Genomic DNA, 72,089 nt, shown 5'->3' with positions numbered 1-72,089 from the left:
CTGTTGGCCTCCGGAGGGAGCTCTCGGGTGGAGGCTGCTCTGTTGGCCTCCAGAGGGAGCTCTCAGGTGGAGGCTGCCCTGTCGGCTTTCGGAGGGAGCTCTAGGGTGGAGGCTGCCCTGTTGGCCACTGAAGTGAGCTCTTGGGTGGAGGCTGCACTGTTGGCCTCCGAAGTGAACTCTTGGGTGGATGCCGCCCTGTTGGCTTCTGAAGTGAACTCTCGGGTGGATGCCGCCCTGTTGGCTTCTGAAGTGAACTCTCGGGTGGATGCCGCCCTGTTGGCTTCTGAAGTGAACTCTCGGGTGGATGCCGCCCTGTTGGCTTCTGAAGTGAACTCTTCAGTGGAGGCTGCCCTGTCGGCTTCCGGAGGGAGCTCTAGGGTGGATGCCACCCTGTTGGTCTCTGAAGTGAACTCTTGGGTGGAGGCTGCCCTGTTGGCCTCTGAAGTGAGCTCTTCGGTGGAGGCTGCCCTGTCGGCTTCCGGAGGGATCTCTTGGGTGGAGGCTGCTCTGTTGGTCTCCAAAGGGAGCTCTCGGGTGGAGGCTGCCCTGTTGGCCGCTGAAGGGAGCTGTCGGGTGGATGCTGCCCTGTTGGCCTCTAAAGGTAGCTCTTGGGTGGAGGCTGCTCTGTTGGCCTCTGAAGTGAGCTCGAGGGTGGATGCTGCCCTGCTGGCCTCTGAAGTGAGCCCTTCAGTGGAGGCTGCCCTGTCGGCTTTTGGAGGGAGATCTAGGGTGGAGGCTGCCCTGTTGGCCTCTGAAGTGAGCTCTTGGGTGGATGCCACCCTGTTGGCCTCTGAAGTGAGCTCGAGGGTGGATGCTGCCCTGCTGGCCTCTGAAGTGATATTGAGGGTAGATGCTGCCCTCTGAAGTTAGCCCTTCAGTGGAGGCTGCCCTGTTGGCCTCTGAAGTGAGCTCTTGGGTGGAGGCTGCCCTGTTGGTCGCTGGAGGGAGCTCTTGGGTGGAGGCTGCTCTGTTGGCCTCCAGAGAGAGCTCTTGGGTGGAGGCTGCTCTGTTGGCCTCCAGAGGGAGCTCTCGGGTGGAGGCTGCCCTGTTGGCCTCCAGAGGGAGCTCTCGGGTGGAGGCTGCCCTGTTGGCCTCCGGAGGGAGCTCTCGGGTGGAGGCTGCCCTGTTGGCCTCCGGAGGGAGCTCTCGGGTGGAGGCTGCCCTGTTGGCCTCCGGAGGGAGCTCTCGGGTGGAGGCTGCCCTGTTGGCCTCCGGAGGGAGCTCTCGGGTGGAGGCTGCCCTGTTGGCCGCTGGAGGGAGCTCTCGGGTGGAGGCTGCCCTGTTGGCCGCTGGAGGGAGCTCTCGGGTGGAGGCTGCCCTGTTGGCCGCTGGAGGGAGCTCTCGGGTGGAGGCTGCTCTGTTGGCCTCCAGAGGGAGCGCTCAGGTGAAGGCTGCCCTGTCGGCTTTCGGAGGGAGCTCTAGGGTGGAGGCTGCCCTGTCGGCCTCTGAAGTGAGCTCTTGGGTGGAGGCTGCCCTGTTGGCCTCTGAAGTGAGCTCTTGGGTGGATGCCGCCCTGTTGGCCTCTGAAGTGAGCTCTTCAGTGGAGGCTGCCCTGTCGGCTTCCGGAGGGAGCTCTAGGGTGGATGCCACCCTGTTGGCCTCTGAAGTGAACTCTTGGGTGGAGGCTGCCCTGTCGGCTTCCGGAGGGAGCTCTCGGGTGGAGGCTGCCCTGTTGGCCGCTGGAGGGAGCTCTCGGGTGGAGGCTGCTCGGTTCGCCTCCAGAGGGAGCTCTCGGGTGGAGGCTGCCCTGTCGGCTTTCGGAGGGAGCTCTAGGGTGGAGGCTGCCCTGTTGGCCTCTGAAGTGAACTCTTGGGTGGAGGCTGCCCTGTCGGCTTCCGGAGGGAGCTCTCGGGTGGAGGCTGCCCTGTTGGCCTCTGAAGTGAACTCTTGGGTGGAGGCTGCCCTGTCGGCTTCCGGAGGGAGCTCTCGGGTGGAGGCTGCCCTGTTGGCCGCTGGAGGGAGCTCTCGGGTGGAGGCTGCTCGGTTCGCCTCCAGAGGGAGCTCTCGGGTGGAGGCTGCCCTGTCGGCTTTCGGAGGGAGCTCTAGGGTGGAGGCTGCCCTGTTGGCCGCTGGAGGGAGCTCTTGGGTGGAGGCTGCTCTGTTGGCCTCCGGAGGGAGCTCTCGGGTGGAGGCTGCCCTGTTGGCCTCCGGAGGGAGCTCTCGGGTGGAGGCTGCCCTGTTGGCCTCCGGAGGGAGCTCTTGGGTGGAGGCTGCCCTGTTGGCCTCTGAAGTGAGCTCTTCGGTGGAGGCTGCCCTGTCGGCTTCCGGAGGGAGCTCTTGGGTGGAGGCTGCTCTGTTGGCCTCCAGAGGGAGCTCTCAGGTGGAGGCTGCTCTGTTGGCCTCCAGAGGGAGCTCTCAGGTGGAGGCTGCCCTGTCGGCTTTCGGAGGGAGCTCTAGGGTGGAGGCTGCCCTGTTGGCCACTGAAGTGAGCTCTTGGGTGGAGGCTGCCCTGTTGGCCTTTGAAGTGAGCTCTTGGGTGGAGGCTGCACTGTTGGCCTCCGAAGTGAACTCTTGGGTGGATGCCGCCCTGTTGGCTTCTGAAGTGAACTCTCGGGTGGATGCCGCCCTGTTGGCTTCTGAAGTGAACTCTCAGGTGGATGCCGCCCTGTTGGCTTCTGAAGTGAACTCTCGGGTGGATGCCGCCCTGTTGGCTTCTGAAGTGAACTCTCGGGTGGATGCCGCCCTGTTGGCTTCTGAAGTGTGCTTGAGAGTGGATGCTGCCCTGTTGGCCTCTGAAGTGATATTGAGGGTGGATGCTGCCCTGCTGGCCTCTGAAGTGAGCTCTTGGGTGGAGGCTGCCCGATCAGCCTCTGGAGGCTCCATGCTGGTTTCAGCCATCCCTCCCCAGCTTTCTTGCTGCATCCATTATTTCCAGCAAAGTTTTCTGTTAGGTTAGCAGATGGCAAGCGGGTGCAGTTGTAGTAAAACAGTTTATTATGGTAAACACAGGCAGACGGATCCAAATCGATAGGCAGGCTCAAAAATGGGAAAAAGGCAGGGGTTGTTGATCAGCAAACAACACAGGGTGGGCCAAATGCAAAATACAGAAACTAGAGAATGAGGCAAATTCAAAAACGAGAGAAATACACAGAAAACAAAGCTTGGTACATGAGAGGCACAAGACACTGAGCATAATACTTTGCAGAGAACAAAAGGAAACATGAGGGCTTAAATACACAGGATCTTGGGTAAACAGGAAACAGATGTGGGTGACTGAGACACATGAGGATGAACAACGATTGATGAGACGAGAGAAGAGACGAGAGACAACCCAAAACAAAATGCACATGGTAATGTAAATAAACAATACATAACCCAAAAGTCCGGCACTATGTGCCACAATGTGTACTGTGAGCACTGGCATGCAGAGCTTAAAAAAAAAAAGTTTGTATAACTAAATTCCTTGGGGAAAAGTATATACAGTATTTGGAAGAGAGCAGACAATGTTAGTCTTCATCCTCCCCAGTTCCTAGCTGTCATGTGCTAAGCGAGAGCTTCCTAGTCACTGGTAATTGGCAAACTGGGAGAAAATGGGGTAAAAAAAAAAAAAATGCTACTGAACAAAAGTTTTGGCACACTGTTCCTGAAATGGTTTTCTTCTTTGTTTTGCTACTATTCATACTCTACAACTATTTACTACTATTCTAGAATAATTATATTGACATGATGAAATGGCATGTTTAGGATTTTTACAAGGAAAATGTTGAACAAAATATGTACATTTCTTAACAGCATTATTGAATTGCATGCACTTGGCATCGTCTCAGTCAGCTTCAGGAAATTACCCAGAAGACAAAACTCTTGGCTGTTGCCTCTTTTTTTTTTTTTTTAAATCAACCATTTTTCCCTTCAAATTGGTAATTTGCCAATTCACACTCACGAGTTAGTTCTCTGCTGACACAACTGCTATCAACTAGGGAAGGCCAACACATGCTTCCTAATGCATCTTTAATTTGGGGAAGGGAAAAAAAAAAAACACACTACTTGTACAGTACTGTGCAAAAAAGTCTTAGTCACATGTAAAGACAAAAAAAAAAAAAAAAAAATAGTAGTCTGAGGTCCAGTGAGTGCAGTTTTATGCGGAAATGATCTGTAGGTTTTACTAAGCATCTTACAGAACCAGCCACAGTTCTTCTGGACACTGTCACACTCGCGTCTTCATTTTGCACCAAAACTTTTGCACCAGTAGCCTTCATTATGTTTTTTTTTTTAATCTGAAAAGTGCTCTCTTATGGAATATGCTGCTCAGATACAAATATTTTTTTCTGTAACATTTAATGTTGTGCTGGAAAATGAACATTTGGAACTCTAAAATGTTTGACTATAATTTAGAAGCCATAAAATAGAAATCATTAAAGTTTGTATGGAAAAAATGGTGTGCCAAGACTTTTGCACAGTACTGTACATGTTTATACATAGGCATTAACCTCGCCATCTACATTTGTCGTGGCAGTGTGTGTGTGCTGTAGGAATAAAATGCATTTGGTTGCGCAGTGAGCATACACTCACCATCCAAATTATTAAGAACACCTGCATACCTGCTCATTTATGCAGTTATCCAAATCAACCAAGCGTCTGGCAGCAGCACAATGCAGTTGCAGGAAGACCTGAAAGCTACAAAAGAAATAGAGACAGATAGAGAAGAATACCACACCCACAGTGAAGTACGGAGGGACGGAGCAACATGATATGGGGCCGTTTCTCTGCAAACAATACTGGGGCGTTAAACGTCATTAAAGCAAACGTGATTGGAGTGAGGTACTGGGATGTATTAAAGGAGGATTTTATCTCATTGGCCACAAATCTGAATCTGGGGAGAAGCTGATTCACTTCAACAACCCCAAACATAAAGCCAAAATAACTCTAGATGGAGATATCTCAAACTTCTAATTGCTGTGCAATTAGCGTTGCAACAAAGCACTCATGTTGGCAAATTGCGGTCTCCAAATACTTTTTTTGTCTATCCATTTCTTTTGTTTATGCTTAAAGCGAGACGGCCTTTCGATTTCATAAAATTGGTGGAATTTAATTCCGTCTGAAACGTGGTCATTGTGACGTACATTTATTTTTATAATATCTCACAAAATATCAGGCCATTCTGTGGCTGGGAAGTTATTTAATTTGAGCGGATTAAAGCAAATGTGCATGAAATCACTCGCTTTGCACAGTCAAGCAGACGGAGGAAGTCCGTGTGCGCATGCGCAGGTTTGCCTTCTTTTGGGTTTTACAGCAGCTGGCATCCACAGTGTTGCATTACTGCCATCTACAGGTTTACCTTTGACCCTGCACTGACAGTTCCATCATTCTGTCGCTAAACGAACCGCTGATCACACCGAGGTGCTCACTGAGCACCCATATTTATTAGTTTGGTCCTGCGTTTCCTTTCCTTCATATATAACATCTTTTCTTCTCGCTTTCTTTCCGTTACTGTAGTCGGTCTTTCACGGTTCATTCGCACACTCACGTCCTCCATTTTTCTCTCCTGTTTCAAATTTGTATCCCACAATGCCTTGCGCGAACAGGGAAAGCCCACCACGTGATGTGATGCATGACGTAGTATCTTGAATTGGGTCATGGTGAAGCAGGAAAACATAGCGGAGAATTTAGGGCCATGTGGAGATAAATTCATTAATTGTTCTATTTAAAAGAAACCTAATAAAATTGGAAGTCTGATTCGAATTCAGTGGCTTTCAGTCACTAAAGAAAAATAACCGTGTCGGGAAAATTCTTTTTATGACCTACACTTGAAAAATCTGAAAGGCAGTCTAGCTTTAAGAATACATAATTTTGTCAATATGTTTAAGTGCAATGGATATATGCACTATGTATGCACAATAACGAGCATGAAAATACTTTTTCACTCTTACTGTACTGTATGTGTAGAGACAGTGCAGGCAGCCCTCTAATGGCAGTAGGTGATAGAGAAAGAAATGGACAGTGCTGTGCTTCACCCACGGGAGCTGCAAGCTGCCAAGCTCAGCAGATGGCACAGGCTGAGTGTGGAGAGAGGTGTCTCATGAATCCACCCTAATTTCTCTCTCTCTTTCTCATATGATTAAGCGGTGGTGGGCACTGTGGCTCCAGGGGCCATACATGCACCATCTCTCATGTGGGGTTGGGGGGGGGGGGGGGGGGGGATGGGCGAAGCAGGATTTTCAGTGTCACCAAAATCTGGAGCTTTGGCCCTCACGAGGTCAGACCTTGCATACACACACACACACACACTGTGTATTCACAGTAGCATGATGTATGCTTGTGTGAATGGGGATGATGCACAAAGGCACAGTTCATTCTAATAGTCCCACTAGGTCTTTTTTAGGGACTGCTGGTGAATTTGTCTCTGCCGTGCTCCTCGACTGCTCCATTTTGTATCGAGCCTCGCTATTGTGCCACGTGTGAACATTCAGAGGGCATCTGCAGTTCCAGAAGGCCATGCTCCAATGAGACAGAAAATGTGGCACAAGAAACCGCTTGGTCTGACTCATCTCTCAAAAAAAGAGGTGGTGTGGTGCGAGAGAGAGAGATGATGCAGTCAGATGTGGGCTGCAAGCAGTCTCTCTCCTTCTCTTTGCCTGTCTCTCTTACTTTTCCTCTTTGTCTCAGCCTTTGCTTCCTTCTGAGACACCCAGTCAACAGAAAAAGGGACAATCCTTCATTCCTCATAACCTTAAATCAACTACGGACACCCATTTGATCTCCACTTCAAATATTCAATAACACGCACAACGTATACACGCATCCATTCGGGCTGATGCCGTCAGGCGAGGATCTCGTGGGAGGCTAATTAAATCGAAGTCAGCCCCTGCTGTTTGCTGATGAGACGCTGTGTTCTCTGGCTACTCTCACACACACACTCTGTCTGTCTGAATCCTCAAAGCCAGCTTGCGTTATGGAAGCAGAGTTTTCATAGATGTCTTGTCACCGTGAAGCTTTATTGTGTTCTGGGAGGAACAGAGGAGATGAGAGGTAGAAAGAAAGAAAACTAGAGAGACATTTGATGGATGAGTCAGTTCAAATAACAGGAAATTCCTCAGACAGTTGATAGGGGGCAGCAGAGAGCTGTTCATATTTACTGTACCTCTCGGAGATTTGACAAGTCGAACTACCCATTAAGACCGTCTTTCCTTGGTCCTTCCTTTCGACATTTCTCAGGAGATATTCCTCTTTTTCATCAGTGGCTTCCAATTGCAGCATTAGTTCTAAGCTTTCGTAAAATCCAGTCCTTTGTCATCGTTTGTATCATGAAGGTCTTTGAACATTTTGCACTCTCCATCTTCATCCACCTCGCTTTTCCTTTTTCAGTTCTGTTACCTGCTATGTTCTTCATCTCTTTTACTCTAAATCGTTAATTCATAGTGGACCACTGCCCTCCAGTAACCCATGTTCACATGTGGATTTGGACTGTGGCAATTAAGAGCTTATTTTCAAAGCCTCACAAGTGCCAGGGGATGAACATTAACACAATTTAACGCTTTAATGCAACCCAGCAGTATTTTTGCTAACAAAGTCAAATTGCTTCAAACTCAAGCACCATGGAGAGACAAAAATCTCATGCTGCCATTTCTGCCTCAATCAGAGTCGAGTCAGTCGAGTGTTAGTCTCTGCCAGCATGAACAATTGCAGCTATTTTTTGGTCCAAAAGGTTTATACAGGGTGCCTCCTATTCTCTCTTTATTATGATCAGCTTCATTACACATTTTAGCGAAGACAATGAATGGGAGGTTCAAACACACACACAAAGAAGCGAGAGGATCCAGCTCAGTGCTCCAGTCCGTGTGCCCTGCCAGGCAAACCAATGAATGTGCGTATGTGTGCCGCTGATCCAGAGACAGAGGCCTCTCCCATCAGGGTAATGATATCTCACGCCTGGTTAGAGCACCGCCGCATAATTAGAAGTGTGGGAGCTGATGGATGGCTGGAGTTGTGCGGAGTGGTGGAGAGCAGAGCTGCCCAGCTGACCTTGTCATCATTACGGATAGAAGGGTCAGCCAGAGCAACCACAGCTCCAGTAAGCAGCTGCTTCCTTTAATGGCCCCATTTGTTCTTCACCTTGTCCTGACTTGCTCTCCATTTCTCTCCCTAGATTCATGGTCAAGGGCAACTGACAGTCCGCCAAGCTGACCGGTCATCTCCGTACAAGATAACATGGTTTTTACCATCCTCACATCTTTGTCTCTATTCATATTCTGTCTTTCAGTCCCTCTGAAGAAAAACGCAGGAAGAAATCATTATTGATCTAAGAAGAAATGCTTTATGAAGTCTGCCGGTGTTCAACAATTTAAATTTATGAAGAAAAAAAAAAAAAAAAGTGTTGTATCTAGGGTGGCACGGTGGTGTAGTGGTTAGCACTGTCGCCTCACAGCAAGAAGGTCCGGGTTCGAGCCCCGTGGCCGGCGAGGGCCTTTCTGTGCGGAGTTTGCATGTTCTCCCCGTGTCCGCGTGGGTTTCCTCCGGGTGCTCCGGTTTCCCCCACAGTCCAAAGACATGCAGGTTAGGTTAACTGGTGACTCTAAATTGAGCGTAGGTGTGAATGTGAGTGTGAATGGTTGTCTGTGTCTACTGTACGTGTCAGCCCTGTGATGACCTGGTGACTTGTCCAGGGTGTACCCCGCCTTTCGCCCGTAGTCAGCTGGGATAGGCTCCAGCTTGCCTGCGACCCTGTAGAACAGGATAAAGCGGCTACAGATAATGAGATGAGATGAGTGTTGTATCTATTTGAAATTCGTTCATCCATCTTCACTAACTGCTTTATCCTGGTCAGGGTTAAGGTGGATATGGGGCCTATCCTGAGTCCACCAGGCACCAAGCCAGAATACGCTCAGGATGGGATTTAAAGTGGAATTTTAAAATGGAAAGTGGTGGAACTCAGTGAAGACGTATCAATTGGGACAACACAAAAAACAAATTAAACAGTGGAGTCCAATCAAATGTGAATTAATCATAGTACGGCTGGCTCAGGGTTTAATATGGACTATGTTAGGATGCAAAACTTGCACATGGGAAAAAAAAAAAAGATTAAATCAAAATTACAAATATTGGGGGGGGGGATACTGATTTACTTCTGTCCGTCCGTCCATCCGAAACACCCTTTTTCTCAGCAACCACAAATCATATGGTACTTGGTACCAAACTTCAGCTTGGGGTTCTATACGGTGTATACCATTTTCAGATCTGTCGCACATCAATTTCCTGTTTACCAACTGAATGTATTTACAAAACAATGTGGATTTACAAAATTTTCATAAAACATTTTTCTCGGCAACTACAAATGACAACTTGTTGATATTTGGTACGGAGCTTCAGCTTGGGGTTCTATACCATGTTTACCATTTTCAGGTCTGTCCCGCATCAACTTCCTGTTTACCGACTGAATGCATTTACGAAACATACAGGGTGGATTTTGACGGCATTTCAAGAAGCAAAATGCAATTTCAAAATGACAGTTTACCAGGAAGCTATTTGAAATCCCTGGGGAGAGACACTGATCTTTACTTACTTGTTTCAGGGTTCATCATTTGTTGAAGTCAACATTCATACGGTAAGTGTCCTATTCCTTCGATTGCTTGCGTTCTGATACAAGCAAGAGCAGGGGGATACGTAACTGAACAGTAGCTCACAGTTGATTTCAGTACATCATTTGTTACATTTATGTTTTGTTTAAAATATTTTTTAAAAATTCCATGTCTTTACCAGTGGCTGTGATGCCAAGAGGTTGCTTGTTGGCATGATTTAGATTGAGCTGTCTTCTGAGGTTACGTTCAGACTGTCAGTCCCAATCTGACTTACGTGTACATCCAATTGGAATCCAATCATACGTGGCAAGTCTGAACAGCTGAAAAATCATCTGATTTTTTATAAATCAGTTTCAAACCACATCTTATGTGGACTGAAATACGATTAAAGTAGTATTTTTGTAAACCTGTTCAGGTCTGATGGCCCTGATCGGATAAATACAGTTCTGGAAAAATTAAGAGACCACTCCAAAATTATCAATCACTGTCTCTGGTTTTACTATTTTTTATAGTCAAGTGTTTGAGTACCATGAACATTTTTGTTTCATTCCATAAACTACTGACATTTCCTCTAAATTACACACAAAGTGTCACAAAGAGAATTTCATTGCAGAAAATGACAACTGGTCAAAATAGCAAAAAAGATGGTGTTTTCAGATCTTGAATAATGCATTGGAATGAAGCCCATATTCAATTTTAAACACCACACTAATGTTTGAACTTAGTAGGAGTTCAAAATAACCCATATTTGGTGGAATAACTGGCATTTAATCACAGCTTTCATGCTTCTTGGCATGCCCTCGACCAGTCCTTCACGTTGCTCGTGGGTGACTTTATGCCCCTCCTGGCGCAAAAATTCAATCAGCTCAGCTTTGTTTGATGGTGCGTGACCATCCATCTTCCTCTTGATAACATTCCAGAGGTTTTCAACAGGGTTCAGGTCTGGAGATTGGGCTGGCCATGACAGAGTCTTCATCTTGTAGTCCTCCATCCACACCTTGATTGACCTGGCTGCATGGCATGGAGCACTGTCCTGTTGAAAAACCCAATCTTCAGTGTTAGGGAACATTGCCAGAGCAGAAGAAAACAAAAATGTTCATCCAGGATAACCTTCTACATGGCCTGATTCATGTGTCCTTCACAAACAAAAATCTGCCCCATTCCAGCCTTGCTGAAGCATCCCCAGATCATCACCGATCCTCAAACAAATTTCACAATGGGTGTGAGACAATGTGGCTTGGAGGCCTCTCCAGGTCTCACCATTAGATGACCAGGTGATGGGAAAAGCTAAAAACTGGACTCAGAGATAATCTTACTCCAGTCCTCTACATTCCAATCCTTACGGCCTTCAGCAAACCTCAGCCTGGCTCTTCTTTCCTTCTCATTCATGAAGGGCTTTTTTCTATTTTCACATGACTAACTCCGCCTGAAGGAGTATGTTTCGAACTGTCCTTGCCATGCACTTAACCCCAGCTCCCATTCGCTATTCTTTTTGTAGGTCACTTGATGTCATCCGACGGTTGTTGAGTGACATTCGAAGGAGTTGACAATCATCCTGGTCAATGAAGAGCCATTTTTGCCCTTTGCAACTTTGTTGTCCCCAATGTCTGCTACTTGACCTTGTTCTTATGAACTGCCGTCTTTGAAAATTTTGAGAATGGAAGCAACCTGATGCTCACTTGTATTCCCCCTGCCAGTAAAGCCAGAACTGAAGCATAATTTTTCCTCACTCAGAACTTTTATTTTTAACTCTTTTGGCATGATGAATAGATATTTTTGTATTCTAATTAAATTTAAAAAAGCACTACTAGCACTGTTTTTGCCATCCAAACCGGTCCTATTGCAAAAGGATAGTGATGACCACAGCAGTGGGTTTGATACTTTTCCTTGTTAAATGTGATTTGGTCCAGGTGATCACCCAATCTGGCCCTCAGGAAGTAAAATGGGGCATTCTTGTGTTGGAATTCCAGTACAGACACTGGAATGAAATGGCTGCCATACATAGAGATGCTGATTTAAGAAAAACTTGGAAGTGGTCTCTTAATTCCCCCCCCCCCCAGGCTCTCTCATATTCATTTATATAGATACAGAGATAGACAGATGAGTATATCAGCATCGCAGTCTCGGAAGACCATGGATTTTTTTGTGCCTGGAGTTAGGTTTTGCGCGCAGCAGGCAGACTCTGCCGCAGATGTCACATGCGTAGATCGGTTCCGTTGATGGTGGTGGTAGTATCCTGTTGTTGCTTCCTCCTTGTCCTTTTTGCTTCCTGGTGACGAGCCAGGGTGGTTTCATATTCTAGCAGCCCACTGCAGAGTGCCTGCTGCCACTGAAGGCGGTCCTGAGCTGCATTTTCCCAAGTGACAGGGCTGATGTTGAAGCACTTGAGGTCTTGCTTACAGACGTCCTTGTAGCGAAGCTGGGGGCGACCAGTTTGTCTCTTGCCAGATGACAGTTCCACAAAGAGGATGTCCTTTGGGATTCGTCCATCATCCATCCGCCAGACATGGCCCAGCCAGCGGAGACATCGCTGCCTCAGAAGAGAGTACATGCTGGGAAGCTGCGCTCTCTCCAGGACTGCTGTGTTGGTGATCCTATCCCTCCAGATGATACCCAGTATACGCCTCAGGCAGCAAAGGTGGAAGCTGTTTAGCCGCCGCTCTTGGTACGAGTATGGTGTCCAGGTTTCACTACCATACAGAAGTGTGCTGATGACATAGGCTCTGTACAGCTGCACTTTTGTATGGACAGTGAGTTTTCCATTGTCCCACACTCACTCTCTGAGCTTCCCAAAGGTAGAGGCAGCTTTTCTGATGTGGCCGCCGAGTTCAGCATCGAGTGACCGGTTGTCGGTAATGGTGGACCCGAGGTAGGTGAAGGTGTTCACATGGCTTCCAGAGTGTAGTTTTTGATTGTGATAAAGGTTTTTTTTTTTTTTTTTTTTACAGTGCCTTGTCCCATTGTCTTCATTTTAGTCTGGCTGAAGTTCTTACAGGCTTGGGTGAACCAGTCCATGAGAGTTTGCAAGCGCTCCTGGGAGTGTGCTACCACTGCTGCATCATCAGCAAACAGCATGTCCCGGATGACAAGTGGCCTAACCTTTGTTTTGGCTTTCAGACAGGCAGGGTTGAATAGGTTACCATCTGTTCTTGTGTGGAGATAGACTCCCTCAGTTGATGTTCCAAAAGCTTGCCGCAAGAAGAGGGAAAAGAAGATCCCAAACAAGGCAGGTGCCAACACGCATCCCTGCTCAACACCACAGCAGATTTTGAAGGGGTCTGAGGTGGACCAGTCAAACTGTATGGTACCTTGCATGCCGGTGTGAAAGGACTGGAGAACGCGGAGGAGTTTTGGGGGGCAGCCGATCCGTTCAACCAGCTGGAAGAGGCCACTCCTGCTCACTAGGTCGAAAGCCTTAGTCAGGTCAATGAACACCATGTAGCGTGGTTTTCTCTGCTCTCTACACTTCTGCAGCTGTCTCAGAGAGATCATCATGTCAGTGGTAGATCTTCCTGCTCTGAACCCTGTCTGCGATTCTGGGTAGATCTTCTCCATGAGAACCTGGAGTCTGTTCTCCAGGTTTTTATATCTATAAATAATTCCCCCCCCCCATATGTCCGTGACTTTTGACTCCACGTTAAAAATTCACATTTCCATCATGTGTACAGGAAACATGCTAGATTGGTAGTGCAGGCAAGCCTCCTCTATCACTAATGCGGTCTTTAAAAAAAAAAAAAAAAAAGACCTGCACCATGGCTCAATGTTGCCACGTGGTAAATAAGCAAGCACAGTCCATTAGCCTCCATTTTGGCTTGTTTGTGTCAACAACTACTACTTTCAACCACAATGTCATTACTATAGCAACCAACGTGATTAAGAATGAAAACAAGGATTGCCACACATACACAAATTGGATCTGATCACTTGTAATACAGTGTAATGTGGACAGTCAATCAGGAAAATCAAAAACAAACGAACAAAAAAAAAAAAAAACAGATTCGGACTGACAGCCTGAACACAGCTGTAGAGAAGAGCCATGCCACATCAGTACAGGGTTCTTCTGACTGAGCACCTTTATGTGACTTAAAGAAAAAAGAAAAGAGAAAAAAAAAAAAAAAAAAAACACATTCCTGTCCTGATGGGAATGGGTCTCTTCTAGGATGACAACGTTCCCATCCACAGGACCTGCAGGCTTGCTGCTTGGCTTTAGGAGTATGAAAATTGTGTAAATCATATTATGCTACGGCATTCACAGTCACCAAATTTCAACCTAGCTGAAGACCTACGTGAGATTTTATAGTGACCGTGTTAAACAGTACTTTCCACCACTGTCATCAAAACACCAACTGAGGGAATTTTTGCAAGAATGCTCTTTATTCCTTCAGTACATTTCCAGAGATGCACTGAAGTTGGTCATCTGTTCGTGAAAGCTATACAGCCTTTCCATTTCATAAAATCGATGAAATTTAGTTCCGTCTGAAATGTGGTCGTTGTGATGTTTATTTCTGTAATATCTCACAAAATAGGGCGGCGCGGTGGTGTAGTGGTTAGCGCTGTCGCCTCACAGCAAGAAGGTCCGGGTTCGAACCCCGTGGCCGGCGAGGGCCTTTCTGTGTGGAGTTTGCATGTTCTCCCCGTGTCCGCGTGGGTTTCCTCCGGGTGCTCCGGTTTCCCCCACAGTCCAAAGACATGCAGGTTAGGTTAACTGGTGGCTCTAAATTGACCGTAGGTGTGAATGTGAGTGTGAATGGTTGTCTGTGTCTATGTGTCAGCCCTGTGATGACCTGGCGACTTGTCCAGGGTGTACCCCGCCTTTCGCCCATAGTCAGCTGGGATAGGCTCCAGCTTGCCTGCGACCCTGTAGAAGGATAAAGCGGCTTGAGATAATGAGATGAGGTCTCACAAAATATCAGACCATTCTGTGGCTGGGAAGTTATTTAATTTGAAGGAATTAAAGCAAATGTGCATGAAATCGCTCACTTCGCGCAGTCAGGCAGAGGAAGTCCGTGTGCGCATGCGCAGGTTTACCTCCTTCTTTTGGGTATTACAGCAGCTGGCATCCACAGTGTTGCATTACTGCCATCTACAGGTTTCCCTTTGAGCGTGCACTGACAGTTCCATCATTCTGTCACTAAACGAACAGCTGATCACACCGAGGTGCTCGCTGAGCGCCCATATTTATTAGTTTGGTCCTGCGTTTCCTTTCCTTCGTATATAACATAACGTCTTTTCTTCTGGCTTTCTTTCTTTTACTGTAGTCGGTCTTTCACGTTTCATTCGCACACTCGCGTCCTCCATTTTTCTCTCCTGTTTCAAATTTGTATCCCACAATGCCTTGCGTGAACGGGGAAAGCCTACCACATGTTGCATGACATAGTATCTTGAATTGGGTCATGGTGAAGCAGGAAAAAAATAGAGAATTTAGGGACATGTGGCTTTAAATTCATTAATTGTTCCATTTTTAAAAAATAATAAAATTGGAAATCTGTGATTCAAATTCAGCAGCTTTCGGTCACTAAACAAAAATGTGTTGGGGAAAATACTCTATGACCTAAACTTGAAAAATATTAAAGGCAGTCTAGCTTTAACCAGTTAATAGAGTACAACTAACCGACGCTTTATAATTTGTTCCAGACCAGCACAGTGATTCCAGAATGATGCCTTAGGTCACAATTAGTGGCACAACTCATCTCGTATCATTTCACAATACAATCCACTATTTTATTTTGACAAACTTTTCAGTTGTAGTATTTTAGTTTCTCTCAATATACACTCACTGTCCACTTTAACAGGAACACCTGCAGTTATTCAATTATTCAATCACATGGCAGCAGCACAAAATCATGCAGATACAGGTCAAAAGCTTCAGTTAACGTTCACATCAAACATCAGTCTCATCTCTGTGACTAACAGTGGCAGAGTTGTTGGTACCAGAAGGGCTGGTTTGAATATTTCAGAAACTGCTGATCTGAGATTTTTCATACATAACAGTCTCTAGAGTTTTGTACTGAATTTACCTGGAAATCCTCCGTTTTTAGAGTCCGAAGTACTTCAAATGACAGTAATATTTTAATAATAAATTCCTCACTTGTAAGTACATGCAGCAAGATTCAACCAAGTGGTGGTTTGATGAGCTAAATCACAAACCGTATGAAGCAGCCTGGAGGCCACACAGCACTTCATATTCTTCCAAGCTCTCCCTCATAGGTGGAAGCGCATCACCTGGCCATCTGCACTATTCAGGTCAAGGACACAATGCCTTCACTGCACATATACTCCAATTCTGTGAGATAGGCTCACATTCACAGAAATATTTTTTAATCACCAAGACAAATTGAGACTTGAAAGAGAATAGAAAGTGGCAATTGAACTGAAATTCACTGAAAATTCACACATTTTAGAGAATGAATGTAAATCCATGTTTATTCAAGACAGCTCCACAACACTGCAGCATTACACACACATACTGGGTTAGAGGGCATCATGGTCCTGGAAGACCAGCGACCAGCACAGTCTGAGGATTTCCCTGCTCCAAGGCACTGCCGAGTTGATTCAATTGCCTTGGAACAAGTGACTTGATTTATCAAAATCAAATTCACCATCTCATTCATCCAAATGTGATTCGTCTCCAAATTACTGCCACAAAGCTGGGACCATACAATTAAATATGTGTCTTTGTATTGCTGGGTTTCACGTGACGTCACAGCCGCCTCCTTAGTTATTCAAAACTTTAGCTCAGTCGACAAAGCGTTTGTATGGAGAAGGTGCATTGCTAGCATGAAAAATGCCTCATGCTTGCGTCGTTTTAGCTTGTTCGAATCGATCAAGCCGTGAAAAGGTTCCTTCAGGGTTCCCCGTGAACTAATAAAGGGTGAACGAACACAGGATTTCACAAAAAGACGTGGAGAAAGGTGGCTTTTGAACCTCTGACTGAAATCGAAGGGAGCCGAGTCGAAGCACGCTCGAGTTTGCAGTGATAACTTGGTGAAAGGTTTGTATTTCCTCCTCAGCTCTGGCCTTAGTGTTTTCCAAGTACTTTTCTTGCTACGTGTCATTTGACAGTACTTTAAGTCAATGAAGCACTAAAGTCTCCAGCTGTTTCTTTGTTTACTCCTCACAAAGTCCATATGCATGAAGGTCGCGACAAAATTCTTCCCCAGCCGTACAGTTACAATGCTCCGTGATCACTTCTCCGTCTTGTTTAACTAAGATCCAGGTCTTTAAAGGGGTTTCTGATGATCTTTGGGAATGATTTAGCTGAGAGATAAGAGCCAACACAAGTGAGAATCAAGCCAACTCAGAGGCGTAGCTGGGGGTGGGGGGGGTGGGGTCCTGGGGTGCCCGTGACCCCCTCCTTTGTCGGATCATACATTTTTTCAATAGCTGCATAAGAATATTAGAAAAGCGCCCACTCTAATTTTTCTAACTTTTTTTTTTTTAACTAGGATTGTCACCTCAGCCTCATTAGGGTTTCTATAACCTTGTATGGACTTCCTGTGGTTTGGGTGCAAAAACCCAGTTTGTCAGAGTGTGTGTGGGAAAAGTGGTCGTCAGTGCAGATATGTTAAATAATACACAGTGCGAGATGAACAAAGTGCGTGAAACGCACACAACAGTCCGAAACAGCAGGCAAAGTCGTAATCGAGGAAACAGGCAGGAGGTCAATCGATGTGCGGACAGAATATCAGAGGCAAAACTATACAAGATCAAGGGACGAGAAACAGGAGTCAAAAAACCAGGAGGTCAACAAGAACAGGGACCAAGGCTCAGTAAGGCACACTAGACGCGGCGCAATACTTCGCATTGTCCTTGCATGGGCGCAATCCTTAAATAGCCCAAACGTAGTTCATTGATTAAAGACAGGTGTTTTGTTCATGGCGTGCGGCACGGAGCTCATTAGGCACGCGCACAGCCCGAGGCACGCCTTCAAGTGCACGAGCCAAGGTGTGCAGGACTGACAGTTCTGCGCAAGCGCAACACGATTGCACTAGAAAGCATGGTCAAGTTGCCAGTGTAGCTGCAGTCTTTTTAGTTGCAAATTACGAGTATTTCCTCATGTTAATAATTCGCCATGTCAAAACAAGCAAAACTTTCCTCCTCCTTTCGATGTGAAAAGGTAAGCAATTTATTATTTTTTTTTTATCGAAATTGCATTTTGTGGCTTGGAAGCTAAGTTTTAGTGCCGTTTCTAGAACATCAAGAAAACGTGGAAGAAACAGCAATAATGGAAGAGCTGGTTTCTAAGCTCCCTAAAACCAGCAATGGTAATTACCATTTGTTACATAATGTACTCAGGCTACCAGTCAGTGTGCGACCCCCCCCCACCCCTTTGAAAAATCCTAGCTACGCCCCTGCAACTGCTGTTTGTTTACACTTCAACTCGCAGCGCTTTGCTGTAAAGACGTGAACGAAAAGCTTTATTTAAAAAAAAAAAAAAAAAAGTTGTAAGCCTACCCTCGTCTGTTTTGCGGTGTAGAAGGACGTCTGGAACACCAGATAGTTGGAGATGTCGGGGAACTCGACTGAAGGGTAGTTTTCCAGATCGTATGACAAATCCTTCTTTCCCAGACTGTATGGGTCGATTCCATTGTACATAGCAATCTTCTGAAGATATCTAAAGCCAGCAGTGGCTTCTAGATTACGAGCGTACTCTGATAAGTCAGTCATCACTAGTTGTTTGCACTACGGCAGCCGTTTAGACCGCCAGCTATTTCACTTCCGGTAAAACCGCTAAGAAAAGTCACGTGACCGAAACCCAGCAATACTGTAGCGTTACAATTTCCCTTCATTGGAATGAAGAGGCCAAAACCTGTTTCAAGACGACAACGCCCCTGTGCACAAAGCAAGGTCCGTAAACACACCGTGTGTTGAAGGACTCGAGTGACCGGCGCAGAGCTCGGAACTCAACCCACTGAACACCTTTGGGACAAACTGGAACACCGATGACATGCCAGGCCTAATCGCCCGACATAAGTGACTGACCTCACTAATATTCTTGTGGCTGAATGAGCAAATCCCCACAGCCATGCTTCAAAGTCTAGTGGAAAACCTTCCCAGAAGAGTGGAGGTTATTATTAAAGCAAAGGGGGACTAAATTTAGAATGGGACGGTCAGATGTCCCCAAACGATGCACTTTAGTATTCCAGAACAAATTAAAAACAGTCTGGGAAATAAGATACGATGGTTTATCCTTTTTAAGCAACACATTTTCTTGTGTTAGATATGGAAGAGTGGCTTGGAACTGAGGAGCAGCAGAATGCCACAGTGTCAGTCCCCTCACAACCATGAGCAAGTCAGGCCCGATGGACCCCCAACCCCTAACACAACAGGCCTAGAGTAAAGCCGCTACGCAGATTGAGTGGACAGGAAAACTGCAGATAAAATAGAAGCTCCAGCTCTTTCATGTTACACTCGGAGATGTTCAAGGGCCACGGAGATTGCTTCATCCCAGATTTGTTCCAACCTGCTCTTCAGCACAACTTCAAAACCCTCACCAGTATCTGTATTACTTCTCTCTCCACTCAGGTTTCTGATCCCACCAGCTTCACAGACTCCCAACTTCCTGTTCTATATTAGCACAACCCAACAACAAACCAAGCAGCCTTCCGAACAGAATCTTCTCTCTTTTTCACTACAGATATCAAACAGTCAGGCTAAGTTCTGAGGCAGGAGTTACTTATGCTGATGTTGCTCTAGACAGCTGTCATGGAAACAGATGTCTGCTTGGTTATGATGTGCCAATGTGTTTGATTGTGACTCCCCGTGCTTGCACAGTGTGGCGCTGCCATTGATGTTACGGCAAAAAGAAGGCCTCACACTGGATTCATTACTGGAAATTCCCCTACACTTTCTGCTCCCAGGTTGGAGAAGCCGAGTCAGCTGCGAGGCGCTGTTTGAAGAGCGGTGATACCAGATGCGCGCTAATGATAGCGTGTTGGCTGCCCCTCCTCCTTGACGAATTAGCACCGTGTCTGACTATCAAACGGAGAAAGGTGGAGGGATATCCGATTCGGAACATGCACCCTTTGGAAGTTATTTACTCGCGTGCAAGAATGGGCACCAGTCTGTCAGAAGGAGTTGAGCGTGAAGTACTCTGCTGCAGTTCTTGGTTTTCGGCGCCTTCAAAAAGACTGCACTGTATATTAATGTCAGCTGGGTGTGCTACCTACAACAGAGTTCTACTGACAACGAGTCGCAGCGTGAGATGATACACACTCAACACCCTGCTAGCGCTATGAATCCTCAGTCTCATCCAAAAGGTATTGTCTTCATATCCCAGCATCAATGATGCACAGGCCTCCAGAGGGACCAAAGGTGGTACAGTGGAGATCAGAGCAGAGCATACTGAGAGCCATGTTGGGATTCACACCTGCCTTCTTCCTCATGAAGGAGAATATGTTCTCATTCTGCCTCTTTGCTGAAGGGCTTATCAGATTTTTAACGTGGAGCAGCGCTGTCTAGACACAGGCTTACTGCAGAGAGCTGGAGAGAGAGCACTCATCCAGCCAGACTGGAAACAAACACACTCCCGATGCTCAGAGGACGTCGTCATCTCACTGCTGAGCATGTACCCAAGAGGCTACACTTCTCAAGTTAAATCAGATCAGCATGCTGAAATATGCATTTCTTACATGTAGGATACTTAAAAATAATAAAAAAAAACCCTACATGATCAATGATTATTATATTCCACGTTGCCACAGAGACCTGTGCATCTTAAGTTTAATAGTCAGGCATGTACAACAAATCCAAATACATTTATTCAGCATTGTCTCAAAAGTTTGGTACAAAGATATTTAATTAATAAACTATAATACACGTTTTATATATTTTCCCCCCACAAAACGTACACTCCTGGTGAACACTACGAATGCACAATACAAGTTATTACGCAACGCAGAAATGGTTTAAAATGTCCCTCAATTACTTGCATTTCCTTTCACACATTATGCCTCCGGTCTTCGCCAGTACCGATCCACAGAACGAAAACACTGCAGTGCCATCTGGTGTTACACTACAGTATTACAGTGGGTGGGTGATCACAATCCGTATCAAAACCAACGGACAATACAAATTCGACGTCTATATAAATAATTACATAATATGACCTACTAACAGTTAATTACTGGTTATTAATGATCTGATTATGTATCCACAAACCCTCAAGAAAACACCACTTCTTTTATCATACCTGTAAAGGTTTGCATCCAGAAAAGGGGGAAAAATAAAATAAAAACGCTTGCAAAAGCATCCGAATTCAGATGAATATTTATTTACAGAAAAAAATAAAATGAACTGAAAATAAAAATGCAGGAGGAGTTTACTTTCCAATAACTCCACACAAACACTAATAACCTGAGCTCATGCAGTAACGCAGCAGCAGCAGCCTTAGTCAGCCAGCACCAGTTACCACTGAGGCTTTGCTGCTCCCTCTCTAGAGAGTCTGTCTGCCTCCTCGTTTCCTAAATAGCCAGCATGGCCTGGGATGTGCATCTGAAAAATAAAGAATGGAGAAGGCTTGAAGATGGATCAATACCGTGCATTAGTGCTTCTCATTTACTGTAATAACAAATAAGCATTTTAAAAATAATCAAAAATCCCAACATGAAAATCAAAGGTTAAAAGACGCATGGGAATGCAACAACTGAACCCTAGATCCTCATCTGGTACCCCTTTTCCACCAAATCAGTTCCAGGGCTGGTTCGTGGCCAGTGCTGGTGCTGGTTCACAACTCGTTCAACTTGCGAGCCAGCTGAGAACCAGTTTGCTTTTCCATAGCTCGCGGTGCTAAGGGAAGCCACGTCATTACGTCGCTGTATACGTCAGTTACGTCGCTACGTTTGCATAAACCTTGGCGCGAATATCAAAGCAAAAACAACACGAAAGAAGCAGCAGCAACAACAAACAACAATAATAAATGACTTCACGTTTGTACAGCTGCGGCTTCTCGGCGCTTAAAAATGGCGATCTTTCGCGGTCTTGTTATTGTTGTTGGTCTTAACAACTCCGCCCCCCCCACTGACGTAAGCGGTTCTTTCCTCTGGCCCAGCAGAGAGTTGGTGCTAGCCTGGAACCGGTTTTTCTGGCCCCAGAGCCAGTTCTTTGTCAGTGGAAACAAAAAACCCGGTTCCAAACTAAGCACTGGCCCCGAACCAGCCCTGGAACTGCTTTGGTGGAAAAGGGGCACAAGTGAATGAGAGTTCAGGTTATTAGTGGTAGGAACCCAGCTTTTTGATGGTTGACCCCAAAATCGAAGCGCCATCTAGTGGGCTGCAATTTTTTTTTTCCAGGTTGAAGCTAATTTTTTACTCGTAGTCGGGTACAGTTGCTGGGCTGCAGCCGACGTCACATCCACTTCATTAAGCTATGGTCACACTACAGCTCGTAATGCTTTGCGACAGGTTATCGATGAAAATGAGGCATTTTGGCGGCGATGCTTGGCGATATACAGGTGAGCTAAAAGTCGCTGCCACACAGCAAGTGAATACTTGACTGTCACACCTTCACGTGCTCTTGGGACCAGTCATTAGGGGAAACACCTGATGTGGATTTGAGCTGTGACAGCTGCATGCTGCAGGCCGTCTTTTCTTGCTTTGTGTGCTCTGTCTCCCTCTTCAGGTGATTGCTGGTGTGGGCATGGCTAAGGCATTTCGCTAATAATCAGCTGGCCTATAAAGGGTACTTGCTGCACCCCTTGATGGGGGCTGGGCTGCTGCTTTTGGCGTCGTTTGGAGAGCTGCATTTTTTCCTTTGTTTTCGCATCCACATTTACTCATACTAGTGCATCTCAAAAAATTAGAATATTGTGAAAAAGTTCAATATTTTCCATCAGTTATTTAAGAAAGTGAAAATGTTATATTCTAGACCCATTACACAAACTAAAATGTTTCAAGCATTTTTCTATTTTAATTTTAATCAGTATGGCATACAGTACAAAAAAACCATCTCAAAATATTTCATTTCGAGTTTGAGTAAAACAGTATGAACACAGTGTACATCTCGGTCTAGTTCAGTACACACAACCACAATCATGGGGAAGACTGCTGACTTGACTGTTGTCCAGAAGATGATCACTGTTGCCCTCCACAAGGAGGGTAAGCCACAAAGGCCGAATCCCATTTCACCCCTTGGACCAACCCCTTGGCCCTTCCCCTCCATTTTGCGCGTTCACGTGAAGGGGTATCCCAATCCCAGTTAACGTGGAGGGGTAGGGGAAGGGGGAGGGCTTCTGTACCCCTCCAAACGGAGATTTTCCTGGAGCTGACTCCGAACGAAGGGGTTTGAGTGATTTCCCACAATGCCATGCGGATTTCAGTGAGATTTCATGCGGATTTCAGAAAGATGGCGGTTCCCGCGGCGAAAGATTGTCATAAATGTATTTTCTCCATTATTTACGTGTTTTAAGTTGTTATCCAGAGGAAACACGCCGCTTGATTCGCTTTCGAGCTGAGAATGAGCAGCGATTTCTGAAATCCAAGCTGCTGCTAAAAAGCTTTGGGAGTGAGTATTGTTTTCGGTTGCTTGACTGCGTACGTTTTGTTCTGTTATTCTCGCTTTTATTGTTTACATGAGTGTTCTGACACCTCATTCTGTCGGATGTGGTGCACGAAGCGCCAAAGATATCCCATTCAGTGGTGTTAGTTAACAAATCACACCCTGCCAGCAGAGATTTCTGGTTCTGGCTCTGACTGTAGCGGCTGGTCGCAGCCAATGACGCATTTGGTCGCGTTTTGCTAACGTAAACGCTGACGGAGGTACGCGATGACGTATGCGATCGTTGAAGGGCTATCCCAATACGTAAGGGTTGAATTTCAAGCCCTATCCCTTGTAGCTCAGTTTCAAGGGGAAGGGCCAAGGGGAAGGCGGAGGGGAAGGGGGAGGGGGAGGGGTAGAAATTAGAATTGGGATTGGGCCAAAAGGTCATTGCTGAAAAAGGTGGCTGGAAAAGGTGCACAAGCAACAGGGATGGCCGCAGTCTTGAGAGGATTGTCAAGAAAAGTTGATTCAAGAACTTGGGAGAGCTTCACAAGGAGTGGACTGAGGCTGGTGTCAGTGTATCAAGACCCATCACGAACAGGCATCTTCAAGAAAGGGGATACAACTTTCGCATTCCTAATATCAAGCTACTCCTGAGCCAGAGACAATGTCAGAAGTGTCTTATCTGGGCTAAGGAGAGAAAGAAATGGACTGTTGCTCAGTGGTCCAAAGTCCTCTTTTCAGATGAAAGTGCATTTTGCATTTAATTTGGAAATCACGGTTCTAGAGTCTGGAGGAAGAGTGGAGAGGCACAGAATCCAAGGTGTTTGAAGCCCAGTGTGAAGTTTCCACAGGTCTGTGATGATTTGGGGTGCCATGTCATCTGCTGGTGTTGGTCCACTGCATTTTATCAAGTCCAAAGTCAACACAGCCATCTACCAGGAGATTTTAGAGCACTTCATGCTTCCATCTGCTGACGAGCTTTTTGGAGATGCTGATTTCCTTTTCCAGCAGGACTTAGCACCTACCCACAGTGCCAAAACTACTACCAAATGGTTTACTGACCATGATATTACTGTGTTTGATTGGCCAGCCAACTTGCCTGACCTGAACCCCATAGAGAATCTATGGGATATTGTCAAGAGGAAGATGAGAAACACCCGACCCAAAAATACAGATACGCTGAAGGCCACTATCAAAGCAACCTGGGCTTCAATAACACCTCAGCAGTGCCACAGACTGATCACCTCCATGCCACACCACATTGATACAGTAATTCATGGTAAAGGAGCCCCAACCAAGTATTGAGTGTATAAATGAATATACTTTTCAGAAGTTGGACATTTCTGTATCGTAAATCCTTTTTTTGATTGATCTTAGGGAATATTCTAATAATTTGAGATACTGGATTTCTGATTTTCATGAGCTATAAGCCATAATCATCAAAATTAAAACAAAAAAGGCTTTAAATATTTCACTTTACATGTAATGAATATAGAATATATGAAAGTTCACCTTTTTGAATTAAATTATGAAAAAAAAGGAACTTTTTCATGGTATTCTAATTTTTTGAGATGCACTAGTACACTCGCTACATGCACTCTTGCTGACATACTGATACTCATTACTGATGAATATGCCTTATTGTTTCTTATTTATTTAATAAATTATTTAAAAGTTTGTTCCGTGACGGTTTGTCCTCCTTGGTTTGGTTAAGGCCTTTGAGCTAGGCCTTAAGGGTTGTTTTACAATCAGGGTACAAAGTTTGTGTCACAGGGATCCTAAATTCAAATTGATTCAAACTGGTTCTTGTACCAGTTTTTAAGTGAAGGACAAGAACAGATTTCGGGTAATTTTTTGACATGTGTATGGTAGTTTTGTGTAATCTGCTATAAGATAAAGATGATTAAGTGTAGCTTTAAACAGGGCTGGGAGAAACAAATTTAGTGATTCTCGGAGAAGACTTTTTTTTACAATTCAGAATCCACTACTTCCACAGTGCTTTTAAATATAAGGCTGTAAGCTTTGTGTTAGTTGTCTCTAATATTTATGTCCCAATATCTTGACCACATTTTAGGATGAAAATAATAATTTTAGATATGTTATTTTATATTGAAAAATTAGCTGTCTCAGAGAGGACATTTTTTTGACAATTCCATACTAATTTGATCAAAATAGTCTGAAAACTTGCTGGCATTCAACATTAAAACTTAACTACGTTTCCAATGATATGGAACCAAATATTTGTTTTATGGTATAAAGAATGATTTAAGTGCATCCCTTTTGGAGCTACCTGTGGTCAAAAAAGCACTTTTTCTAAATGACACGAGTAATTTTGCTAAATATGATATATACTGCCATACATTCACCAAAAATAACGTTATCACCAAATTTATTTTGCATAGTAAATAGAGCTATCACAGGGCTACAATAAACAACTGAGTTTATTTAGTCAAGCCTTTTGAGATTGAAGATAATAAGTGTTAAATGTGATTTTTAGCTTGCGTACCCTGATTGTAAAACAACCCTTAACAGAGCGCAATCAGCACGTGCATATACGGACACTTCACAGAGACTTTGCGAAGTATCCTCATTATCACGGTCACGTTTGATTCGAGCCATGTTTATAACGCTGTTTAAATACTCTGCTTTATGATTTTGCTTTTGTTTTGTTACTCTGACCTTTCCTCATGCTTTGTTTTTGTAAATATCACGCCTGCTAACAAACACACTTCCTGTACTTGGCTCTGTCTACTGCCGCATACCTGATGGAATACTTCTCAAAGTCTCGATGAAAACAGCGTCTGCTGATTGTGTGAGAATGCGTGCGCTGATTGCGCTCAAAATCAGCATCAGGTGCTTCCCATCACGACTGAGTCCCAGAGAAGAGCAGGGAGGATTGAGAATCAAGCAGCTGTGGTTTGTTTGCACCCGATACTAAAACTTCTAGCGTCCTAGCAATCACCACAAAGACGTGTACAAAAAGCTCAGAAATACCCTACTTCCCCAGGAATAAACGACACAGGATTTATCTTCGTGTCCTGATCGTAGATCTTTAACCCAGCCACATATAAAAAGTTGTTCTCTATGCTCTTCCAGGTTTTCATCTGTGTCCCCGTGTAGAATGATGTCTGCAGCACCAGGTAGCTTGAGATGTTGGGGAACTCAACGGATGGAATAATTTTCCAACTTGTAGGAAAAATTCTTCTTTGTTTGCATGTAAGGATCTAATCTCATTGAGTGGGTTCTATATCCACTTCTTTTGAGTGTGCTTTTTGATTTTAATAACTTGCTTGTTATTAAATTAAAATTACATACTAATACTGACCCCTCCTAGAACTGCCACCTTATTGTGGTGGAGAGGTTTGTGTGCTTGAATGATCCTAGGAGCTATGTTGTCAGGGGCATTATGCCCCTGTCAGGGTTTCCCAAGGCAGACAGGTCCTAGGTGACAGGCCAGACCAAGAGCAGTTCACCAAAACCCCTAATGGAGCAACAACCAAGGACCGAGACGTCGCCCGGTATGGCGCAGCCGGGGCCCCACCCTGGAGCCAAGCCCGGGGTTGGGGTTCGCATGCGAGTGCTTGGTGGCCGGGCCTTTGCCCATGGGGCCCGGCCGGGCTCAGCCTGAAGAGGTGACGTGGGCCCGACCTCCTGTGGGTTCACTACCCACAGAGGTAGCAGTAGGGGGCTGGTGCAGTGTGGATTGGGTGGCAGTCGAAGGCAGGGGCCTCGACGACCTGATCCCCGGACACAGCAGCTAGCTGTTGGGACACGGAATGTCACTTCGCTGGGGGGGAAAGAGCCTGAGCTTGTGCGGGAGGTTGAGATAGTCGGGCTCACCTCCACGCACAGCTTGGGCTCTGGAACCCAGCTCCTCGAGAGGAGCTGGACTCTCCACTTCTCTGGAGTCGCCCATGGTGAGCGGCGGTGGACTGGTGTGGGCTTGCTTATAGCTCCCCAGCTCAGCCGCCATGTATTGGAGTTTACCCCAGTGAACGAGAGGGTCGCCTCTCTGCGCCTTCGGATTGGGGAGAGGGCTCTTGCTGTTGTTTGTGCCTATGGGCCGAATAGCAGTGTAGAGTATCCGGCCTTCTTGGAGTCCCTGGGAGAGGTACTGAGGGGTGCTCAGACTGGGGACTCCATTGTGCTACATTGAAGTCCCCCAGCTCACGTGGGCGACGACAGTGACACCTGGAGGGGCGTGGTTGGGAGGAACGGCCTCCCCGATCTGAACCCGAGTGGTGTTTTGTTATTGGACTTCTGTGCTAGTCACGGTTTGTCCATAACGAACACCATGTTTGAGCATAGGGGTGTCCATAAGTGCATGTGGCACCAGGACACCTTAGGTCGGAGGTCGATGATAGACTTTGTTGTCGTTTCATCTGATCTCCGGCCCTATGTCTTGCACACTCGGGTGAAGAGAGGGGCTGAGCTGTCAACTGATCACCACCTGGTGGCGAGTTGGATCCGCTGGCGGAGGAGAAAGCTGGACAGACCTGGCAGGCCCAAACGTATGGTGAGGGTCTGCTGAGAACGTCTGGCCGAGCACTCTGTTGGGGAGGTCTTTAACTCCCACCTCCGGGAGAGCTTTTCCCAGCTTCCGGGGGAGATGGGGGACATTGAGTCTGAGTGGACCATGTTCTCTACCTCCATTGTGGACGTGGCTGTTCGGAGCTGTGGCCGCAAGGTCTCCGGTGCCTGTCGTGGAGGCAATCCCCGAACCCGGTGGTGGACACCGGAAGTAAGGGATGCCGTCAAGCTGAAGGAGGAGTCCTTTCGGGCCATGTTGACCTCCAGGACCCCTGAGGCAGCTGACGGGTATTGGCAGGCCAGGCGTGCTGCAGTTGCGGAGGCAAAAACTCAGAACTGGGAGGAGTTCGGGGAGGCCATGGAGAAGGACTATCGGTCAGCCTCGAAGACATTCTGGCAAATCGTCCGGCGCCTCAGGAGGGGGAAGCAGTACTCTGCCAACACTGTTTACAGTGCGGGTGGGGAGCTGTTGACCTCGACTGGGGACATTGTCGGGCGGTGGAAGGAATACTTTGAGGATCTCCTCAATCCCACCGTCATGTCTTCCATTGAGGAGACTGAGGCTGATGACTCAGAGGTGGACTCGTCCATTACCCAAGCCGAAGTCACTGAGGTGGTTTGCAAGCTCCTCGGTGGCAAGGCACCGGGGGTGGATGAGATCCACCCCGAGTATCTCAAGTCTCTGGATGTTGTGGGGCTATCTTGGTTGACACACCTCTGCAACATCACGTGGCGGTCGGGGACCGTGCCTCTGGAGTGGCAGACTGGGGTGGTGGTCCCTCTTTTTAAGAAAGGGGACCGGAGAGTGTGCTCCAATTATAGGGGAATCACACTTCTCAGCCTCCCAGGGAAGGTTTACTCCAGGGTACTGGAGAGGAGAATTCAACCGATAGTCAAACCTCGGATCCAGGAGGAACAATGCGGTTTTCGTCCTGGTCACGGAACACTGGACCAGCTCTATACCCTTCATAGGGTGCTCGAGGGTTCATGGGAGTTTGCCCAACCAGTCCACATGTGCTTTGTGGATCTGGAGAAGGCATTCGACCGTGTCCTCCATGGTATTCTGTGGGGGGGTGCTTCAGGAGTATGGGGTTCGGGGCCCTTTGCTAAGGGCTGTCCGGTCCCTGTACGAACGGAGCAAGAGTCTGGTTCACATTGCCGGCAGTAAGTCAGACCTGTTCCCAGTGCATGTTGGACTCCGTCAGGGCTGCCCTTTGTCACCGGTTCTGTTCATAATTTTTATGGACAGAATTTCTAGGCGCAGCCAGGGGCCGGAAGGAATCCTGTTTGGGAACCACAGGATTTCATCTCTGCTTTTTGTGGATGTTGTCCTGTTGGCTTCTTCAAACCAGGACCTCCAGCATGCACTGGGGCAGTTTGCAGTCGAGTGTGAAGTGGCTGGGATGAGAATCAGCACCTCCAAGTCCGAGGCCATGGTTCTCGACCGGAAAAGGGTGGCTTGCCCTCTTCAGGTTGGTGGAGAAGTCCTGCCTGAAGTGGAGGAGTTTAAGTATCTTGGGATCTTGTTCACGAGTGAGGGAAGGATGGAGCGTGAGATCGACAGGCGGATTGGTGCAGCCTCCACAGTGATGCGGTCGCTTTACCGGTCCGTTGTGGTGAAGGAGGAGCTGAGCCAAAAGGCAAAGCTCTCAATTTACCGGTCGATCTACGTTCCGACTCTCACCTATGGTCATGAGCTTTGGGTAATGACCGAAAGAACAAGATCGCGGATACAAGCGGCCGAAATGAGTTTCCTTCGCAGAGTGGCTGGGCGCTCCCTTAGAGATAGGGTGAGAAGCACAGTCACTCGGTAGGAGCTCGGAGTAGAGCCGCTGCTCCTCCACATCGAGAGGAATCAGCTGAGGTGGCTCGGGCATCTCTTTCGGATGCCTCCTGGACGCCTCTCTGGGGAGGTGTTCCAGGCATGTCCCCCCGGGGAAGACCCAGGACACGCTGGAGGGACTATGTCTCTCGGCTGGCCTGGGAACACCTCGGTGTTCTTCCCGAGGAGCTGGCCGAGGTGTCTGGGGAAAGGGAAGTTTGGGCTTCCATGCTTAGACTGCTGCCTCCGCGACCCGGTCCTGGATAAAGCGGAAAACGACGAGACGAGGCTTGTTATTGAACACAAACATGGCAATAAGTTCTTGTGTTAATAAACCAGACTCCACTTTTGAATCATGAATCCCTTTTGAATGAGAATGACCTGCGTGCGTGGGTTCGGCTTTTGGCACATCCATACAGTTTTAAATACAATACCTACACAATTAAAAACAGTTGGTTTTTCTTGCATTTATTCAATTCCTGGGCTCCTGCCCATAACAGGGGTGATGTCGCATCCCATTAACACACTTTACAACAGATTATTAGATTCTAATAGAACAGATGAGCCAAAATAATTGGGGATCTTTAATGGGCCTTGACTTGTTAGAAGTATGAATAGGTGGGCCTTAAAGCAGAAAAGGTTAAGAACCCCTGACCTAGAGTGAACATCCAGTACATTTTTCCTCGGTCAAGATTTTCTGATTAAGACTTATGGTTGATATTTGCTGCAAATGTAGATGGTCAAGTTACTACCCATGCATAAATATATACAAACTTTTTTGTTAAAATTAAACATGTAATTGGAAACGTGTTGGCCTTCCCTGGTTGGGAGCCGTTTTGTCATGGCAGGCAGCCAGCTCTTAACAAGTGACGAGGCAAATGAGCAATTTTTGAGGGGGTTAACAGCCTGGAGCTTGGTCTTCTGGCTGGTTTCTTGAAGCTGACTGAGATGATGCCAACAGCATGCAATTGAAGAACACAGTTAAGAATTTTAAACATCAATATTTTTGTCCGACACTTTTCTTTGTCCAAGGCCCTGGACACACGACAGCATGCGATGGGTTTGACGAAATACCCGGCGATTAAAAAATTGATAGCATTGTGAAAATTGCTAGTGAAGAATTTCAAGGCATGCACTGAAATTTAGTGGCAATGTTTTCATGGACAAACTAAGCAGCGAATACTCTCAGAAGAGTTTGGGAATATTTCTCGAAGCTCAGAGAACCTTCTTCAAGCCGCTTGAGATGTATTTGTCTTGAATCCGTGTCCCCGATGTTCGCGGGAGCCTCATCAACACAGCGGTTGGGTGTAGCCTAACCTTCCCCAAGACTTAAAAACTGCATTTACATTCGGGGATTCTTCGGTGTGCGTTGTGCACACTCGTGGGACCCAGTCATTATGGGAAACACATGATGCTGATTTGAGCGCAATCAGCACGTGCATATAAGGACGCTGTTTTCACAGAAACCGTGTCGAGTATTGTCAGGTATGCGGCGGTAGACAGATCGAAGTGCAGGAAGTGTGTTTATAAGCAGGCGTGATATTTACAAAAACAAACCACGAACAAAACCGAAAGCAGAGTCATAAACATGATGAGAAACAAACATGACCGTGATAACACTTCACAAAGCCTCTGTGTCCTCCTATGTGCGTGCTGATTGCACTCAAATCAACATCAGGTGTTTCCCATAACGGCAGTTTCCTATGCGCGAGTGTGGCCGCTTGAGTGTGTCAAGGTATGACAGTCAAGTGCTGGCCTGCTGTATGACCACAACGTTTAGCTCGCCTGTATAATCAACCATGCATTGCCACCAAAACACCTAATTTTCATCGATAACCCATCACAAAGCATCATGAGCTGTAGCGTAACCGTAGCTTAATTCTACGCACACCATTTCATCATGTTAATGTCATTATTCTAAAATAGTAGCAAATTACAGTAGAGTATGAATAATAGAAAAACAAAGAAAACCCTTTAAAAACAGCATGCACAAACTTGCCCGGTAGCATCCCCCCCCTTCTTCCAATTTGGTCATTTACCACCCACTAGGAAGGTATCAACTATCACAACAGCTAAGAACTATGGCGCATGAAGGCGAACACTGTTTGCCCTTCTTCCACATACATGAGCTTCTGGGTGCCCACAATTAGCTAGTGTAAAAGACGAACGCCAGCCCTCCTACCCAGACAACATGGTTAATTTTGCCCTCTTGGACTCCTGGCCTCGGTTGGGTGTGGCATCATCAGGCTTAACAGCTGAAGCTCATTTAATTCTTCGTTTGCACATGACGTCAGCTGATTCTGCGCGAGGCTTTGAACCGGAAGGTGGTCATGTTGGAGGATCCACACAAACTCACATTTATGCACATTTACTATAGAAGAGATGCTCAAGAGGTCGTTACACTCAAGAATTCCTTTTGTTTCTCCGCTATGCCTTTACACTCTTTGTGCTGTAACTGGATGCGGGTTCAACTCTATTCGAGACAAGGGGAGTTAAGTTCTTAAGAATTCCAGCAATTATAAATAATCAAGGAGAAAAAAACAAGGGTTTTGTCCACAGAGCGTAGACGTCACTGACTGTCCAACATAAACCGAGCTGATCTCCGCGATGAGAAAGCAAAAACCACACGAGTCTGCAGTGAACATTTTATCAACGGTAAGTGCTACGAACTAGTTATTAATGAAAGATCGTAATATATAAGAAATATCGGATCGTTTAATAGCCTGGTTGTGCAGAAACTCGCCGCGATCATCGAGTGTGTGATCCAACAAGCAAAGGCTTCTACAATTATTTCATTTTAAAAAGAGCTGTATATCATTTTTGATGACGCTGCTTTTATTTTGCTTTTTCTTTCCATTAGTGAAACCTGCTGATCTCGACAATTTTACGGATCCAGACTGGGCTCCGACACAAAATACAGGCCACAACAAAATCAAAGATGGGACTAAAGCGGCAGCTCGAAATGCGAGGCTTACAGAGCGCAGAAAGAAACGCAAAACTATTGTAGAATCTTCCCAAACGATCACAGGATCAATCGAACAAGATTCACGTCAATCCCCGACCTCAAATCGTGCAGCCTCGTCGCCCGGTGAGGGCTCTTTTAGAACTAAATATGTTCTATAGGTGTGTTAGTCACCGGTCTTTTGAAGCAGACAAAATGGTTGTTTTTAAAATAGATTTGAGAAACGACTACAAGCTTCTAAATGGAACTCCTCTTTACCTTCAAGTCTGTACTCTTACCATGCTGTTTGTGTATATAGTATATCCTCCAACATGGTGGCAATCAATGACGCAAGCAGTTTTGGTCACATGGTTGCAAACGAAGAATGGTGTGAAAAACATTTCAGTTGCATCACTCTGAACTTTAAGTGATCTTAAGAAATCTCTTCTCATAATAAATAATAGAAATTGCTCTAAATGTCGCTCATAGAAATGTTTTAAAAACTGTTTTATTGACCCCAAATTATATTTAAATATGGATATACACTCTCAGAGGAAAATAATCATGAGACTGAATCAAAAGTGTACATCAAAGCACAGCCTGCTTTTTTTTTCCTTTTTAAACTGACTATTCAAGGAATAACCACGAAAGCAAAACTTGCTGCATTTAAACCCTCAGCCAAACCAAATGTAGATGATCTAATACTGTAAAACAGACTTCTGCAAAGGAATTAGATATAATCCAGTAACGTGTATAAGATGTTTTAGCTGAAACCACACCTACAGTATCAGCAAACTTACCCATTTAACATCAAGTTCTTCATTTAGTTCATCAAGCTTTTGGAAGTCCTCTTTATTGACCACATTGCCACCTGTTTTGAGTCTCCAGCTGTTGACTTTCCAGGTCTTTATCCAGCTAGTAATCCCTTTACGGAGCACAAAACACGCAGGAGCACATGAGCTACACTATATACGTAACTACGAATATCATGTTTCGTAATTAACTCAGACGGCAGATAAAATATTACCGTTAATAGTGAACTTGCTGTCTGTGTAGAGGACCAGCTTTTTGATGTCCATATCTCTGGCTTGTTCCAGAGCCCTGCAGGCTGCCTGAACCAAAATGAAGAACATCAGACAAACAAAGCTGAGATGTTTGTACTCAAGGTGTGAGGCTAAAGTAGTTTATGTAACCAAAACCTACTGATAAACAAACTTGGGGATATTTTATGCTAATAATGCTTACGATTTAAGTACAATAAGACACAACTAATCATTTCTGACATTAAACAAAAGTAATATTCCCTTACGAGCATATTTATGATAGTTTTAGAAAGTAACCTAGCCTCAAATATAACAAGAGCGCTCTGAGAGCACAATATCCCCCGCTGGCAACTCGGCCATAACTCTGGTAAAACGCGACTGAATTGAACGAAATTGCAATATGCGCATTACCGACATATAATAAAGAATCCCGTCAAGTTTCGTGAAATTCCTCCAGAAATTGAGAGAGGAGTCGATTTTAAAAAAAAAAAAAAAAAAAAAAAAAAAAAAGGTGAGAACCCTTCCTGGGGCAGACGGACAGACACCGCCACGACATAATCCACATTCGGGCCTTTCGGCCAACAGGAAACAAAAATTGTGAGGGAAGTTGATTTCAGAAAGCAAGCACACCTTGATGAAATTGCCAAAATACAAGTTTGTTAATAACCAAGGGCGTAACTCTGGGAAAATTTGCCCAAATTAAACGAAATTTCAATCTGCGTATAACCGTCATATAACAAAGCCTTATGGAAGTTTGGTGAAATTCCTCCATAAACACTACGTTCAGACTGCAACCTGAAACGACCCATATCCGATTTGTTGTGAAATCCGATTTTTTTGTTAGGCCGTTCACATTACCAATTATATGAGACTTGTATGCGATCTCCAATATGAACGGAAAACGACCCAAAAGTGTCCCGCATGCGCAAATTGACACGTAATAAGCACATCTACGTAATACGTAAACCAAAAAAAAAAAAAGCGCACTCGTTTAATGATTTTTTTTGTTGTTTAATTATCTGGTTAGTGTTAAAGTGTGAGGTCTCGTGTGCGTTTTTGTTTCTGAACTGAAATGAAAACGTGTAGCCTGGTAACGAGGGTTGACTCCTAAATATGTCTCTAATTTCTATATAAGTGCACTACATGTTACTAGGAAGTAATGGATTTTTAAACTCTATATAGTGCACTCGAGCTTCAGTAGGCAGTCATTTGGGATACGGCCGCTGTATTACCAAACTCTTAATTCAGGCTTAATAATTTGCACATATTTATTTCGTCATATTAATAAACTTTTTCTACATTTTTATAAATATTTATTTAGATTGTTTATAGCCAGCTGAATTCTGCAGCTTCTCTCAGCGCTGGCTCAAGGTGCAGAAACACCAGTGCAGTTTGCTATGGAGATGAGGCGAGACCTGGCGATGTGGTTTTTGTGGCGGCGGCGGAACTCACACAATCTGATTAATGTGGGCAGCAGACTAATGAGACCGAAGGCGTCAAATTACTGGAAATTTCCAGAACAATCTTGTAATACAGGATGGTTTAAGTTATAAATCAGTTATAGAAACTGTTTTATTTAATCAGGCTAACAGATAAACATCCAGGTCCCTACCAAATCCACCATTAGCTTGATCAATTCTATAAAAAAAGTCTATTTAAATTCCGAAAACTGTACAAATGTTGTTGTTTTCCACCAAAGAGGCGGGATTAGCCAACGCAGAATAGTGACGTTTGTCTCTTGTTGATGACGTGTAGGTCGCATGAATGCGACCTGTCCGGTCAGACTGCAGTCGCATGTGAAAATATTGGATATGCATCGGATTTAGGACCACATATCCAAGCGGCCTGGGTCGCATGTGAAAAAAATCGGATCTGTGTCGTTCAGATAGTCAATAACAAATCGGATACAGGTCGCATATGGGCAAAAAAAATCAGATATGGGTCGTTTCAGGGTGCAGTCTGAACGTAGTCAAATTGTGAGAGGAGTTGATTTCAGAAGAACGTACACCCTCATGAAATTGTCAAAGTACAAGTTATTTAAATCAAGGGTCAAAACTCTGGGAAATTTTTCACAAACGAAATTAAATCGCAATCTGCATATTACCGTCATATAACAAGGCCTTTTGCCAAGCTTCGAGAAATTCGTCCAAAAATTGAGAGAGGAGTTGATGTCAGAAGCCTGAGCCACCACTGTATCATATCGACTTTTGCGTGAAAATTATTTCAACCCCTACCATCATCTCAAATTTCGTCCGAGAGTAAATCGAGTCCATGTCGAAGGAAAGCAGCTTTTAATTTTTTAGTCGATTTATTGCTTTAAAAGATCTCCTGATAATGAACGCCTTGTCCTCACCTGTAGTTCGGCTCGCTGGTTGGTTTGTCTCCCTGATAACCTCTCTGAAACGTTACTGGAGAAAAGTTCAGCACAAAAAAAAAAAAAAGCTCAGAAAATCTTGGCCTAAACAACTTCACTTTACACAAATCTAAACCTGCAGCTGAAGACTTACAGGCCGTGTTGTCGATTCTTTTATCGGAAAACACATTTGTTACTAAATTATTAAAGTGCGTTACTCACAGAGGGTGATCGGGACCCCAGTACACTCCAATCCCTGCACGAGCTCCATTTCTCCCGTTTTTCGTACAACAGCCATCTGTGTACACCACCACCGCATCTCCTACAGTCAAAACCAACACACAGCCTGTAAGCTTCGATTCAGACTCAGCAGATACGGAGGATATTCCACAGTTGTGCGAAGATCTGAAGTTTATCTTTGAGTGGTGAACATATTCACAAGTGAGCGAAGCAAACTTGTGAAAATATTTTCAACACAAAAAGATAAAGTTCAGATCTTCGCACCACCGTGTAATGTTCTTTATTGGCTCAGCCACCTGTCTGCATGTGTGTTTTTAAGAATGTAATTGGTGTGCCAGCCTCAAGCAGCGATTCCAGTCACGGTGTGGCGCCACCGAGTACTGACTACGTTAGCGCCACGTGACATAACCTCGGTTTGCGATGTAATCCTCCGTGGCTGAGCGCCATCTAGGAAAGGAACAGAGTTTGCAAAATCGGTTCGAATCCTGGCGTCGACGTAAAAGGCTAAGCTCAGACCTGCACAGGTCTCTAGTTTTATGTGGACACACACAAGTTAATCAAAAGAATTTTAATTTTGAACCGGTTTGCCATTTTGACAACATGCATCTAGTCAGCAAAACAAGACTGGGAGTGACATCAACGTGAAATATCAGGAATTAATATACACACAGGACACTTTTTCCATGGAATAAAAATGTGTTCTATTCCCTTCTAGTGGTTTTATTAATAGCATGCATTATTTTTTTTTCACGGTCCAGTTTTGAGCGGGTCCGTATCCTACAATACGGACCCCTGTTATGGACCTCTGGCGACTCACTCATTCAACAAAAATCTTAGCAATTTTTGTCAACATTTATTTTCACATTTCTCAGGAGAATAGCATTAATTTTACAGCATGGATAGTGATAACGACAGTGTTCACAGCGAAAGCGAGTTTTACTACCCTGAGGAAGAAGAAATAAAACATTTCAGGAGAAAGCTAAAAACCTGTAACTGTTGCTAACGCCGAGCAAAAACAGGAGTCATTCAGGATTCAGCCATATTTGTATAAATAGGGGACTACACAGGTGGCAAAACATAGTTTTTTTCCTGCCATGGAAGTGCACTTGTATACCAAGGAGGAAGCAATTTGCATTACAGCCGTGAATGAGGATTCAAAATGGCAGCTCGGCTCGGTTTTCCCTTTTGGGCGCTCTCGTCTTCTGTTAGAATTTAGTAAAGAAAAAAAATATATATATATACTTACCTGCTTAAGGTCGGTCCGTATGGTGAAATACCGTGACCTCGGCCTTGAATACTGACCTCGGCCCAGAGGGCCTCGCTCAGTACTTTCAAGACCTCGGTCACGGTATTTCACCATACGGACCGCCCAGCTGGTAAATAACACACACACACACTATATATAGTATCCTTTATCCTCTGTGTATTACACCACTCTCCACAATGGAGAATGAGTGTGCAATATTGTTACAATATTGCACGTTGTCAAGACAACACGACGTCACACGTCAGAGCCGTAAAACTTCCACGTTAGCGAGCGACAGTTTGCAAACAAATAGCCACCAGGTTTGCTTCGTTAAATACAGAAGATTTTGAGAGAATTTTGGCCGCCAGGTCGCTCTGTTGTGTGCAGCTGTCAATGTTGATTTTAAAAGTAACTCAGTAAATTATACAGAGAAAATAATAATAATATTCGGTTTGACTGCACTAGCGTTGGCCTTCGCTAACACTACGCTGGCTGGAAGGTAACTGAACTGCTGTGAGAACAGCACAGTCTTGGGTAAGCTAGGCGTTGGCCTTCGAGAATGCTAATATAAAGAGTCTTTAATTTAAAAAAATAATAATAAACAATAATAAATGAAAGTGGAGCAAAGGAAAAAAAAAACCCTGAACTTCTGAAAGTCAAACTAAGATTGGGGGGGGGGGGGGGGGGGGGGGACGTCCCCCGAAAATATTTTAACAACATGCAAAACCCTTCATTCTAGTACTTATTTTCACTAAAACAAGTACTAACTTTTAAGCCTTTTCCTTTCATGTACATTAACAGGGCTCGAAATTTGCGGTGGTCCGGTCACCCGAGGGGATTTAATTTGTCATTTGGCGGGTAATTCCTGTCACTGGCCAGCCCGGCTGGCTAGTTGAAAATAAAAAAATATATATATGAAGCGAAGATTCAGACACACCGTCAACTAAAGCCGCCACATATTAAGCGCGTGCCGTGTCTGTGTTAATCGATGTGTTTATCGGCAGGACGGAAAATACCGAAGAATTCCGAATCATATCGTGTACGAGTCAGGCTGTCGTTTTTTTCACTACTGCACATGCATATAACGCATCTCATTGAATATCGCGGTAATCACGTGTAGTATTGGACCAGGTGGGTGGAGCACAGAAGCACGGCAGGCCAGAACTGAGTTCTCAACGAACTATTTATTGCTAGCTTTTCAGCCTTTTATCACTTCCCAGCCGTGCGCACGTGCACGCGTGTTGTGGTTGGGGAGAGAGAGCAAGCTCCCTTTCTCTGCTCTCCTCTTCTCTTAAAGGGCGCGGTCACTGGGGAAGATACACAAACAGGTTAATCCCCATTAGGTGCAATGATTCCACCACTTACCTTCCCTGACTCCACCCTCCATTCACAGACCGCCACTTGGCCACGCCCCCGCTGGCACATCACGTTATCAAATTCAATAGATGTGGCCACATTATTGCCCATTTAAACACGTGTTTTTGTTGTTGTTTACATCTACATCTGCCAAAGCGACGTTGCAATGTGGGATTTTCTAAAAGGTGTACAGAAACCACCAGAGACGGGGCCAAAGCAACCTCGGTCTGAAGAGGAGAAACGACGAAGGACTTATAAGCAAACGTGGGAGCGGGGTAGGCCTTGGCTGCGATACGATTTTTATGGAATAATTAATTTTTTTCAAGTTGATTCCTAGTCAATATGAAGCTCCGAATGCTTTCTCTCTCATAAATGGTGAAATTCAGAAAGCATGTTGGACATATTTTGGGTGCTATAGTCATGATAGTAAGTATATTTGTTTTCAATACTCATACACCAAGTTGCCAAGTTTTCCAATATATTATTATTTGTTGATATTATATTATGGTGCTCTGTGTTGTTCTCGTTTGGGTCATTCCATGTCAATTCACACACCCTCCCCAGTGACACCTCTTCAATTTGCCTGATATTTATTTTATTAGCGCCTTATGATGTCAAAAGAAAGAATCCAAAACTTTAGCTTCCTAGCTGGAACGGTTTTTGAATTTTGGCCCGTCAAAGTTTGGGTGCCACGCCCACTTTTGGGATCCGGGAATTGTACACTTAATTTGCAAGCATTTTTGGAGGCCCATATCTCTTGTTCTAAGGGGAATATAGACCTGTAAGTTGCTATATCTATGTATTCTGGCCCTATCTATCAGATTCTGCACCTAAAAATAGCACAAGTTTACTAACTTTAGAGATATTAACGCCTTAAAAGTGGATTTTTTTAACGAGAATTTTTTTTTTGACATTTCAGGGGTCCATATCTTGGAAAAAGTTTGTGTTGATAGGGTTTAAACTGATTTATCATCATATTTGGGAACTCTACTGTGTACTTAGGGCCCGTTTACACGAGGACGCTGTCGGGTAAAAACGACTAAATATTTTATCGGAAGTGCCTTTCGTCTACACGGGGACGGCGTTTCCGAGGCTGAAAAATGGAAAAAATTGAAAACGCCTTCCAGAGTGGATAAGTTAAAAACAGCCCCCGTTGCATATCCGTCTAAACTACCCAATACGCGGAACTCTGCTCGGATCTGCTCACGTTGGGTACGCGTTTACGTCATACATATGTCATATACTGTACATGCCAGCCCGGGAAGTAAGAAAGTAAGTAGAAAAGTAAAAGCATGTCTGATTACATCGATCCAACGGACCTTCAAGCTGCTCTGGCAGCTTTAATAAACGTCCAGGAGTCCTTCGAACATCTATACCGAATCTGCACATATACCGTTAATGAACAGAGGCGGGTATAGCATGCTCTTACTTTTTTACTTACTTTCTGACTTCCATAGCCAGAGTAGTCAAAGTTTTCGCGGTGCAGATGTGCAGATCAGACAAGACGGAAGACGTTGCGCATGCGTGCAGACATGGCGGAGGTCTTTCACAGCACCACCTAGCCGCCTGGCATGCACATCCAATTGAATTCCACACATTTATGCGTCACCGTATAGACGCAGATTTCCTCCTTGAAAACGGTCGTGTAGACGCGGAAAAAAGTGAGAACGAAAACGGACTTTTGCGTTTTTGTTTCAGACCGTCCCCGTGTAAAGTGGGCCTTAGAGAGTTTCAGGGCACTCAGAGGTTTGGTGGGGGTACAGGAGGGCCCCAAATATGGCTTCGGGACAAAATTACCGTTTGGTACGTCCTACTTCAGGCCATTAGTTGGCCATGTGGGCACATGATGACTGGAATGAGCCTTTAACCCTATCAACAGGCACCTTTTATCAAACTTTTAAGCCAATAAAAACTTTGATTATCCAACTCCTTCAATATAAACTAAGCATTTGTATATGGTACTGTTTTTGCATATTTTCTGAAAAATCTGAAAAAGTCCAGAAAGTAGGTCAACTGTTGTTTTAACTGCCAATTCATATCAAAAGGTACTAAAACACATTCAAAATTATAAAATACTAAGATTAAAACAAGGATAATATCACTGAACACATTTGAATATATGAACTGACAGTTTACATTTATTAACCCTTTACACACTGTACACACACACACGTAACTTAAACTACACTTAAGAATAAATTAGTCATGTGATCAGATCAGACAATTTTAATGAGGCATGGATGCCATTTACTGCTGTAAAATACATGTAGGCACAATACAAAATGATTCAATTCAATATAAAACCATAACCAGGCTTGCTGACCAACACTGACAGTTAAGCATGAACGTACTTTGGAAGAAGCATCTCAATTCTTTCTACATCAACTGCAACAAGTTTATAATGCCGAGCACTACGACCTTGAATCTCTGGCACATTTACACGACATATAAGGTCTTGAAATGGCACCCAGCATGATGGATTTTGACGGTTTTCAGCAGGCCAAGACAGAGTCGTGTTTGACCGTTTCACGAAATGACAATATACATCGTGTTCATCAGAACGGTCGACAATGTTTGCCACATACCAATTGTTGTCATACACACAAGCAATATATTGCCCAGGCTGATATGAACTGAAATCCTCTGCACCATCACAAGCATGACTTGGGGTTGCAGTAGAATCAGTACCATCAGTGGCACCCACCGACACAATGGAAAATGTCAAGTCCTGAGAAATCCTCCGCATCTCCAGTTTTCCATTGGAAATAGGTATGAAGCTGTGATGAGACCGAGTACCAGATATTGCCTTGGCTGACGAATACCTGCCCTCAAGTTCGAACTCTCTCTCATGAAGAGAGATACCCTCGCTGCTAACAAATAAGAATTTCACATTCTCAATAGGTTTGCTTGCCCATTGATGCATCTGTTCAGCAGTGAGAATGTGATCATCATCAGTGGCCTGCAGACTTGCTTGGGCAACCAGGTGCTTCACAGTGCCACCAATACCATCACATGGGCTCTTGCCATGCGATGTGGCAAAAAAAATGCCATTCAGCCTTCACACCAAAATCCTTTTCATGGTTGCACAAGTTCAAAAAGTTCTTACAGTTTTTGTACTGTGATGCAGCCCCATCACTGAAGTAGATGACTTTTTTTCAGATCAGGGATGCTCTGGTGCATTCTTGGCAGAACATTTGCGATGAAGCAGTGAACAGCAGTTATGTCATGTTTCAGGCAGTCGGATATTACTGCCAAACTATCACACTTAAGTTCATCACTCTCTTTGAAGTACACAACAAAGGGGTGGATAGTGGCTTGACTATTGTCCCAATGGTGTCCCTGCACAGCATCCTGCACTATGAAGCTGTAATTCTCCTAATAATAAAAGGGCCCCTTCCCCTTTTCTTGAAAAAAAAAAACCTGATGAGTCTAGGTTTAACTTCCAGATCAGATGTCAGAACAAATGTAGTAAAGCAACCAGGATGTTTTTCTTGGGATCATCCCCTTGTTTGCATCTTTCCCTTTCCTGTTTGAAAGATGCATTTAACTATTAAGAGTATAGTGGTCAGAGTTTGGTTGGATACAGGGAAAGGTGTCAAATGTAAAAAAAACAGCATCGTGAAACAGCCGGGAAAGGGTTTATCCCTTGTAATTGTCAATATAACTAATGGGGTATTGGGTATAAATAATCTTCCCATAGATTAAAATCACTATATGGGTGTGCTTTTACTACCTTAAACATGAATTGGCAGTCAAAACAACAGTTGACCTACTTTCCGGACTTAGGATTTTTCAGAAAATATGCAAAAACAGTACCATATACAAATGCTTAGTTTATACTGAAGGAGTTGGATAATCAAAGTTTTTATTGGCTTAAAAGTTTGATAAAAGGTGCCTGTTGATAGGGTTAAAGGCTCATTCCAGTCATCATGTGCCCACATGGCCAACTAATGGCCTGAAGTAGGGCGTACCAAATGGTAATTTTGTCCCGAAGCCATATTTGGGGCCCTCCTGTACCCCCACCAAACCTGTGAGTGCCCTGAAACTCTCCAAGTACACAGTAGAGTTCCCAAATATGATAAATCAGTTGAAACCCCATCAACATAAAAGCTTTCCAAGATATGGACCCCCAAAATGTCAAAAAAAAATTATTGTGTCATTAAAAAAAAAAAATCCACTTAAGGGGTTAATATCTCTAAAGTTAGTAAACTTGTGCTATTTTTAGGTGCAGAATCTGATAGACAGGGCCAGAATACATAGATATAGCAATTTACAGGTCTATATCCCCCTTAGAACAAAAAACATGGGCCTCCAAAAATGCTTGCAAATTAAGTGCGCAATTCCCGGACCCCAAAAGTGGGCGTGGCACCCAAACTTTGAAGGGCCATAACTCAAAAAACGTTCGAGCTAGGAAGCTAAAATTTTGGATTCTTTCATTTGACATCATAAGGCACTAAGAAAATAAAAATAAGGCAAATTGAAGAGGTGTCACTGGGGAGGTTTTGGGCATTTGTGTGAATTGACATGGAATGACCCATTTATGTATTTAACAACAGTATCAAAATACTCGGGTCTTGAAATAAACACACAGTCGTGAACAATGGTCACTACTCTCTTTTGTGTTATTTTTGACAGAAGTAAAATTCATACATGAACAAATTTTGGTTAGTTGATTTTCTGTTTGGCGAGTTACTTTGGAAGGGAGCGAATCCAGCTGGCTGGTGAAAAAAAAAAGAATTTCGAGCCCTGATTAATGATTAACATGTCAAAAATATCAAATTTAATTCCCCTAGTTAATGAGTAATTTTCAGGAGTGCATTTAGAAAACACGGTGATTTTCCTGGCTACACAGTTCATTACTTTGAAAAAAAAAAAATCAGACAGCTGAAGGTAAACTCAGCAAAATCCCAAAACAGTACTGTTAAAAAGTAAAGGTCTGTTAGAGTTTCTAAAGCTTTCAGGTTTCAATGTTGGGGACATTGATAAACGAGGCTCAATATTTTAGTAGGAGTTGTTTTTCCCCATAAGCTAAAGTAAACTAAAAATTTCCAATTCATATTTATGCGAGTTGAAGCCAATTGTTTACATTAGCTCGTATTGTCTGTAAATTTAAACATGTAAATCAGGGGCGTAGCTAGGATTTTTCGGGGGGGGGTCACACACTGACCGGCAGCCTGAGTGCATTACGTAACAAAAAATAATTACCATTGCTAGTTTTAGATCGCATAGAAACCGGCTCTTCCATTATTGCTGTTTCTTCCATGTTTTCTTGACGTTGTGTTCTAGAAACGGCACTAAAACTTAGCTTCGAAACCACAAAATGCAATTTTGATGGAAAAAAATATAATAAATTGCTGACCTCTCTTCACGTCAAAAGAAGGAGGAAAGTTTTGCTTGTTTTGACACGGCGACTTATTAACACGAGGAAATACTCATAATTCGCAACTAAAAAGACTGCAGCTACACTGGCAGCTTGAACATGCTTTCTAGTGCAATCGTGTTGCGTTTGCGTAGAACGGTGTCAGTCCTGCGCGCCTTAGCACGTGCACCTGAAGGCGCGCCTTGGGCGCGTGCGCCTAATGAGCTCCGACACGCACCCTGTTAATCAATGAACTATGTTTGGGCTATTTAAGGACCGCACCCATGCAAGGACGATGCGAAGTACTACGCCACGTCTAGGAGCACGAAAAATAAATTTCTCCATTCGGAAAACTGGAGATTTTCAAGAGTTTTGTCAAATATACGGATTTCCGGGTAAATCTGGAAGACTTTCATCCCTGAATAATAAACAATAAATGGCATTTTTTTGGTCCATCGGATATATTCCATTCACAGGGATGAGTGCATGCTGAGGAAAAAAATCTGAAAAGTAGTGGGGGGTCTGGGGGCCACAGGTCCCCAGTGGGGTCCAGGGGCAACGCCCCGATGGAGGACCAGGGGGCAAAGCCCCCAGAAGCTGATGGATTTTGGCAATTTAAACACCCAAAAACCAGTCATTTTAGCAATGAAGTACATGTATTTTTCTAGAAGTTAATATCCCAATTCCACATGCCATCACAAAAGTTTCAGTTATCATGACAAGTGTTCTTTCTTAAATATCATATCCCACCTTGTTTGAATTTTTCAGTATGTTCAGTGCAACCTTTTAGGTTTTGTAACAATACACCCATAAATGAAATGTTTCAAACAAAGTTTTGATTTATACCTGCTGGTGAGATACCCTGTCTGATATCGGCACGACGGGTTTCACAGACAAAGTCGTTGAAGCTGAGCCTGTGGTGGTGATCGCAGCAGTACCAGTCGCCAGCGGGTTGCTCGTGCCCAGCTCCGCGGCTGTAGTTGAACTTGAAGTATGTTTAAAAGCACTTGCTCTTTAGCAAAAAAGTTCTTACGGTGTTTCACTGATCCGGCATGACTCTGTAGAGCCTTTAATCCTCTTTATCCGTAAAATATTACATCGTCACACACCGTACAAAGAACTTGACCGGGAACATCAAGTTTTTTCACAAATTCACCAATGGTTACCGACACCGGTCCATGCTTGCTATCTACCGGGGTTAGCGTAACTATTATCCAACCAGTCGCATCTGAACTTATTCTTCACACTCATCTATTTCACGCACCTTAGCTTCATCTCGCTTGTCAATTGTATTCGGCATTTTGATGTTTAAACATATGAACACAATGACTATCGAAATGTACAACACAAGCAAATTTGGAAGTCACAGTGAAACAGCGGGAAAGTTTTCACTATGATGAATGTCGGTTGGCTGTTATATCCTTAATGTCAATTATTTGACCAATCATAAAGCAGATAATACAAGTTTTACTTCACATACAAGCTATCGTTAAATGAGATTGTGCGGGAATCAAAATGGAGGCATCCGAATAGAAATGTAAACACTGGTCTACATCTATCGGCTGATGAGTTCAGTCTCAGTCACCAGGATAAACGAACCCTACCCCCCCATAAATCAAAAAATTCTCAACGGATTTGCAATAACATAAAAAAATAGCATTTTTGAGTCCCAAAAAGCAGAAAAATCTCATCCCTGCATTCAGCGACTCGTCTTTGACTCGTTCAGTATCATGCTAGCTGAATGGAATACATCTGATAGACCACGCAACGCCAGCCAATATTATTTAAACATGTCTCTCAGATCCGTGATGCATTTCTTTCTGTAAATTGATCTCAACAATCCATTGATTTCCTCACAAGCGACAGATAAAGATTTATGTCACAGAGAACCAAAACCGTGTCCCGGATGGAGCTCGGATGAAAAATACAAGTGGCGTATTTCCCAGTAAAACGCTCGTGTCTGTGTCATATATAAACTTACAGACAGGATATTTTCAAAATCATTACCCATGTAAGTGAACCCCTTAGTACTGTTGGCAGCAGAGGGCTCAAGTTTCACTCGTTTCACACTCCCTCCATCAACCTCATCCTCTTCAATGGACCTTTTCGAGCCAACAGGAACACTTGTGCTTGGCAGGGTGGCTTCAGAACCTAGAAACAAAAATCCAGTTGAGCGTCAGCATCTCTATGAACTACAACAGTATGGTAATTAAAGGACCGACATGGCAGCTCACTTTGTGTTAAACAGTTATAGTAATAAACATAGAGCCGTTTTAAATGTCGGATGCAACCCAGCAATTGTACAAGTAAAAATTAGCTTGATAAAAAGATTCGTGGTACACTAGATGGCGCTTCTGGGCCGCAGCCCAGTGGTTGAGAAACACTGGTATAGACAATGGATGAATGGATTCTTGAAATATCTCTGTACTGAGGGGATCTGTGAAATGTATTTTACAATTAAAAGGATCCCTAGATACAAAAGGTCTGAAAAATCCTGCTCGATACTCTCTATGTCCCGTCTTTCATTCCTGTAGCCTCTAAGCAAAGGGGGGGGGAAATGGGAGGAAATTAAAAGGGAATGAAAAGAGGGAAGGGGGAAGACAAAAAAAGGAAAAAAAAGCCAGTTTTTTGAAGAATGTAAAATATGAAACATTGTTTGTTTTTTAAAAACACTTGTTTCTCACATAATTCTGTTTGATTTCATAATTTTGATGTCTTCAGTACTGCTCTGCAATGTAGAAAATGGTCAAAATACAGAAAAACATATGCAAGAGTAGGGGTGTACAAACTTTTGACCAGTATGGTATATACTACAAAATCACCGATACTGTATAAATCACTTAAGGTAGGCATATCAGACGCTCGCCTGGCTGCGCTGTGAAAATTCTGCATGCAGACGCTCAACCAAGTTTCCAAACCTGTCATTGCTTAACTCTTGAATATTTTCTATCATTAAAAGTTTATAATCGCTGCTTTCCAAAGAAATGTATCTGGTTAAGATCTGTTCAGTACTTTGGGAGTAATGGCAGGTTGAAGTCGATACAACAGAGTAAAAACTCTGCTCGCGGGACGTCGGGAAACTGACGGTGCTTTTCTTTTTGAGTCACAGGAAAGCAGTTAGGCTCTCTCTCTCTCCTGATCGGTTTCCCACTGGATTACTCGTCAATATCAATCAGATCACTTTTATAGGGATGTTCTCTCGCTCCCACTGTTTCTGATGAAGGATTCAGCAAAATTTCCCGTTTTCAGTTTTGATGTTCTGATTCACGGGAGACTTTGAAGTGAGTTTTCAAAGCTTTACCTACTTATTTTTTCAAATCAAACTGATTCATGTAAATAACTATTTTAGAATATAACTGGAGTTGTTTTGGTGAAAAATATTGAAATCTTAGTGGTCGGAACGAGATTTAAAAAAAAAAAATGGGAGTCAGAAACGCAAGTATCGATTTCAGTTGAGTTAATGTGAATTGTTTATTGGATGTGGATCAGAGTTTTTTCGAGGTTCGCCTTGAAAGCTGTGAATATTAATCAAAATAATCATTTAAATTCTTTCATTTAAACACTAGTAGGCCTTACTGAGAAATACAAAGGCCTACAGAGCACAAAGGGGGGGATTAGAAATAATCTAATTACTTTGAGTGTACCGATTTCAGGTTTTTAACCTAATTAGCATAGTTAATACTAATTAAATACTAATTTGCATAATTTATTTTTACTAATTTTAACCTTTGTATTCAGTACACAGCCATCTATGTTCCTGCCAATTTCCATGTAAATATCTTGAAAAATAGAAAAGTTATGAAGAAAAAACAAACAAACATTTGATCTCATTGGTTAATGAGGCCCATTTTGAACCATGTGATCCTCAGACAGAATATTACAGCAGTTTAATAAAAATTAAACCGTTTCTTCAATCTTTGATTTGTAATATCTCAAGAACAGATAAACATTTTAATTCTGTAAAAAGTATGTCGCATTCAATTCTGAATTCAGTTTCATGCAATTTGGGTTGAATTTTCACCCGAGATGCCTACTTAAGGATTTATTTTGTACTTTAAATATCTACCTCTTGCCTTCATTCATTACGCATCTTGTATTCACCGTCTATGCATTACTGTTTGTTATACTGTCCAGCCTTTGTATTGGTATAAGTATAATTTAAAAAAAAAAAAAAAAAAGAGTAAATATCGGTAGGTGATGATTACTCTCTGTGGATGTTGTCTTGTTCCTGACAAAAGCCCATGCATCATCTTCAGTAGCAAACTTTTTATATCGTGCATCAGGAAATCTGTCCACTTGAAACTTGCATTCTTCCCTGTGGGATAAAGAACAGAAAGACGGCACAGGTCAGGACTAAACCCACTGCTCGAAAAACCGCATATCCGATCGTCCAAGACGACACAAGTCTATGCAAGGACGAGTAAAACTTTCATGGTAATCGTTCGATTGGACAACAAAAGTTAGTACTGGCAACCTGAGCAACACAGGCAACCGCTCCGTGGTGCAGGTTTGAACTGTCAGTCCAACAGGAGCATATTTCAATTATTACTACTATTATTATTCTGCAAAGTGAATTGCGCTTCGTGACATCTGACTCCTCCTCAAAACAAATTTCAGCTGTGTCGATCAAAAATCTTGTTTTCCTGGACTGGTTCCTGTATAAAGTTAATCCTACCAAGCCTCAGGAGACATCGACTGTATGCTCACTCTGCACTAAGAGAGCAAGGAAACAGTCTAAAGTAGCTCGTCTCGTTTCACGGGAAATGCATTAAAAAGGTTTTATTCTTCAACACGACAATATATAAAAAATACAAAAAAATATTTTGAGGAAAATCATTCAAATTTCCTTGTTTTTGGTTATAATGCATCCAAGTATGTGCGTTTGAGTGTACTGGAAAAGCTCAGCTCAGAAGGGTCCACGTAATGACGCAATTACACCAATTGACTAAAGGTGACAAGGGTCAAGGACATTGTCTTCCAGCAGCGCGGTTGAAGCGGGCAGGGGTGAAACTTGGAACTTTTATATCATGACTGGAGTTAATAATAAACGATCACTGAATAATGCTCCTTACCTTGAACCAGTATACAAACAACCATTTTTTTAAATTGTTTTTGGTTTCATGTATTTCGTCATGATATTTTTTATTTTCTAAATATTTATCAACATACAGCTATTGTGGCACGGGAGCCTGTGATTGGTGGACAGCCGACAAAAGGTGTCTCCCATTGGCTGTAAATCGTGACAATCGTAAATACACTACCGTTCAAAAGTTTGGGGTCACCCAGACAATTTTGTGTTTTCCATGAAAAGTCACACTTTTATTTCCCACCATAAGTTGTAAAATGAATAGAAAATATAGTCAAGACATTTTTCTGGCCATTTTGAGCATTTAATCGACCCCACAAATATGATGCTCCAGAAACTCAATCTGCTCAAAGGAAGGTCAGTTTTATAGCTTCTCTAAAGAGCTCAACTGTTTTCAGCTGTGCTAACATGATTGTACAAGGGTTTTCTAATCATCCATTAGCCTTCTGAGGCAATGAGCAAACACACTCAGTGTGTTTACATGCACATAGAGAGAATCGAATTTCTGCCGTTGCTCGACTGAAATCGAAGTTCAAAATGCCATGTATACACCTTAATTCGGCTGAAATTGAACCAAACTTGATTTCTCGGAATCGAGCTACACGACCTAGATTATGCGATTTCTGCCGAGCTACTTAGTGCATGTATACCCTATTGAGCTACGTATTTGAGCTACTTACTTCAGCACTGCCCCTTCCGGAAGTGACGAGACCACAAGCGGGAAACACAACAGCCTTGGTCGGCATGACAATGAATCATGACAACGGCATGAATCTTTTCTTTTTGTGGCATTGTTTGCACTGTTAAAATTTAGCTCACTTACTGTATCACCAAATACATCTGTACAGCTGTTGCATAGCTGTGAATTGTGTACATAAACAAGTCATTGTATTTGTGTGTGTGTGTGTGTGTATATATATATATATCTCTGTCCAACATCTGAAGAATGTCAATAAAAACAAAATTGAACTTTTTGTGTGTTTAGTTTAAGACATAAGTTAAACTGTAAGCAAAAAATGGACTTTAGAAAAATATACAATTGTGCAAAATAAGTTGTCTTACAAAACAGTGGTCTGCGCAGGACAGTTTGTAGCCATACAGTCTGTTAGAGCAAGCCTAACAGCTTGAGCACAGAACTTGTGAACACGGAACTGCCAGTGTTGCCAGATTGGGCGGTTTTAAGTGCATTTTGGCGGATTTGAACATGTTTTGGGCTGGAAAACGTCAGCAGTATCTGGCAACACTACTGATAACTTTGTTTATACTCTTGAATAGCTCTTCTTCATGACGACAACCGGAAGTGTACCAACACGATGGGGCGTGTAGCGCCACCTGTGGCTCGGGTGCACGATGTACCTCACACAATAGCTCGATTTCATCGTGTGCATGTAGGATTGGATTTCTCTGGCACCCCTGCTGGGACCCGTAGCTCGATTACAGACAGTAGCTCGATTTGGATGTGCATGTAAACGCACTGATTGTACCATTAGAACACTGGAGTGATAGTTGCTGGAAATGGGCCTCTATACACCTATGGAGATATTGCACCAAAAACCAGACATTTGCAGCTAGAATAGTCATTTACCACATTAGCAATGTATAGAGTGGATTTCTGATTAGTTTAAAGTGATCTGCATTGAAAAGAACAGTGCTTTTCTTTCAAAAATAAGGACATTTCAAAGTGACCCCAAACTTTTGAACGGTAGTGTACATACGGGACCCACTGATTGGCTGTTCACATACTGAAGCCAAGCGGAGATGTCCGGCGTCCGTTGCTGTCGTCTGAAGAAAACTACAGCTAAAAAAAGCTCTACTACCGGATTACTTGGACAGTCTTAAATCAGGAAGACGTGAAGGGGGAGGGAAAAAATTTAACTGCATTCTATCCTCTCCAAAATAAAATAAAGCTCTGGGCAAGTGGAACTGTTTTTCGGGCAAGTATGTTTTGGGTGCTGCCAAGGCTGGGAGATTTTTTTCGAGGACTGAAACCGGATACACACACTGTGTTCAGACTGAGAAGGTGAAGACATGGTGTTCTCTGAATAAATCCTGATGTTATGAAGATCGGTTTGAGAAAAATATATGGTCTATAGCTCTCTTCAAGGATGCAAATGGTAATTTATTAGACGAACAATTCTGCCCTAAACACAGGTTCAACCCTTCCAAATCAGACTCTTTCAAATTACAAAAAGTGGTAGCCCAAGAATGTGTCTTTCCAATGAAAAATATAATGGTACATTAACCTATACAGCCACAACGGGCCCCACTATCCATTCAGGGGATTTTAATCCTGGGCAACGTTCACAACCCACTGCAATATTTCTATTTCAGTTGCCAGCATTTTATTAGTGCAATATTGCTACTTCAGGTGAAGTATTAAAGTTCCTTTCTTATTTTGTTGTGTATACTACATACTTGGCCTGTGGGTTTTTTTTCCCTTTTTTATACTTTTCTTGCACTTCATTTTTTTTTTTTTTTTGTTACTGCCTATTCTTGACCCTTTTCCATCTGTGAGCTGCTGGAACATGTAAATTTCTCCACTGAGAGATGAATAAAAAGTTTATCTTATCAAGAAATTTTATTTGAAACTGTCTAACGGAGAAACTATCCACTGGAAGACAAAAAAATTATATCCGACATAAGTTTGATAAAAATTCAAATCGGCAGACTAACAACTATGTATCTAACCTTCCCGATACCCCAAAAATGAAGGAAACGGACTTTAAAATTATGAAATGACGTTTATCCTTCCAAATAATTACTTGGACTACATTTTAAGTGATGATAAATTATGTTCATTTGGTGAAAATATTGAAACTACAGACGACAATAGATTTCTCACATGTGGTGTAATCCATACAGTAGTGCTTGAAAGTTTGTGAACTCTTTAGAATTTTCTATATTTCTGCATAAATATGACCTAAAACATCATCAGATTTTCACACAAGTCCTAAAAGTAGATAAAGAGAACCCAGTTAAACAAATGAGACAAAAATAGTATACTCGGTCATTTATTTATTGAGGAAAATGATCCAATATTACATATCTGTGAGTGGCAAAAGTATGTGAACCTCTAGGATTAGCAGTTAATTTGAAGGTGAAATTAGAGTCAGGTGTTTTCAATCAATGGGATGACAATCAGGTGTGAGTGGGCACCCTGTTTTATTTAAAGAACAGGGATCTATCAAAGTCTGATCTTCACAACACATGTTTGTGGAAGTGTATCATGGCACGAACAAAGGAGATTTCTGAGGACCTCAGAAAAAGCGTTGATGATGCTCATCAGGCTGGAAAAGGTTACAAAACCATCTCTAAAGAGTTTGGACTCCACCAATCCACAGTCAGACTGATTGTGTACAAATGGAGGAAATTCAAGACCATTGTTACCCTCCCCAGGAGTGGTCAACCAACAAAGATCACTCCAAGAGCAAGGCGTGCAATGGAGCACTTGCATGTGACGTCACATCCGATCCAGATTGTAAACAGATGCCACCTTGTCGGTCAAATGCCATATTTCCGCCTTCTACTTCTGGAAAACCCTACTATATACAATTCTACTACAACGTCAACTCCACTGAAAATCAATAAAACATAAGACGAGTGGAATCCTGTGTCCGAGTCCTTCCCTTTCAAGTGTGGGAAACCCATGATGCTCACATACACTTGACAGTAGGCTGCCACGGGACCCTGACAGGCGTGCAAAATGGATTGCTGCTATCAGGTATACCATATATACAGTAATAGTGACAGACTATTGATACTTGATCTGACTGATAATATAAAATATTCAACCATAATAGTGGATATGGCAGCGCATGATGGGGATGCTGCGACTACAAGCTCTCCCTACCTGTGCACGTTTATGTGTATTTTTGCGTGTTGTTCATCTGTACCAGACTTCAATATCCACTACAACCGTATGGACTTACTGGACATTGGTTTCCAGCAGAAAATGACAGTTTGTAGCGATTTCCATCGCATGCACAACATTCCAGAAGAGATAGCGAGACCAGCGGGGTCTCAATACTTAAGTGACTTACCCATCCAATGAGGATTTTTTCTTGTTTACAAGATGCCACATCTGAGTCGCTGACAAATCCTGAATTTCTGTAAAGATAACTGTCCAGAGATTTATAAGCATGCAATGCTTCACCACTGAACAGCGAGGGAAAGTTAATGAGGTAATTATACACATCTGGGTATTCCGCTGGCAGTTCAATATCCACTGACACAGTCGTGAAAACTACGTCCGGTAAACGATAAGGGTCACTAATCTGTAGGTCATTTATTTTAGACATACATCTAGTTATCTGTTCATTAGAAAAATGAGCCGTGTAGTCCGTCGGTTGAAATTGATCCATTTTGTATACGAGTGCAGCAGTATTCAGCTGTGTTTTTTACCGACAAGATGGCGGCTGTTTACATTCCGGTCACGTGACTGCAAGAGGTCTATAGTCGGCGAGGTCACAAAGGACCCCAGGGTAACTTCTAAGCAACTGAAGACCTCTCTCACATTGGCTAATGTTAAATGTTCATGAGTCCACCATCAGGAGAACACTGAACAACAATGGTGTGCATGGCAGAGTTGCAAGGAGAAAGCCACTGCTCTCCAAAAAGAACATTGCTGCTCATCTGCAGTTTGCTAAAGATCACGTGGACAAGCCAGAAGGCGATTGGAAAAATGTTTTGTGGACAGATGAGACCAAAATAGAACTTTTTGGTTTAAATGAGAAGCGTTATGTTTGGAGAAAGGAAAACACTGCATTCCAGCATAAGAACCTTATCCCATCTGTGAAACATGGTGGTGGTAGTATCATGGTTTGGGCCTGTTTTGCTGCATCTGGGCCAGGATGGCTTGCCATCATTGATGGACCAATGAATTCTGAATTATACCAGCGAATTCTAAAGGAAAATGTCAGGACATCTGTCCATGAACTGAATCTCAAGAGAAGGTGGGTCATGCAGCAAGACAACGACCCTAAGCACACAAGTCGTTCTACCAAAGAATGGTTAAAGAAGAATAAAGTTAATGTTTTGGAATGGCCAAGTCAAAGTCCTGACCTTAATCCAATCGAAATGTTGTTGAAGGACCTGAAGCGAGCAGTTCATGTGAGGAAACCCACCAACATCCCAGAGTTGAAGCTGTTCTGTATGGAGGAACGGGCTAAAATTCCTCCAAGCCGGTGTGCAGGACTGATCAACAGTTACCGCAAACGTTTAGCTGCAGTTATTGCTGCACAAGGGGGTCACACCAGATACTGAAAGCAAAGGTTCACATACTTTTGCCACTCACAGATGTGTAATATTGGATCATTTTCCTCAATAAATAAATGACCAAGTATAATATTTTTTCTCTCATTTGTTTAACTGGGTTCTCTTTATCTACTTTTAGGACTTGTGTGAAAATCTGATGTTTTAGGTCATATTTATGCAGAAATACAGAGAAAATTATAAAGGGTTCACAAGCTGAAGCACCACTGTACATACACTGGCTTGACATTCACAAACGGATAAAACAATCTCATCATTTCCAGATTCTATTTTGAGAGAACACAATGTAACATTCGGCATGAGCTCACAAAACAAAGATGAACTCTCTATAATGTAATTCTATGTCTGGTGAAGATTTGTTGTTTATACACACACACACACACACACACACACACACACACGAACAGAATCCTAAAATCGTCACCCAAACTTCTCTTTCTTGAACAAATTATACTGAAGATGCTTAAAATTTGGAGAAGGAGCAAAAGTAGAAAGATATGATATTTTAAGATATTTTCCCACTGAATTAGATAACAGATTTCACCGTTTCCCCTTCTATGTATTTTATTAGTTTTCTTGCCTGCTTTCTTTTTTTTCCATGGAAAGGAAACAGCATTCCAGTATAACTACTTTAACTACAGCATTTCCTACATAATTTATTTTCCATTTTGTATTACAGGTTGTTTAGACTAGCTTTGTATCAGATTGTTTCCTCTGATAATCTACAATCTGCTCCTCAACACCACCAAAACAAAGGAGCTGGTTATTGACTTTAGGAAAAACAAAACTGACATCCAGCCACTCATCATTGGCAGGACCTGTGTGGAGAGGGTCCCGGTCTTCCGGTTTCTCGGCATTGAGCTGGAGAACGACCTAACCTGGAGTGCCAACACCAAGGAGCTGCTGAGAAAGGCGCAGCATAGACTGTACTTTCTGAGAATCCTCAGAAAGAACCGTCTCCCCCAAAATCTGCTCCGGACCTTCTATCACTGCTCCATAGAGTGTGCGCTCACGTACGGACCGTGTGTATGGTACGGCAGCTGCACATCCTCAGAGAAGAAGGCGCTCCACAGGGTCGTTAGGGCAGCAGAGAAAACAATAGGCTGCCCCCTCCCCACCCTGGAACAGATTTACACCTCCAGATGCCACAGGAAAGCAATGGACATTTCAAAAGACTCGTCACACCCGTCATTGTCTCTTCCAGCTTTTGCAATCAGGCAAGAGATACAGAGCAATGAAAACCAGGACAAACCACCTAAAAAACAGTTTTTATCCCAAAGCAATTATGGCTTTAAACTCAAATGTGCAATAGAACTATCCTTGGCCCTATCCCCAATGTGTAATTTGTGTGTGTATATTATATATTTTTTTCTTATCAGTGCAATCTGTGTACATATACAACCAATACAATACAGTTTACACTACTTTATTTTTTCTATAAAAATAAAAATATACAGGAAGGTACAGAGCAGGCTATACTTCCTTAGGAGGCTGCGGTCCTTTAACATCTGCAGGAAACTCCTGTGGATGTTCTATCAGTCTGTGGTCGCCAGTGTCCTGTTTTACACCGTGGTGTGCTGGGGGGGGGGCAGCACATCCAAGGACACATCCAGGCCGGACAAACTGATCAGGCGGGCCGGCTCTGTGGTTGGCATGAAGCTGGACTCTCTGGTGATGGCGGCAGAGAAGAGGTCTATGGACAAACTGTTGAACATCATGGACGATGCCAGTCACCCTCTGCACACCATCATCAGCAACCAGAGGAGCCTGTTCAGTGACAGAATGCTCCTTCCCAAGTGCAGGATGAACAGACTCAAAAACTCCTTTGTCCCTCACACCATCAGACTGTACAACTCCTCTTTGGGGGGGGGAGGGGTAACAGGAGGACAGAGGATGGGAAAGAGCAGCAGCCTAGCCTAACAATCAGCAATACCGGTGTCACGGTCTGATCGTGCGCTGGTATAAATTTACCATGCGCATACCAATTTTTTTTTCCCGGTCAACTTCCAGGAAGTCTAAATTTACCATTTCTTGCTGCGATTTTGTACAGAGCATTTCAACACATTTGTGGACTAATAGAACGCGAATTGTGAGATTTGATTATCAGTAAACAAGCTGTTGAATATGGATGAGGAAACAATCATTTCCCAGTCACAAAATGAAGATCAGCAAAATGCACAGTCCAAAGAGGCACGAGACCAGCGATTCGCCATTTTCAAAAGAAACATGACCCAACTTACCTTCTTCCTACAAAGTGGAAAGCACTCCAGTGACACTGACAAGAAAGACCACCGAAACATCAGAAATCAGTGAAAATAGTTTATTTGTGGATCAAGTATGAACGTAAATCCCATATCATATTGGGCTGGTAAATTCTGACTAGGTCCAATGACAGGAGTCTAATTATACCAGGTTGGTAAATTTGACAGAATAACCAGATTATAATCATGATGAGTCTCACTCAAACAAATCAATATTCATCAAGATAAAGTGAAAATTTATTTGTGGATCAAGTATGATCATAAATTTATCATATTGGGCTGGTAAATTCTGACTAGACCCAATGACAGCAGTCTAATTATACCAAGTTGGTAAATTTGAGAGAGTAAATTATTATAATTATGAGGAGTCTTACTTAAAGTGCTGATGACACGAACATGACTCTATGCAATTTCTTAAATAAACTATACAACATGGCAAACATGTTAGATTTCTGTTATAATTACGTGAAAAGAAGCTGTTGTTACGCGAATATCCAACTTTTAATTGCACAGCGCAAGAAAACTGGGTCCGTGGCTTGCAGCCATGCTGTGACGTCAGCGGAAGAACACACTGCGGTTCACTGGCTGTTCTACTCTGGTTCTAATCAATGGAAATGGCGCATGAAAACGCCAGTGAACTCTCTAGTGCTAGCTCTTCCTCTTCTGGGAGTCTAGAATTGTGTTGATCTCTTCCAAATAGAATCTATGATAGCCTACCCTCTTTACCCTTTGCCTCTCGTTGCTAGGCAGCAGTGACATGAAAGCCGCAAGCTTTCACAAGCAAATACATGACTGATATCACGCCGACTTTATGATTATCATGTAGAATCTATAGCTCTACGTACCTTTATCTTATGTCGTTTCACAACAGGTTCTGACAGGAGGACTGTCTTTGGATCCGGCATAGCTACTAGTAGACCCCCTCCGGAATACTGGCAGTGTTGCCAGATTGGGAGGTTTCAAGTGCATTTTGGTGGGTTTTGAACATATTTCGGGCTGGAAAACTTCAGCAGTATCTGGCAACAGATACTGCTGACGTTTTCCAGTCCAAAATATGTTCAAAACCCACCAAAATGCACTTGAAACCGCACCAACTGGGCGGGAAGCCTCCCAATCTGGCAACACTGTGTAGGCACTGCTGATGGTAGCAGCACACGTTTGTGCTGAACTGAACACCCAAGAGATTCTTTTAAGGTGGGAAGGGTGTCAAAACAATCCAAATCGAAGTGTTCAGAGCACGGGACGGATGTTGGTGAGGGCTCCCACTTGTCACAAGTGCGCCTGACTTGCTTCACCCACTTCGCATGCAGCTCGGGATCTCTGGGAAACTTGAATAAACTTACCCCATCCTTGTGGGTTTTGGAGCAAAAGCCGGCAACACAACGCGAAGGCATAATAACTATATATATATAAAATAATGTATAATAAAAACACTAATAATGATAAACTCAACACCTGTCGCATCAACAACAAACTGGTAAGTTAGGAGGAAGGTTCTTTCACTGACGTCATATAGCTCCTCCTCCTCTTTCGTCTCCTGGGTGCTGCAGCCCCGTCAAATTTGCCCAAATAGCCGCGTTTTTTATCATAACTTGTAAAATAGGCGCCTTCGTGAATTAATATATGGATCATCAGGAATTACTTTTTATGTTATAAAACATCGCCAAAGATGTCAAAAATGTGTCATCAGCACTTTAAATCAATATTCATCAAGATAAAGGGTAAATAATTCAAGTATGAACATAAGTCTCATATTAGGCTGGTAAATTCAGACTAGGCCCAATTATACCCAGTTGGTAAATTCAGACCGTGACACCGGACAATGTGCAAAAATAATGTGCAATATCTCTCTTGCTGCCCCTCCTTTCCTTTCTCCCCTCCTCTCTCTTCCCCATATCTTATTGTTTTTATATGTCAATACTTAATTTATTTTAATTTCTCTTTTAATTTAATTTATTTAATTAAATTTAATTTATTTAATTAAATTTAATTTATTTAATTAAATTTAATTTATTAAATAAAATAAATAAAATTTAAATAAAATTTAATTTTTCTTTTAATTTAATTTTTCTCTATTTCTCTGTTTATCTGTAATGATGCTGCTGGAATCTTAATTTCCCTGAGGGAACCCGCCCAAAGGGATCAATCAAGTTTTATCTAATCTAATCTATAACTCCGAGTCAATAGCACCTTCGAAAACGTGACAATGAATCAAGACTTACCTTATAATTTCTGTTCAAGATATTTAATAGGATATATGATGTTGCCATATTGGTTTTGCCACAATACTTTTTTTTTTAATAGTGTTATTTAAAAAAAAACAAACAACAGATGGTTCTCACCATGTTTGGTACACACCAGGCCTGTGTCCTTTCCTTACAGCGTAAAAGAAACTGCCCTTCTTGCCCATTTCTTCAGCACTGACACACACAGCCCTGCGTACAAGCCTGGAAACACTCAATAATCTCAACATAACCACTTCTCAGTCCATAACCAACTAACCCACACGCCTACAGCGACAGTTAGCCCCGAGGCTAACAGAAACCGACATGAAACCGGAAAAGTAGTTTGTTTGCTTATGTAGCTAGTTAGCAAAACATGGCGGGTCTCATCTGTCAGCAAGTTCAAGTTTTCAAAAACAGAGCTAAAGAAAAGCACAAACCTACTAAATGTTTTAAAGAAAAATAAAGAGTCTCTGCTGCTTCTGATTTCAAAATTAACAAGACTTTCTATTTTTCCTCCTGAAGGTAAGATGCTACGGTACTTCTTCTTCGTCGTCGTCATTAACTCTTCTAGAAAGGCGCTCGGCAAAACCTTTAGTGCAATACCGCCACCTAATGGCCTGGAGGGTGGAGCCTGACTCTTCTTCTCTGAGCTCCACATCGAATCTGGCTCGTCAGAGTGAAGGTCGCCATCTTACCACTCTCATCGCTTGTATTTTGAGCTCCACATCGAATCTGGCTCGTCAGAGTGAAGGTCGCCATCTTACCACTCTCATCGCCTGGATTTGGTTTGTGTGTTAAACCATCATGTCCGATCAAACTTGCCCCAAGAAAAGTATCTCCTGATTTTTTCCCCTTTCATTACCTTTTCTTATTTTCTCAACTTGACCCACATTCTTTACAGCTCTCTCCTTCACTGTTGTTTTTTTTCCTTTTCCAGTTGAGTCTCTGAGCATTTTTTAACAGCTCTAAGAAGAAGAAACCTTTATTTGGTTTCACATGCACATTTCAAGCACAGTGAAATTCATCCTCTGCATTTAACCCATCTGAAGCAGTGAACACACACACACACTCAGAGCAGTGGGCAGCCATACCAGAGTGCTCGGGGAACAGTCAGGGGTTCGGTACCTTGCTCAAGGGCACCTCAGCCCAAGGCCGCCCCATGTTAACCTAACTGCATGTCTTTGGACTGTGGGGGGAAACCAGAGCACCCGGAGGAAACCCATGCAGACACGGGGAGAACATGCAAACTCCACACAGAAAGGTCCTCGCCGGCCACTGGGTTCGAACCTGGAACCCACTTGCTGTGAGGCGACCGTGCTAACCACTACACCACCGTGCCACTGGAGATTATTTCAGTTTTTCTCTTCTACAGTGTATCTTTCTCTTTTGTATCATTCTTCTTCCTTCCTGTCTATTTATCATTATACCAACACAAAGGATGTACAATACTTCGTTTCTATTTAGGACAGTTGTTGAAACAGGATTATTTTATTATATTCTTTGCCATTTTCACTTCATTCTTCCATTTAGGGTTCGAGCCCAGCGGCCGGCGAGGGCCTTTCTGTGTGGAGTTTGCATGTTCTCCCCGTGTTTGTGTGGGTTTCCTCCGGGTGCTCCGGTTTCCCCCACAGTCTAAAGACATGCGGTTAGTTTAATATGGGACGGCCTTGGGCTGAGGTGCCCTTGAACGAGGCACCGAACTCCCAACTGCTCCCCGGGCGCTGTTAGCATGGCTGCCCACTGCTCTGGGTATGTGTGTGTGCACATGTGTGTGTTCACTGCTTCAGATGGGTTAAATGCAGAGAGGAAATTTCACAAGTGTGTGATGAATAAAGTTGTGCTTTCTTTCTTTCTTTCTTTCTTTCTTTCTTTCTTTCTTTCTTTCTTTCTTTCTTTCTTTCTTCTTCTTTGAGTCGCCAAGCAGCTGAATAAGGGAAACTAATGCCCGACGCGCTAGCTGTTCAAAACGTAAATCCAAGCTTCAATTAAGGTTCCTTTATTTCATATCAAAATCTTCAAATATCCAAAAGCATTAAAACATCTAGACGTGCATATATAATCCACAAACAACGATAAAATCCACAAGTTCAAGTAGTACTCCACAAGCAGCAAAAAATGTTCAAAACATGTAGCGAAAGAGTTCAAAGCAGCATTAGCGGTCAACAAAAAGTAGGCTTCCCCTATCACCCACTCACTACTAACTCTCACCTAGCAAGTGAACAGGTGATGTTACAAATCACTATCGCCACCAACACCATGTGACCCAATTAGTGCATGTCATTACCAAGGTGCGCCCAAGACTCAAGCCTATGCCTGTCCACTACAAACAGTATTTATTGGTCACATAATGCACAATCACAATATTCATGCAGCTTGTAACCAATAAATACTGTTAAGACATGACTGTGAGAATGAAGTGAAAATGGCAAATAACATGAGAAAATAATCCTGTTTTAACAACTGTCCTAAATTGAAAGGAAGTATTGTGCAGCCTTTGTGTTGGTACATACATAAATAGATAGATAGAAAAAATATATGAAAGAGAAAGATGCACTGTATAAGAGAAAAACTGAAATTATCTCCATTGAAATAATGATAGGAGTAAAAGAGCCGTTCAAAAAATGATCAGAGACTGGACTGGAAAAAAATATATATATACAACAGTGAAGGGGAGCGCTATAAAGATATGTAAGGAATGGGGGTAAATTTGAGAAAATAAGAGGAGGTAATGAAAGGGGGGGAAGTCAGGAGATACTTTTCTTGGGGCAAGTTTGATCGAATACTACAGTTTAACACACAAACCAAAGACACGCATTGTGAGTGGTAAGATGGCGACCAGATGGCTTCACTCGTCTCCACTCCCCAGATTTTATATAAAGAGCATCATAGACATATAAATAGACGCCACATTGAGCTGGTGGCCCCGTTGCTGGGATACGTCAGAGTGTCCGCCATATTTGATGTGGCAAATCTTCCCCGTAAACCAATGCAAGTAAATGGACTGAACTTCATAAAGTCCCTTTCTACAGTAATATTTAACTCGATGCCTTTTATTCACCCATTAAGACATACACGTATATATTTGGGAAACAAACAGGCATCAAAACAACACATATAACTTTTAATGTGATGGTTATAAATAGTGTGCGAAATACCCTGTACACTGCAAACTAGCGACAGATCCGCGATCGATAGCTCAGGTAAGCTAATCAGTCAGCATACCGTAGCAAGCTACCAAAACCTGAGGCCACAATAACCAACCTACAAGACTGAATATGATAAATGATGGAAATAGTGGAAAAACTGGAAATAGTGAATGAAAATAAAAATTTACTGTTTTATTTATTTATTGAGTCACCACACAGACTTACTCTCGTTGAATAAAGTGAGCTGAATGACCGCCAAACTGAGTTCAGCCAGGTTCTAACGTCATACCAAAACAAAATACATCACTGATTCCTTCACATTCAGAAAGGTTAAAAACATTCATCATACGTTCAAAAACGTTCATCATAGTGTGGCACTGTATTCTCTAATTCTCACTGCTTATAACTCTACACCTACCCGGTGGAGATGAGCTGGGAAACTGAAGACTGAAGGAACAGTTCCATCTCTGATCCTGACTGTCTGACCTGTTCTGTCAAAATCCTTCATATTAGCCACAAAGTCAGAAAAATCTGTTTGTAAAATTACGTTATAATGACCAAATACAATGAAAAGTATTTTTCCAGTCTCACCTGTGAAAGGTAATCCCATGTGATCTCGTTTGGACGGTAAACCTGTTGGTACAGTTAAACGCAGCACATGAATGAGGCATCTTTATTCTCGGCTACTGTCTAGATGCTACATACATTTATATCTGATATTGAATAATAATTCTGCACAGATAAAGATAGCGGTGATTTGTGATTTTTTTTCAGACAAAAACATACATATTTACAACCCTGTCATTATCTGGAACTGAGTTTAGATTTCGAACATTCTTACGATAAAACGTCCTGCATAGTCTCTTTATGATAAACGTCTTAATGCCACTTACCCGTGAGGTTATCAAGTAGACGTTCTTCTTCGGAACCTTCCAGAGGTATAGTTGGGATACCCATCCCGCAACAAAATATTTATAAGCTTCCAGGCTCTTGTAAGCTTTGAGGGCTTTGCCAGTGTAACACGATTCACGATTAACAAGAAAATTGTAAATGTCGTGGTAGGCCAGATCGGGCAAATCGCCGGCACCGCAGCTCCGAATTTCCCTGAACAAGGATTGCGGCAAGTTGTACGGATCTGCAATCCCCAACCTGGAACACTTTTCCACGTAACGCTGCCTCACGTCACCTTCAAGATGCTGAACAAACTTAGACAAGTTATCGTGCGATGTAGATGGGGTATTTTCTGAATTTTCTTGGGGATTACTGCCTGGATCCATTACGCTCACGCAAGGTAAACAATCCTGAAGCCATCTAATATGGCGGTGTAAACACGGACGGGTCACGTGACTGCACATCCTCTATAGAGCTCAGTGGCATGCGCTTCTTCTTCTTCTTCTTCTTTGAGGCGTGACAGCAGCTGGCATCCACAATGTTACATTACTGCCATCTACAGATTTTTTTTTCTACATCCTTGTCACTTCATTGGGTGGCATGGTGTTGCAGTGGTTCGCACTGTCACCTCACAGCAAGAAGGTTCTGGGTTCGAGGCCAGCAGCTGACGGGGGTCTTTCTGTGTGGAGTTTGCATGTTCTCCCCGTGTCTGTGTGGGTTTCCTCCAGGTGCTCCGGTTTTCCCCACAGTCCAAAGACATGCGGTTACATTAACTGGGTACTCTAAATTGCCCATAGGTATGAATGTGTGTATGAATGGTTGAGAGGAGAAAACCTTTATAATAATCCAGTAGAAGGCAATGGGAAACCACTACTGTAATTCTTCCCTCGAAACTCTGATGGCTGAAGCTGTCAGAGTGGACCTGTCATCAGACAGAATACTAATGAAGAAGTCACTTCATTTTAAAGCTGTCTTTCCAGTCCAGTTGTTCTTAAAAATGTAAATAACCATTTCCTCCCCTTAACAATGTCTCCATATTTTAATATACTTTTAATACTGTCCTCTACCCAAATTTCTTGCATGATGTAAGGATATGCTCAACTGTCTCAGCTTCATGAGACAGTTGTGTTGTGTGACTAGATGAGTTGTGCCTTTTGCCATTTTGGGATTTCTGTGATTTTTATTTTTTCCGTATTTCCATGGCAACCAATTCAACTTAGGAAAATTTGGAATGGGGTTTCATGTGGGGGCTGGGGGGGATACGTCATCTCCTGATGACTTTCATTTCATTATCCCATAGCTGTTGCCACTGTTGGTTGACTTTTCAGCCCCACTATGCTTTTCTCTCTGATTTTGATAATTTGATGCTGACTTCAACAATTTATTTTTTGACCGGAGCATGGACTGCAAGGTTCTTAGTGACTATTAAAGTCCATACACCCCTGTTATAATGCCAGAGTTTTGTGACGTAAATAACTAAATAAATTTAAACCACATCGGATCTTGTTCAACCTTTTATGTAACACAGCAACCAACAAAATGTAAGTGAAAAAAAATAATTGCAATTGGTTTGGACAAAACTTTTTTGAGAATAATCTGCTTTTATAGACCCTGTTTACGCTTGGTTTTAAAATGCATCTTGGATGATCAGATCACAAGTGGAGAGCATGAAATACAATTTTAACTAACCACCAAGACACATTGTGATCCGATCACTCAAGCCACTTGCCAAGATGGTCTGGGACACATTTGACCACATGTCTCTTGTAGTGTAACCACTAATGTGTCCTGATGCTTCCCTGGAAAAGACATAACAGGATAATACATCATCAGTGCAGGACATGGTGGCTGTTACATTCGCCAACTGTGTTGGAGGAGGTTATGTTTTCATGTCTGTTTGTTTTTCCCAACATAATTCAAAAAGTAGTGAACAGATTTGGATGGAATTTGGTGGACAGTTTTAGTATTATCCTTGGTTCAAGTGATTTGATTTTGTTGTTGATAATATGTTGCTTGGGGGAGCTATGCAGTCTACCATGTGCCCTTCTAGTTTTAGTGTTGTTAGTGTACTGCACTGCCCCATTACATTACAGGCATTTAGCAGACACTCTTCTCCAGAGCAACATACAACATACCCAGAACAGCCTGGGGAGCTGCTGGGGGTAAGATGCTTTGCTCAAGGACACTTCAGCCATTCCTGCTAGTCCAGGGAATCAAAACAGTGACCTTTTAGTCCCAAAACTGCTTCTCTAACCATTAAACTATGGTTTCCCCAAAACTTCAAAAAAAAAATGGAGAGGAGCGCTGATGTATGCGGTTGGATTGCAAACTAAACCAGATGCCGAATTTCCATTTGGAAAGACATGGATATTAGTTCTTGAAACCCTTTTGTTTTCTGAGCTCACCCATGCTGAACAAATCTGGTGCTTGTCTGGCAACAGAGACTGGCATAATAACTGTGCATGGGGTCCTTTGGCCTTCTAGTGTCTGTGACGTAGGAAATCTGAACACAATTGGTCAGCTGGACTCCTTGGTTCAGTAGCTCTGGTTACTGTCTGTTTCTGTGCATGTTCTCCTCATGTCCGCAAGGGGTTCCTCGAGATTCTCTGGTTTCCTCCCACTGACCAAATACATGCCAGTAGTGTAGACTGGTGAAGATAAATTGCCTCTAGGTGTATGTGAATGTGAGTGTGTGTGCATGGTGTCCTGCCATAGATTGGGCACCACAGCCTACGGGCTAAGCAGTTAGGGCTCTGGACTACTGATCAGTAGTTTGTGAATTCAGGTCCCCATGTTTTCACCCAAGCTGTCACTGTTAGGGCCCTTGAGCAAAACCATTATTTCCACAGCTCAAAAGCTTCCATCAGATGAGTACAGTGGTGCTTAAAAGTTTGTGAACCCTTTAGAATTTTCTATATTTCTGCATAAATATGACCTAAAACATCATCAGATTTTCACACAAGTCAAAAAAGTAGATAAAGAGAACCCAGTTAAACAAATGAGACAAAAATATTACACTTGGTAATTTATTTATTGAGGAAAATGATCCAATATTAAATATCTGTGAGTGGCAAAAGTATGTGAACCTCCATAGATTAGCAGTTAATTTGAAGGTGAAATTAGAGTCAGGTGTTTTCAATCAATGGGATGACAATCAGGTGTGAGTGGGCACCCTGTTTTATTTAAAGAACAGGGATCTATCAAAGTCTGATCTTCACAACACATGTTTGTGGAAGTGTATCATGGCACGAACAAAGGAGATTTCTGAGGACCTCAGAAAAAGCATTGTTGATACTCATCAGGCTGGAAAAGGTTACAAAACCATCTCTAAAGAGTTTGGACTCCACCAATCCACAGTCAGACAGATTGTGTACAAATGGAGGAAATTCAAGACCATTGTTACCCTCCCCAGGAGTGGTCGATCAACAAAGATCACTCCAAGAGCAAGGTGTGTAATAGTCAGCGAGGTCACAAAGGACCCCAGGGTAACTTCTAAGCAACTGAAGGCCTCTCTCACATTGGCTAATGTTAATATTCATGAGTCTACCATCAGGAGAACACGAAACAACTATGGTGTGCATCAGGGCCGGTTCTGCCCTAATCTGGACCCGGGTGCAACATCGCGCAACCCCCCCCCCCCCCAAAAAAAAAAAAACACACACACACACCAGTCTAAATCAGGACAACCATCACATAACTGTAACTATAAACATTTTACATCAACTATTTTAACTAAATGGGCTATAATAAATAAGCCTGCAGCCATGGCGGGCTGTCTTAAAAAGTAACCATTCAATGACACAACTGACAGCTTGCGCAGCCACGGCGGGCTGCCTTAAAAAGTAACCATCCCTGTGTCCTCGATTTCTTCTGTTCGTCTACTAAACCAAGAAGTATATACTCGTTTTGCATTTTCTGCCTCCTTTTTTGTATTTTCGACCCTGCGTTTATTTGCTTTCCTTTTCTGAAAACTCGATTTGTGTCCAGACATTTTGTTCTGCTACAAACGAACTACCTCGTCAGGTCTCGTCTCTCGAGCCCGTGATGATTCCCGTGGGAAGGGCAACAACTGATACATTTTTACAAACAACCAATAAACAGCCAACAGGGAGGTTGCAACATTCAGGCTCTCCTTTGCTCAGAGACACTCAGTAATGCACTTATTCAGGAACAGAGAGAACTCTTTATTTTTTATTTTATCTTATTTTTTGGGGCCCCTCTCCACACCAGTCCCGGGTGCAAATGCTACCGTTGCTACCCCTCCAGAACCGGCCCTGGTGTGCATGGCAGGGTTGCAAGGAGAAAGCCACTGCTCTCCAAAAAGAACATTGCTGCTTGTCTGCAGTTTGCTAAACATCACGTGAACAAGCCAGAAGGCTATTGGAAAAATGTTTTGTGGATGGATGAGACCAAAATACAACTTTTTGGTTTAAATGAGAAGGATTATGTTTGGAGAAAGGAAAACACTGCATTCCAGCATAAGAACCTTATCCCATCTGTGAAACATGGTGGTGGTAGTATCATGGTTTGGGCCTGTTTTGCTGAATCTGGGCTAGGATGGCTTGCCATCATTGTTGGAACAATGAATTCTGAATTATACCAGTGAATTCTAAAGGAAAATGTCAGGACATCTGTACATGAGCTGAATCTCAAGAGAAGGTGGGTCATGCAGCAAGACAACAACCCTAAGCACACAAGTCATTCTACCAAAGAATGGCTAAAGAAGAATAAAGTTAATAAAAAAAAAAAAATAATAATAATAATATGTTCAATTTAGATAGTGCGTTTCTCAAAACCCAAGGTCGCTTTACAATAATAGGCAAAAAAAAGAAAAAAAAAGTCCACCAAATAGAGGTCAGGATATCATTCCAGTGGTGTAGCAGCCACAGTCCCACCAAAAGGCGCACGAAAACAATATTTACGGAAAAAAACAGAAAATTAATATTAGGTAGGTTACCCATTTTGAAGTCTTAATGTTTTGGAATGGCCAAGTCAAAGTCCTGACCTTAATCCAATCAAAATGTTGTGGAAGGACCTGAAGTGAGCAGTTCATGTGAGGAAACCCACCAACATCCCAGAGTTGAAGCTGTTCTGTACGGAGGAACGGGCTAAAATTCCTCCAAGCCGGTGTGCAGGACTGATCAACAGTTACTGCAAATGTTTAGTTGCAGTTATTGCTGCACAAGGGGGTCACACCAGATACTGAAAGCAAACATTCACATACTTTTGCCACTCGTAGATATGTAATATTGGATCATTTTCCTCAATAAATAAATGACCAAGTATAATATTTGTGTCTCATTTGTTTAACTGGGTTCTTTTTATATACTTTTAGGACTTGTGTGAACATCTGATGATGTTTTAGGTCATATTTATGCAGAAATATAGAAAATTTGAAAGGGTTCACAAACTTTCAAGCACCACTGTAAATGTAAACCTCAGATACATTCAGCTGCCTTTGGGTGTCAAAACATATAAGGGTGCATGTGTACTTACATTAGCAAAATATACCCTTAAAAACAACACCAAAATAAGAGTTATGTTAAGAGTGTTATTATAAGAGTGTTCACAAACAAAGGATGCAAAAAAAAGACATACAATGCCAATTACAAAAAAGTTGAGTTGCTGTTTAAGATGTAAATAAAAACCAAATAGGATGATTTGCATCTCATGGAAAAAATATATTTCATTGAAAATAGTAATATATAGATTTAGGCACAGCCTAAAAGCGGAGCTCCCATCTGTTTCTGGGCTGTAGAATTTTCTTATATCATAGCCAGCCTCTTTGTTTTATTTCTTTACCGGCTAACACTGGCCACTTGGTGGTGTGTATTACTGGTAATTACTAACATTGACCACTAGGCGGTGTGTCTCATCTCATTATCTCTAGCCGCTTTATCCTGTTCTACAGGGTCGCAGGCAAGCTGGAGCCTATCCCAGCTGACTACGGGCGAAAGGCGGGGTACACCCTGGACAAGTCGCCAGGTCATCACAGAGCTGACACATAGACACAGACAACCATTCACACTCACATTCACACCTATGGTCAATTTAGAGTCACCAGTTAACTTAACCTGCATGTCTTTGGACTGTGGGGGAAACCGGAGCACCCGGAGGAAACCCACGCAGACACGGGAAGAACATGCAAACTCCACACAGAAAGGGCCTCGCCGGCCACGGGGCTCGAACCCGGACCTTCTTGCTGTGAGGCGACAGCGCTAACCACTACACCACCGTGCCGCCCAAGGCGGTGTGTATGACTGGTAATTACTAACACTGGCCACTAGGTGGTGTGTATGACTGGTAATTACTAACACTAGGCAGTGTGTAACACTAGTAATTACTAACACTGGCCACTAGGCGGTGTGTAACACTAGTAATTACTAACACTGGCCACTAGGTGGTGTGTATGACTGGTAATTACTAACACTGACCACTAGGCGGTGTGTAACACTAGTAATTACTAACACTGGCCACTAGGCAGTGTGTAACACTAGTAATTACTAACACTGGCCACTAGGCGGTGTGTATGACTGGTAATTACTAACACTGGCCACTAGGTGGTGTGTATGATTGGTAATTACTAACACTGGCCACTAGGTGGTGTGTAACACTAGCAATTACTAACACTGGCAACTAGGTGGTGTGTATGACTAGTAATTACTAACACTGGCCACTAGGCGGTGTGCAACACTAGTAATTACTAACACTGGCCACTAGGCGGTGTGTATGACTGGTAATTACTAACACTGGCCACTAGGTGGTGTGTAACACTAGCAATTACTAACACTGGCAACTAGGTGGTGTGTATGACTAGTAATTACTAACACTGGCCACTAGGCGGTGTGCAACACTAGTAATTACTAACACTGGCCACTAGGCGGTGTGTATGACTGGTAATTACTAACACTGGCCACTAGGCGGTGTGTAACACTAGTAATTACTAATGCCGCTTTTCCACTACAAACGCGGCTGAGCCGTGCCATGCTGAGTCGAGCTGAGTCGAGCTGAGCGGGGCTGTTGGAGTTGCATTTCGACTACAACCGCGCTGAACCATGCTGGCTGGAAGTGGGTGGACACATTGGGTGGAGTTAGCGAAAGTGGGTGGACGTCACGTGATGTCGTTAAGCAGCGCAAACAGTGACATCAGTGAGCTTTTAAGCGGTAGTCTCACGACCCGAATAGTAAACAATAAACATGGAGGACATGGAGTCATTAGTGTTGCTGGTCTTGGTGCTGTGGCTTGTTGTCACCGACAACGCCAGCAGATACTGGCAAGAGCGTATAGATGAGGCGAGGCGCATAAGGCTTCAGAAATTCTCGTAATTCGTAATTATTCTTCTTCCGGGTTTGCGGTGTTTACAGATCCCAGCGTGCTCGTGGGGCGTGTGTGGGCATGTGAGGACACTCCTCCTCACCAATCAGTGCACTGGGGAGTGTCTGCTCATGCCCCCAGCCTCACTCGGCTCGCTTTGGCTTGCTTCAGCCCCACTCCAAAATGGTGCGAGTTTTAGGGGCTAAGCAGGGCTGAAGCAAGCCGAGTCGTGCTGTTTTTTGGTAGTCGAAACGCGAGCCGTGTCGGGCTGAAGTGAGCTGAAGCGAGCTGAAGTGAGCTGAAAAAGGGTAGTGGAAAAGGGCCATAACTGACCACAAGGTGGGATGTATGACTGGTAATTACTAACACTGGCCACTAGGTGGTGTGTATGACTGGTAATTACTAACACTGGCCACTAGGCGGTGTGTATGATTGGTAATTACTAACACTGGCCACTAGGTGGTGTGTAACACTAGCAATTACTAACACTGGCCACTAGGTGGTGTGTATGACTAGTAATTACTAACACTGGCCACTAGGCGGTGTGTAACACTAGTAGTAATTACTAACACTGACCACTAGGCGGTGTGTAACACTAGTAACTACTAACACTGGCCACTAGGCGGTGTGTAACACTAGTAATTACTAACTGACCATGAGACCGTGTGTATGACTGGTAATTACTAACACTGGCCACTAGGCAGTGTGTAACACTAGTTATTACTAACTGGCTTATTGAGGTATTTCACTCACGTGACCAAGTCATGTGACGCTGCCATTTTGGACGGCACGGCTCGAATCAGTTTGAATGCGAGGAAGGCGACAAACGAAAAACATAAAAGAAAAAGGAGCGAGATGCAGAAAACACCTTCACTATCCAGCGACGTAGGGCATTTACAGGGCGAGCAGAGGGAGAGGTATTTGCAAAAATTGAGGTTAGCAGGCTTAGAGAACGACGTTTACCTGCTTCCACCAGGATTGTTCACTGACAGCTAAGATTTGTTCACATTTTCTTTTACTTTCGGTCCTCAGGATAAACAAAATGTTATTAAATGTCATTGAAATAACTTCTTAGTCTGTTGAGACATGGCCCGTTATAAGTTTTTCCTTTACTGTATTTACTAGTTTACTGAGCGCGCTCCGGGGCGGGCTGGCTGGCGCTAGCTAGCTAGCGCTCCGGGGCAGGCGGGCTGGTGCTAGCTAGCTAGCGCTCCGGGGCTGGCTGGCGCTAGCTAGCTAGCGCTCCGGGGCTGGCTGGCTGGCTGGCTGGCGCTCCGGGGCTGGCTGGCTGGCTGGCGCTCCGGGGCCGGCTGGCTGGCTAGCGCTCCGGGTCCGGCTGGCTGGCTGGCTAGCACTCCGGGGCTGGCTGGCTGGCTAGCTAGCGCTCCGGGGCTGGCTGGCTCAGTAAACTAGTAAATCCAGTAAAGGAAAAACTTGAGACTGAAAGGTTTTAACAGTCATCCAAATGACTGAACGTAAACATTGCTACAGTAACATACCAGCTACTGTTGTTGACATTAGCTAGCTTGCCGTCCAAAATGGCGGACACCGGGGCGTCACGTGACCCTGTGACGTCAGGTGAAATACCTCAATAGGCGGTGTGTATGACTGGTAATTACTAACACTGGCCACTAGGTGGCGTGTATGACTGTAATTACTAACACTGGCCACTAGGTGGTATGTATGACTGGCCGTCGTTTGTATGACTGATGATCGTTCTAATCTAATCTAATCTAATCTAATCTAATCTAATCTAATCTAATCTAATCTCTAGGTGGTTTGTATGACTGGTAATTACTAACGCTGGCCAATAGGTGGTGTGTAACACTGGTCATTACTAACACTGGCCACTCAGCAGTGTGTATGACTGGTAATTACTAACACTGGCCACTAGGCGGTGTGTATCACTGGTAATTACTAACACTGGCCACTAGGTAGTGTGTAACACTGGTATGGTGGCATGCACAGGACCAATGCCATCAGAAAACAACTTAATGGATTTCTTTATGTATC

The 72,089-nt window shown here is 43.4% G+C and overlaps 2 protein-coding genes across 2 annotated transcripts in view; one reads left to right on the top strand and one right to left on the bottom strand.

Annotated features, from left to right (window-relative positions):
- LOC132882655 (filamentous hemagglutinin-like) overlaps window positions 1-2,896 on the top strand; it is a 4,112-nt gene extending 1,216 nt beyond the window's left edge. The window contains exons 2-3 of the mRNA XM_060915738.1: window positions 1-756; window positions 851-2,896. The exon at window positions 1-756 is cut by the window's left edge and continues 923 nt beyond it. Of these exons, the coding sequence (XP_060771721.1) occupies window positions 1-756; window positions 851-2,896 (2,802 nt within the window). The remainder of the gene's footprint in view (window positions 757-850) is intronic.
- Window positions 2,897-20,250: 17,354 nt separating this feature from the next.
- rnaseh1 (ribonuclease H1) lies at window positions 20,251-59,287 on the bottom strand. The gene is made up of 8 exons (XM_060917945.1): window positions 58,842-59,287; window positions 48,087-48,196; window positions 45,889-46,032; window positions 35,903-36,002; window positions 35,681-35,735; window positions 33,312-33,396; window positions 33,085-33,209; window positions 20,251-21,005 (listed from the first exon to the last, which is right to left on the bottom strand). The coding sequence occupies exons 1-8, from the start codon at window positions 58,970-58,972 to the stop codon at window positions 20,919-20,921; spliced, it is 837 nt and encodes a 278-aa protein (XP_060773928.1). The 5' UTR covers window positions 58,973-59,287; the 3' UTR covers window positions 20,251-20,918.
- Between the last annotated feature and the right edge of the window lie 12,802 nt (window positions 59,288-72,089).

This window comes from Neoarius graeffei, chromosome 3 (genome assembly GCF_027579695.1).
Source record: "Neoarius graeffei isolate fNeoGra1 chromosome 3, fNeoGra1.pri, whole genome shotgun sequence".
NCBI lineage: Eukaryota > Metazoa > Chordata > Actinopteri > Siluriformes > Ariidae > Neoarius > Neoarius graeffei.
Note: the sequence above shows the minus strand (reverse complement) of the source record. Positions and strands in the feature narration are given on the sequence as shown.

Bases quoted from the DNA above. Each gene is read 5' to 3' on its own strand.
- rnaseh1 (XM_060917945.1), bottom strand. From the start codon at position 58,972: ATGTTGAGATTATTGAGTGTTTCCAGGCTTGTACGCAGGGCTGTGTGT. The intron at 33,210-33,311 runs GTAATATTTTAT...TGCTCCGTAAAG, and splicing joins CAGCAAGTTCACTATTAACG to GGATTACTAGCTGGATAAAG. The intron at 21,006-33,084 runs GTAAGTTTGCTG...TTTATTTTTCAG, and splicing joins AAGAACTTGATGTTAAATGG to ATGCACATCCCAGGCCATGC.